Source organism: Dama dama, chromosome X (genome assembly GCF_033118175.1).
Source record: "Dama dama isolate Ldn47 chromosome X, ASM3311817v1, whole genome shotgun sequence".
NCBI lineage: Eukaryota > Metazoa > Chordata > Mammalia > Artiodactyla > Cervidae > Dama > Dama dama.
The window spans coordinates 99,917,324-99,988,575 of NC_083714.1; the positions used below are offsets into that span (position 1 = coordinate 99,917,324).

The 71,252-nt window shown below is 44.3% G+C and overlaps 1 protein-coding gene, 3 long non-coding RNA genes and 1 other non-coding gene across 10 annotated transcripts; 2 read left to right on the plus strand and 3 right to left on the minus strand.

Moving 5' to 3' along the window:
* Window positions 1-9,740: 9,740 nt before the first annotated feature.
* On the minus strand, window positions 9,741-22,853 carry LOC133052547 (X antigen family member 5-like). 5 transcript variants are annotated; one of them, XM_061137512.1, is made up of 6 exons: window positions 22,067-22,848; window positions 14,849-16,198; window positions 13,840-13,919; window positions 13,230-13,368; window positions 12,694-12,819; window positions 9,741-9,853 (listed from the first exon to the last, which is right to left on the minus strand). In XM_061137512.1, the coding sequence occupies exons 3-6, from the start codon at window positions 13,909-13,911 to the stop codon at window positions 9,831-9,833; spliced, it is 360 nt and encodes a 119-aa protein (XP_060993495.1). In that variant the 5' UTR covers window positions 13,912-13,919; window positions 14,849-16,198; window positions 22,067-22,848; the 3' UTR covers window positions 9,741-9,830. The 5 variants fall into 5 exon arrangements, with proteins under 5 accessions (XP_060993495.1, XP_060993494.1, XP_060993491.1 ...); XM_061137511.1 differs by having other exon boundaries at window positions 14,849-17,532; XM_061137508.1 differs by lacking the exon at window positions 14,849-16,198 and having other exon boundaries at window positions 22,625-22,853.
* TRNAG-ACC (transfer RNA glycine (anticodon ACC)) lies at window positions 18,229-18,300 on the plus strand. Its single transcript has one exon. It is a non-coding gene; the product is annotated as a tRNA-Gly (tRNA).
* A 23,535-nt stretch (window positions 22,854-46,388) lies between the features above and the next one.
* LOC133052548 (uncharacterized) lies at window positions 46,389-48,194 on the minus strand. The gene is made up of 2 exons (XR_009692069.1): window positions 48,124-48,194; window positions 46,389-46,592 (listed from the first exon to the last, which is right to left on the minus strand). It is a non-coding gene; the product is annotated as an uncharacterized LOC133052548 (long non-coding RNA).
* A 210-nt stretch (window positions 48,195-48,404) lies between these two features.
* On the minus strand, window positions 48,405-52,448 carry LOC133052550 (uncharacterized). 2 transcript variants are annotated; one of them, XR_009692072.1, is made up of 2 exons: window positions 52,376-52,448; window positions 48,405-50,870 (listed from the first exon to the last, which is right to left on the minus strand). It is a non-coding gene; the product is annotated as an uncharacterized LOC133052550 (long non-coding RNA). The 2 variants fall into 2 exon arrangements; XR_009692071.1 differs by lacking the exon at window positions 52,376-52,448 and adding an exon at window positions 51,005-51,260.
* A 5,155-nt stretch (window positions 52,449-57,603) lies between these two features.
* LOC133052549 (uncharacterized) lies at window positions 57,604-60,461 on the plus strand. The gene is made up of 2 exons (XR_009692070.1): window positions 57,604-57,859; window positions 57,994-60,461. It is a non-coding gene; the product is annotated as an uncharacterized LOC133052549 (long non-coding RNA).
* The last annotated feature ends 10,791 nt before the right edge of the window (window positions 60,462-71,252 follow it).

Genomic DNA, 71,252 nt, shown 5'->3' on the forward strand with positions numbered 1-71,252 from the left:
AGTTTCATCCACCTCCAGTATCATCCACCTCATCCACCACACTGACTCCAATGTGTTCTTTTCAATAGCTGAGTGATATTCCATTGTGTATATGTACCACAACTTTCTTATCCATTCGTCTGCCAATGGATATCTAGGTTGCTTCCACGTCCTAGATATTGCAAACAGTGCTGCGATGAACATTGGGGCACACATGTCTCTTTCAATTCTGCTTTCCTCGGTGTGTGTGCCCAGCAGCCGGATTGGTGTTTCTTCTTATGTGAGCCCCACTTTCATGACCTCATCTAAATCTAATTGTCTCCAAAAGTTTCATCTTCAAATACTATTTCATTGGTGGTTACCACTTCAACATTACAAATTTGGTGGGAGACAGAGTTGAGTCCATAGCAGAGGTAAAGATATCAACAGCTTTATGTCACAAAATCAGTATGTGAAAAGAGTGGTTATCATTGGTTGTGGGAAGTTCAGTTAACCTCTCTCACTCTTACAATGAACCTTATATTCTAGCTTTCCTCCTGCTTCTTGGCCACTCCACTCAGGGTATTTTTCCCCCCCTCAGGCCCCTTCATTGTGTTTCTCCTCTGCATTTCTTTGCTGTTTATGTGTCTGTCTTGTCCACCACTGTGATATTCCCATCATCCACCTCACATCACTGGTCATTTTGAGCATTGCAGATACGTCCTGAAACACGCTAGGGATCAATGTATGTGTACTGAATGAAGGAATATTTTCTAACGACTGACAAGAAAAGCATCTCCTCCATGGAGGAGTCAGTATAATAGGTGTCATTTTTGTAGCACCATACATAAAGCCTTGAGACTTGCTCCAGACACTGTAGGGGTGTGGCTCTGTCTTGGTGCCGTGGTGACCTTGCACGTCCGCACGGAGGCTACATAGGCAAGGCTAAGCTGCGGGCTGACTTGAATCTTGGCAGAAAACCTTCAGGTTGCTCTAGCAGCAAGGGGAGATAAGCAGCCTGGTGAAGACCTGCTATGAGGCCATTTCTCACCTGCCTGCTTATCTAGTTGGAGGCTGACACAAGGTTGTTACTCACCCACCTCTGGTTTCGGTTGAACCTAGGATGGTCTCCCTAGCCCCAGCTGAGAGTACACCTGTGGACTACAGAGCTGCTCAGTCCATAGGGCACAGCTGTGGGCTCCTTCCCGGCAGAGCCCCACCACCTGCAGTGCCTGTCACTGAGGCCTTCCAATTCAGTGTCAAACCGTGGGACTAGGGGCACGGCAACTGACACCAGGGGCATATTGCTGCTGCACTGTCTGTCAGTTAGAATCTGAATCCATTCGGGTTCATTGTCTCCTTACTGGCCAAGCCCTTAGAAGGTGACAAACTAACAACTCATTGGTACACTGTGTGGTCCTGTAGCCCCTGCAGTGTTCTTTAGGGACTGGCTACCTGACTACGTGACAGAGTCTGGTGTTGAGTGCTGTGGTGTTGCATGACTAGAATATTGGCTTATTTTTTTTGTCATCACACACAGCAAGGAGCATAGTTGTCACTACATACTATGACTTAGTGTAGCCTTGTCAGTCCTCTTTTACAAACCAACCTTAGAATGGATGCCATGTCTCATACCAGCTACACTGCTATTGAATCAATGTATTTATTTAGAGAAAATATGTTTCTGAAGTGCGATTCATTGTAAAAGTTAGCCTTGTAGTCTACTTGAAATAAAAAATCTGTGTTATTTGTGAGAAAGTTATAATTGTAAAGGTAAATGAAATTAAACATTTTGAGTTTAAATGAAAAAGTGGAACAGAATAAGCCAAATCCATTTCCAATGTAACACCTCCTTCATATATGTTATCTTGTGTATTGTTCATAACAAATATTTAGTGCAAAATTGTAATTTCCATTTTAGAAATGGGGAAACAGATCCAAAGGATGTAAATACCTTTCTTACCTTCACACAGTGTGTCAGAGCCAGTACTGATACCCTTAGTTATGTCATGTACTGTGCTTAGTCACTCAGTCATGTCCAACTCTTTGTGACCCCATGGACTGTAGCCCGCCGGGCACCTCTGGCCATGGGGATTCTCCAGGCAAGAATACTGGAGTCAGTTGCCATGCCCTCCTCCAGGGGATCTTCCTGACCCAGGGATCGAACCCAGGTCTCCAGCATTGCAGGTGGATTCTTTACCATCTGAGCCACCAGGGAAGTCCAGTTATGTCATGTCATAACCAATAAGGAGACAGAGCAGATAAGACTCAAGTCACTTTGTCTCAGGAAGTTCCCCTCCTTCCTTTCCCTTTTCTTCCAGCTAGGATCTAATCTTTTCAGGCAGCTCCATGACCTAGGAGCTTTGTCACATACTTTTTGGTAAGATGGGATACTCTAACTTAAGTCACGTGGTAGATTTGAGCCTCCCATTTTCAGTCCTTTTGGACCTGGATTTTCATACGTCTGTAAGGGCACAACAGCTGCCTTTTATAATCCCCTGTTATTCCCTAAGCAGAGTGAATTCTGAGTAGGTCCATTGTTTCAGAAATAAATTTTTTTTTGGTGCGTGAGGATTCAGAGGAGGGCTCAGAGATGCAAGCATTTTGTTATTATGTAATAATCAAGATATAAGTGAGGAATCAGACAGCTGGATGACTCCCGAGATCTGGTGACTATCAATTCAATGGAGGATGTTATGGAGGAGAAAAGACATTTGTGACTGCTCTCTCCCTGCACCCAAAACACTTGGAAGGTAAGTCAGAAGTGTGTGAAAGGTATGTTGCGGCATTTGCCATGGAAATTTTTTTTATTACTTATTTTTTAATTGAAGAATAAGTGCTCTAGAGAATTTTGTTTTTTTCTGTCTAACCTCAACATGAATCAGCCATAGGTATACATATATGCCCTCCCCCCTGAACCCCCCTATCTCCCTTCCCATCCCACCCCTCCAGGTTGACACAGAGCTCCTGTTCGAGTTTCCTGAGCCAAACAGCAAATTCCCATTGCCCATCTATTTTACACATGGCAATGTAAGTTTCCAAGTTACTCTTTCCAAACATCTCATCCTCTCCTACCCTCTCCCCATGTCCATAAGTCTGTTCTCTATGTTTCTCCATTGATGCCCTGTGAATAAATTCTTCAGTATGACTTTTCCAGATTCTGTATATATGCAATAGAATACGATATTTATCTTTCGCTATCTGACTTACTTCACTCTGTATAATAAGTTCTAGGTTCATCCACCTCATTAGAACTGACTCAAAGGTGTTCCTTTTCATGGCTAAGTAATATCCCATTGTGTATATGTACCACGGCTTCTTTATCAGTTCATCTGCTCATGGACATCTAGGTTGCTTCCATGTTCTAGCTATTGTAAATACTGCTGGGTTGAACAATGGGATACATGTGTCTTTTTCAGTTTTGGTTTCCTCAGGGTATAGGCCTAGGAGTGGGACTGCAGGGTCATATGGTGGTGTTATTCCTAGTTTTTTAAGGAATCTCCATATCGTCTTCCATAGTGGCTGTATCAATTTACATTCTCACCAACAGGGCACCCTCTCCAGCATTTACTGTTTGTAGACGTTTTGAGGATGGCCCTTCTGACCGGTGTGCGGTGATATCTCATTGTAGTTTTGATTTGCATTTCTCTAATAATGAGCGATGTTGAGCATCTTTTCATGTGTTTGGTAGCCTTCTATGTGTCTTCTTTGGAGAAATGTCTGTTTAGGTCTTTTCCCCACTTTTTGATTGGGTTCTTTGTTTTCCTGGTGTTGAGTTGTATGAGCTGCTTGTATATTTTGGAAATTGATCCTTTGTCAGTTGTTTCATTTGTTATTATTTTCTCCCATTCTGGGGGTTGTCTTTTCACCTCGCTTATACTTTCCTTTGCTGTGCAAAAGCTTTTAAGTTGAATCAGGTCCCACTTGTTTACTTTTGCTTTTATTTCCATTACTCTAGGAGGTGGGGCATAGAGGATCTTGCTTTGATTTATGTCTCTGAGTATTCTGCCTATGTTTTCCTCTAAGAGTTTTATAGTTTCTGGTCTTACATTTACGTCTTACATTAACCCATTTTGAGTTTATCTTTGTATGTGGTGTTAGGAAGAATTCTAATTTCATTCTTTTACATGTAGCTGTCCAATTTTCCCAGCACCATTTATTGAAGAAGCTGTCTTAGCCCCCTTGTATATTCTTGCCTCCTTTGTCAAAAATAAGGTACCCATAGGTGCATGGGTTTATTTCTAGTCTTTCTATCTTGTTCCATTGGTCTATATTTCTGTTTTTGTGCCAGTACGATACTGTCTAATGACTGTAGCTTTGCAGTATAATCTGAAGTCAGGAAGCGTGATTCCTCCAGCTCCATTCTTCTTTCTCAAGACTGCTTTGGCTATTCGTGGTCTTTTGTGTTTCCGTATGAATTGTGAAATTTCTTGTTCTAGTTCTGTGGAAAATGCCATTGGTAATTTGATAGGGATTGCATTAAATCTGTAGAATGTGTTTGGTAGTAGAGTCATTTTCACAATATTGATTCTTCCTACCCATGAACATGGACTATCTCTCCATCTGTTTCTGCCATCTTTGATTTCTTTCTTGAGTGTCTTACCATTTTCTGCATACAGTTCTTTGGTATTCTTAGGTAAGTTTATTCCTAGATATTTAATTCTTTTTGTTGCAATGGTGAATGGGATTGATTCCTTCAATTCTCTTTCTGGATTTTCATTGTTAGTATATAGAACTGCAAGAGATTTCTGTCTATTGATTTTGGATCCTGAAACCTTGCTAAATTCACTGATTAGCTCTAGTAATTTTCTGATAATATCTTTAGGATTTTCTGTGTACAGTAGTATCATGTCATCTGCAAACAATGAGAGCTTTACTTCTTTTATGATCTGGATTCCTTTTACTTCTGTTTCTTCCCTGACTGCTATAGCTAGGACTTCCAGAACTATGTTGAATAATAGTGGTGAAAGTGGACATCCTTGTCTTGTTCCTGATCTTAGGGGGAATGCTTTCAGTTTTTCACCACTGAAAATAATGTTTGCTCTAGGCTTATCATATATGGTCTTTACTATGTTGAGGTAGGTTCCTTCTAGGCCCATTTTCTGAAAAGTTTTAATCATAAATGGGTGCTGAATTTTGTCAAAGCCTTTTTCTGCATCTATTGAGATGATCATATGGTTTTTCCCTTTCAATTTGTTAATATGGTGTATCACATTGATTGATTTGCATATGGTGAAGAATCCTTGTATTCCTGGAATAAACCCAACTTGATCATGGTGTATGAGGCTTTTGATGTGTTGCTGAATTCTGCTAAAATTTTGTTGAGGATTTTTGCATCTATGTTCATCAGTGATATTGGCCTGTAGTTTTCTTCTTTCCTGTTGTCTTTGTCTGGTTTGGTATGAGGGAGGTGGTGGCCTCGTAGAATGAGTTTGGAAGTGTTCCTTCCTCTGCAATTTTTTGAAAGAGTTTTAGAAGGATAGGCATTAGCTCTTCTCTAAATGTTTGATAGAATTCTTCTGTGAAGCCATCCGATCCTGGGCTTTTGTTTTTCTGGAGATTTTGGATCACAGCCTCAATTTCACTGCTTGTAATTGGGTTGTCCATAATTTCCGTTTCTTCCTGGTTCAGTCTTGGAAGATTGGACTTTTCTAAGAATCTGTCCATTCCTTCCAGGTTATCCATTTTATTGCCATATAGTTGTTCATAACGGTCTCTTATAATCCTTTGTATTTCTGCATTGTCTGTTGTAACCTCTCCTTTTTCATTTCTAATTTTGTTGATTTGATTCTTCTCTCTTTTTCTCTTGATGAGCCTGGCTGCACCTTTGTCAGTTTTATCTTCTCAAAGAACCAGCTTTCAGATTTATTAACCTTTACTATTGTTTCGCCCACTTCTTTTTCATTTATGCCTGCTCGGATTGTTATGATTTCTCTCCTTCTGCTATTTTTGGGGATTTTTCCTTCTTCTTTTTCAGTTGTTTTAGGTGTAAAGTTAGGCTGTCTATTCGATGTTTTTCTTGTTTCTTGAGGTAGGATTGTATTGCTGTAAGCTTCCCTTTTAGAACTGCTTTTGCAGCATCGCATAGGTTTTGAGTTGTCGTGTTTTCATTGTCATTTGTTTCTAGAAATTTTTATGATTTTCCTTTTGATTTCTTCAGTAAACTGTTGGTTATTTAGAAACATGTTGCTTAATCTCCATGTGTTTGCGTTTCTTACAGTTTTTTTTTTTTTTTCTTTCTTGTAATTGATATCTCGTCTCATAGCATTGTGGTCTGAGAAGATGCTTGATACAATTTCAATTTTCTTTTTTTTCACTTTTATTTATTCATTTCTTCAATTTTCTTAAATTTACTGAACTTTGTTTTGTGACCCAAGATGTGGTCTATCCTGGAGAATGTTCCATGTGCACTTGGGAAGAAGGCATATTCTTCTGCATTTGGATTGAATGTCCTGAAGCTATCAATGAGATCCATCTCATCTAATGTATCATTTAAGACTTGTGTTTCCTTATTAATTTTCTGTTTTGATGATCTGTCCATTGGTATGAGTGGGGTGTTAAAGTCTCCTACTATTTTTGTGTTACTGTCAATTTCTCCTTTCATGTCTGTTAGTGCTCTCTTATGTATTGGGGTGCTCCTTTGTTGAGTGCATAGATGTTTACAATTGTTATGCCTTCCTCTTGGATTGGTACTTTGATCATTATGTAGTGTCCTTCCTTACCTCTTGTAATCTTCTTTACTTCAAGGTCTATTTTGTCTGATATGAGGATTGCTAATCCAGCTTTCTTTTGCTTCCCATTTACATGGAATGTATTTTTCCAACCTCACACTTTCAGTCTATATGTGTCTTGAGGTCTGAAGTAGGTATCTTGTAGACAGCATATATATATATGGGTCTTGATTTTGCATCCATTCAGCCAGTCTGTGTCTTTTGATTGGAGCATTTAATCCATTTGCATTTAAAGTAATTATGGATATGTATGTTCCTATTGCCATTTTCTTAATTGTTTGGGGTTGATTTTGTAGATCATTTTTCTTCTCTTGTATTTCTTGACTATATAAGTCCCTTTAACATTTGTTGTAAAGCTGGTTTGGTGGTACCGAATTTTCTTAATTTTGCTTTTCTGAAAAGCTTTTAATTTCTCCATCAATTTTGAATGAGCTCTTTGCCAGGTACAGTAATCTTGTCGGTAGATCTTTCCCTTTCAGTACGTTAAATATATCCTGCCATTCCCTTCTGGCCTGCAGAGTTTCTGCTGAAAGATCAGCTGTTAAATGTATGGGGTTTCCCTTTTATGTTACTTGTTGCTCAGATTCTAATCTGGTCCTACTCCTGCGTATTCTTGCCTCCAGTGTCCACAGCTATCAGAACTAGTGTGTTTTCTTTTGTGGTAGCTCCCAATGTCCTTTTATATCTTCCATAGACAGAGAGTCTGCCTAGTTGATCGTGTGGATTTAATCTGCAGCTTGTACAGCTGTTGGGAAGCTTTTGGGTCTTCTTCCTTAGCCACACTGCCCCTGGGTTTCAACTGTGGTTTTATTTCCACCTCTGCATGTCGGTTGTCCACTGGATTTTGCTCCTGAGGCTGCCCTGGAAGACTTGGCTTTGCCCCTATGAGAGCCAGCCAAGTGTGGAGGCGGTGCAGCTGCTTGGGTCGCAGGGGTTCGGGCAACACCAGGTACTCAGGGGAGTTGGTCACTAGGGCAGCAGGAAAATAGTGCTCTAGAAGGGTATGGCAACCAGTATTACCTAATACGCTCCAGTATTCTTGCCTGGAGAACCCCTTGACAGAGAAGCCTGGCAGGCCACAGTCTACGGGGTCGCAAAGAGTTGGACACGACCCAAGCAACTCTGCATGCATAGGTGCAAGACTTCTTTTTGCTTGTGGCAGCTCTGCCCCAGTGAGAGTTGAGCGTTAAGTTGGCGCAGCTGCTTGGCTTGTGCGGATCCTGGCGGCGCCCAGCATTCAGGGACATGGACTGCCTCTGCCGCAGGCGTTAATGCCCTCTCAGAGTCTTTTTTTGAGCCTCTTGTAGCTGGTGATCAGAAGGCCTCTTTGGCCAGTCTTTCTCTATAGCTCTGCCCGTTCAGGCACTTAGAGGGCTCCCTTACCTGGGGTCCTTCTCTGTTGTTCAGTGCATCGGGCACATAGAGGGGCCCCCCTGGCTGGGTTCCTACTCTGTATATTGGCACGTCAGGCACTTGAAGGAGCACCCTGGATGCGGTCCTACTCTGTAGTTCAGTGCGTCACACACTCTCTGGGTGAGCCTCTCTACCGTTCAGCTGCCAGTGCTGGTGTGTGGGGAGAGAGAGGCTCCACCCCACCCCACCCACACACACACGTGACTCAGCAGTATCGCCTTGCTTCCAAGGCTGCCTGGCTTTCCTCCACAGGCATTTCCCACCACAAACTCCTCCTTCACACCGCTTCCATCCGTCTCTCTGCTGTCAAGAGCAGGTCTCACCCTGGGATTTCTCCACAATCCCTAAACTCCAGCGCCCAGCCACTGCACTTTCCAGGGCACCTGCATCCCTGTCCAGGGTATGTATGGCTGTGGCAAGGATGTCTGATTCTCATTCCATTTAGGCTGCCACAGATCAGCTGTTTCACCCTCAGCCTTAATTGTTTCTCTTCTGACTCAGACAATTGCCCCAATGCGGTGATCAGACCCCTGCTTCAGTTCCCCCACCCACCGAGGGCAGGTCCAGTCTTACTAACACCCGTCTTTTTCCCCCTAGTTCCTTCATCCTACCGAGTTTTGCGTGCTTCTATACAATCTTATCCACTGGTCAGGTACTCCTGTCCGCTTTCAGTTGGTGTTCTGCATGCACGTCTGTGTCTGAGGTGTATTCCTGATGTATCCGTGGAGAGAGATGTACTCCACCTCCACCTACTCCTTCGCCATCTTTAAATCTCTGCCATGGAATTTGACAGCAGTTTGTTTTTCTCTGTCTCCCTACAACCTTTAACAATGACTTTGGCATTCTATTTCTCTATAGGACAATACAAGTACATTATGTTTTAAAAAATGTTTCTCTGTTCATGATTTCATCAGGGACACCATATGAGATTTGGGTGGCACATTTCATAAACCCATTTATTCAAGAGACCAAAGGCTTTTATATGATTATTTTATATGTGGGTATATACACATATGTATGAATATGTATTAACATGCAGATTACTCCTAAAGACTACGTCATGAACAATTTTTTTAACCCTAGAAGTGCAAGGGTGGTTTAAATGTATAAGGTTACCAATGTAATTCACAGCATTAATAGAAAAATGGAGGGAAAACAATTCTATGATCATCTCAATGGATGCATTATATGTGTTTGATGAAAATTCAGCTACATTCAAGACAGCAAACTAGGAATAGAATGGAACTTCCTCTGAAAAAGTATACCTACAAAAAAGCGAAGTAAACAGGCTGAAATGGAGAAAATTTTTCATTTCCAACCAGGAAAAATGCCGAGTATCACCTGTTTTAGTCAAGACTATTCTGGCTAGGTTTGTTTAGTGCTGCAAAATGAGAAAAGATATAAGGCTTAAGGCAGTACAAATTGTTAATATAGAAATATAATAGTATATTTTGAAAAGCAAAAAGAATCTAGATATAAAGTTTTGGAATTCATATGCATATAGAGAGGAATTCTTGGACAGAAAATCTATATACAGACATTCTATCTCTACATACATGCTCAACTAGACAATAAAATTCACACACCATGAACTTTCAATAACATTAAATACCCAGCGATAAATTTAACAAAAAAGTATGCAAGTAGAAAAAGAAACTTTATTGACAGAACTGTAACAGTCAAACACACAATATAAGACCAGCATAGATGGTTTCAGTTTAACTTCTTTCAAGCAAATGGTTGCCCTTCACCTATAATATAAACATAACATTAAAGTTACTTAGCAGAATTTTATTTCGATGATAGGAGAGGTATACAAAGTTCACTACAGTTTTATAAAATGGACTAAAACAAGAACACTAAGGGTGACCCTTTGGCTTACCTTCAGTTAATCCTCTCAAGATTTTATAGACTTTTCAAACATATTACCAGTATTTTAAAACCACACTAGTCTTCCCAGCTACCCAGGAAAACAAGGACACTGTGTTCAGAATAAATGACATCATTTAAACCTATTAGAAGGTAGTTTTCAGTGGAAGGCAAAACTGTGCACACTTTTAGTAAAACATTTAACAACAAAAAACACCCTAACAAAACCAAAATACACACAAAAAAACAAAAATTCCCCCAAAATATCATTTAAATGTGTTGGTTTGAAATAATATTCTGAATATAGGCCAGCCAAACAGTTGTCATCTCTGTTACTGCTTAAGTGAAGTAAATAAAAAGGCCAGTATTACATTTGTTTCTTCTCTACTGTGGAAAAGTGTAGAAATTGTCATTTGTTCTAGTTTATCCCTGATATGGTTGTTTTAAGTCGGTTAAACATTTGTCCCCCTTTTTACTTGTGGCCCTCATGTAATTCTAAATGTTTCTTTTCACCCTGGAAAGCACTCCAGTTGGTATAATAAATTATATGGTGACACAAATTTTAAGTCATTCCTATCACTGGCGACACGGTGACATCAAAATGTGAAGCAGAAAGAGGACTGTTTCTCACAGCCACACCAAATAAAAGAAGGAAAGAAAGGAAAGAAGAAAAGAAAACAGACAGCAAGAGGGAGTATGAGTGAGAGAGAAAAGCAAGTAGGAGGACAGAAAGAAAATCTGGAAAAGCGGGTTTTTTCTTTGTTTGTTTCTAAATGATAATGGCTTTCGGAGAGAACTCTGACCAGTTTCAAAAGTTCACCCACAGTATTTGTGATGTTTAGCTATTTAGTTACTGTGGGGTATGTTAAATAATATTTGTTTTTCTACCCTACTAGCCATTTCATCAATATTCTGAAAATATCTGAGCTCCAGATTATACTGATTTAATTCTGTAATATACTGTTAGTGTCTTGTTCATATTTCTAATTATGTATACTTGGGCTTTGTCCATTTTCTTCACAATTATGTAAACTGAGAGGAATGGACTGGCAATTTGGGGTTGGCAGATACAAACTATTACATTCAGAATGGATAAACAACAAGGTCCTACTATACAGCACAGGGAACTATGTCCAATCTCCTGTGATAAATCACAATGGAAAAGAGTATAAAAAAATGTATATATATGTGTTAAAAAATTATGTAAACTAGTACATTGCCTATATCTATTACTTGAATATATTTTCCTCTTCCTAACAATTCACACCCATCTTTTATTAGGTATCATTTTCTTTTTCCCTTAGGTTTATTCAGTTGCTCTTTTTCTTACCTTTTATATTGGATGTAGGAATTTTTATTTGTGTACTTTGTAATTTATGTATTTTTCTTTTTAAATACCACGCATATTTAAGGCTAAGATTTTTCTATGAGAACATTTTAATCATGTTCTGTAGTTACTTGAAAGTAGTCTGAAACCTGTATTTTTGTCTAAATGCTCTAATGGAATGGAACAAAAATGTAAAGTGAAAATACCTAGAAGGCTAATACACAGGAAATTCTTCCCTAACCATGAAGTTCTTCCTTTAAAGTCAGAACCATGCAACTAATTGTCAGCAATTTGGAAAACATGTATGTGAAAGATGCTAAGTTGATTACGCGGGAAGAACTAGAGTTACACACTTTGACCTTCAAAACTCTTTAAACTGATGTATCAAAGAGGAAAACGAACCTATTTGATATGGTTAGAGATGATTATATCACGAGGCTCAGATTATTATTAGTTCTTTAAGAGTGACAGTGGGATGTATGGCAAAAAAACATCACAGTGTTGTAAAGTGATTATCCTCCAAATAAAATAAGCAAACAAACAGACAAACAAACAGACTGAAAGTGGGGGCAGGTGGTGTGCTTAGCATATGTATCTTACTCACACCTGCTTTGTTTATCACTCTCTCAACTTGATCAGCCACAGAAACAGGAAACTAGACTATCTTTCTATCTTTTGCCATTTCATTGTTCAGTCATTTCATGCTTCATTGTGGAAAGGATTTAAACTGCAACTACTTTTTTAAGAGCTAGAGAATTAAGAATTTGACAGAATTTAACAAACATCAAGCAGAATGTTGGCTCATCTTCTTAAGTAGTAATGAAATTGCAATTCGCCTGCTATAACTTGACTCAAGATGATATTTTATGATAAATAAATCATGAAAAACAGTATTCTTATATGCATTCCATGGAAGACAACCAGAGAATACAAAAATTAGCATCGAAAAATTAGCATTTTAGTTTATCTGTTCTGAATTCACAACTGATATGAGTAAAGTTGAGTTTGGGAGTTAGGGATTTCACAGAATCACACACATTATTTTCAAGCTGGTATTAGAACCTACTTGAATGCCTGAACGTATTTCAAATAAACTGATATTTACTTATTACAAATGCATTCCATATTTGTTACAAGCAGAAATTATAAAAGAACCTGAAAATTATTAGCTGCTGCTTAAAGTACTTATACTCAAGAGAAGAAAATGTTTTCATATTTTCAATTCGATATAGCTTTGATCCTATCCGTTTCTTTGCATCTGGGGTCTGAACTATCTTTCAAAGAATATGTGAACCCTCTTATTAAAGTAATAGCAATGCTTCCTCTATATCATTGAAGATATAATATTCTGAAAAACAGAAACCACATAAATTACTTTCTGAATGGATGACATACCTGCTTTTGGCATTTCAACAGGCTCTATATTTGATGCAATCTCCTCCTTGATATCAGGACCATCTCCACCTTCACCCCCAGTCTTTGCCTCAGCCAAATCCTGGAGATCAGTTTCCAGGTCAGAAACTTTAAAAAAAAAATTCATCAATTCAGCTGTAAAGCATACAATATAAACAAGGGAATGATCATATTCATTCCCTCAGTGTTATGAATTAAAATAAAGGCCTTAGGCTAGTTCGGTAAAAATGTGATGAATAAGAACTTCAGGAGAAATATTCCAGGAATGTTTTGCTGGAGAAAAAGGAAAGCAGAATTTTCCAAATGTTATTACCATTTTCCTTTCCTAGGGATGTCCTCAGACAACTTAGTTGCCCCCTCTCTTTGTCTTGAAAACAAGGGAAAATTTGAGCGACAACATTAACCTGCAAACTATACACTCCTCTGATTTTTAGGAACTGTCTGAAGTCCTTTTCTAATGTTTCCTTTCCTGTTCTTACTGGTTATGTCTTAAGGCATGATGCACACATACACTTTACCTCCAGAGGCATCCTTCCCCTTCTCTTCATCATGATTCACTGGATCCTCTCCGTTTACTTCCTCCTTTCCAGGTGTGATATCCTGATTCTCAGCTGGTGGTTCCCCTTCTTGAGGTTGCTCAACACTGGGCTGCGGGTCCTAGGAGAGTGTGCATGCAAATAAAAAATTTTGTTGTTATACCTCTAATAACATAAATATACATAATACACAGCTATATCTGATAAGTAAATCTAACAACATTTTTCCAACACAATTCTATGTACTTACTTTTAATAAAGTTACTCTTTCCACAAGAGAAGAGTTAGCTCCCATAAGAGTTACCCAGAAAGACTTTGCAAGCTATTTAAATCTATGTTGGGATGGAAGTATGCAATCTGTTGTTAATAAGCAGGTGAAGAAAGTCACTGAGCACATTTCCAGGGAATTTCACAGTATACTCATCCAGGCAATGCCAGACTGTAATACATCTGGATCAGTGTTCCTTCCTAAGACAAACTGTTACCCTTTATCAGCATGGAAGACCATTACCACTGCCTCTGTACTAATTAACATCATTTCCTCAAAAATAAATTTGTGCGAATAGAAAACATCAAATGGTAAAATACTCACAACCACAGGTTCATCCAACTGGGAGGAATCTTGACCTGTAGGTCCCAATGTTGATGGCACTTGCCCACTCATATTTCCCCCTGAAAGTAGAATATTGTGATTTAGAAAATGTATTTAAGAGTACAGCTATATTTGAGCACTTTTATGACCAAATGTTGACTTATTATTTTTTTAAATGTGAAACTACTTTCAAAAGAAAACTCTGGTTAAGTATGAGTGTACATGCATTGCAATTACACCAAACACAGTTGGTTACAAAGCCATTTGTGTCTTTACTAAGCTGGCAGAGAAATCACCTTAAGGTACACAGGAAGACAGAATTTTTGTGAGGAAGTGTGATTTCACAACAGAATTCTCCATCATGAAGATATTTAGTGAAATACTGCTAGGAATTTAAAAATTCGGGACTATTGCTTTTGTCACACTCCTATTCACCAGTCCTATCTTCCCCAACTTCCTTGGAATTCCATTGGAACACGAAGAAAGGGTCAGTCTTTACAGCCTGACTATGGGGATTTTCTCAGTGTCTGTGGCTGAGGTGAGTCTGCATACAGAGCAACTGCCCACTTCTCGGCACCTTACCACAAAACTCGCGATACACTCACAACCCCTCCGTGGTCTGGTTTCTAGACCTTTCCTTAATCGCCCACCCCGCCCCCTGCCCAAGGCCCAAGGCCGACTGTCGGCCCCGGATTCTATGCTATGTCGTCAGTTCCAGGGCCCCCATGAACCAGATATCTCAAATAGCACCCGCAAGTCTCCTCCCACCGCCATCTGAACCCCTGCCCTCCTCTGCCCACCGCCCTTCCTCTCCTGCCACCAAGACAAGAACTATGGCATCACGACACCTGTGAGGAGTAAGATGACGACCTCGAGGGCCTTCCTCCTCAGAGGGCCTTCCTCCTCAAAGGCCCCAGATCCCACCGCCCGACCCGGCCGAAACTCGCCGCCTCCCCCTCACACACACACGCACAATTAACCTCCAGACAGGACAGATCTGTGGACCTACCTGGTGCGTCTCAAGTAGTCAGAAAGAACCGGGACTGAATAAACACGTCCGTCTGAGGCCCAACGCTCCTCACAGAATACCCTCAGGAAGGCGTCTGGGCACCAAGCTGCATGTGCGCCAAGGGGAGCGCACGCCCTGCGCATGCTCCCTGTGTTGGGCGAGTGCAGTGCAGGTTGAGGATTTCCGGCTACTGAGGTAGAGTCCTGGAACCACAGAGTCTCCGGAGGATGAGAAAAGGGGCTTGAAGACTGTGTTTTTTTCCTTCCAGTGCAGTCTTTCTTATGCATCCACAAACTGTGGTGATAGGTAGTCCCAGGTTACCCTTAGTGGAGAATGTGTCTCAGAAAGACACTCATGACAGAACTAGACATTGCGGTTTTTAATACCTATTTTTATACATGTTTTGATGAACCATTCCCTTCTCTGCTTCTGGGTTTTCCGTCATGCTGGCAATGGCTTTACTCACTTCCATGGAATAAACACATAAATGCATACCTCTGTTTCCTTTTATTGCTTGGAGCACTGCACATTTAAATCTCTGAACCGGCAACTGATTTCTCTGACTACACCTCTGGCTCTTATGCCATATTGTTCTTTTAGCATCGGACTTTACTTTCACCACCAGACACATCCACAACTGGGCATTGTTTCCACTTTGGCTTAGCCTTTTCATTCCTTCTGTAGCTATTTCTTCACTCTTCTCCAGGAGCATATTCTTCTTTTTATTCTATGATAACTGGAATTTTCATACTTATTAGGAGTTTTTCCTCTCTTGCTCTGTGGAGGCCAACGAGCCCTAGAAGCCAAGTTTTAATTCTCAAGCAGCTTCCCAAGCTTTGCCTCCCACCAACTGCAACCCAACACGCCCTTCTTTCAGGTGGCATCATATTCTTCAGTCCTTTATCCTCCAGGCAGTCTGGGTTTCAGGTGCAGAAATGGCGCACACACAGTAGCTTTATCATTCCCACTTTCTTAGGAGACCCAACTGTGCTCAACACTTGATAGTCCTCACTGGTCTCCGAATGCTTCTTCAAAGGAAAGCAAATTTGGGGAGTGGAGGGATGAGGGGTTCCTTTCCGGGCAAAGAATTTGCCCCACTTTGATCTTTAGTGAGGAAGCTAAGGTGCCTTGACCCCCCAAATTATGGGGGACAAATGTTTACATTTCATGATCTGGCCTTCCCTCACCTGAGGGCCCCTGGTCCAAGTGGACTCAGCAGATTCCTCCTCTGTGCCTCAGTGGGAAAAGTGTTTCCAGCTCTAGGCCATCAAGGGAGGCTCCTTGATAAGAGGACTCCAAGATGCTGCTGCTGGTCTTTAGCTTCACCTTGGCATGCAGCTAAGCACTTATCTGCAAAGTATCACCATTGATATTAACGACCCCATTCTCCTGATCATTTGACTTGGAAGGCAGGGTAGTTAGTTTATTCCTAGAGTTTCTCTAAGTCAGTTCTTGTTTTGCAATAGTCTTAGGAAACTATACACCCTGTGCTGGTATATTCAACAACAAAACTGAACAGATTTAAAAGGGGCGAAGCAAAGAGCTTTGCCTTGGTATAAACACTGAACGGCAAACAGCAGCCAAAGTAGCAGCATATCAAACATCACATCATACAGGAATAGGATGGGGGTGAAGGGTGGAAGAGAAAACAGTCCAAAGGATCAGAGAGGAGCAGCAGGGGAGTGAGCAGGAACAGAGACTAAACAGTGGAGCCTACAAATTGACACAAAGGCCCAAGCAGAGTTAAAATGAAATAACAAAATGAAACAAAAATAACTATAGGTCTGTGACTACATTCTATGCGAGAGAGGGAGACTTGTTAGTTGCTAAAAAGATGCTATCGCTGGAACGTCAGTAAATTATTCAGATATTGTATAAAACTAACTGCTTCTGGATAATAAGATATATTCTAAAATAAGATCAGTAATTCCACATGGGTTATAAAACAATTTCTTTGTTCAGGACTAGTATCGAGCAAGGTACTATGACATTGTACAAAGCATTCAGTAACACCACAGATGTTGGTATATTGAGGAGTACGATGTGATAATGTAAGGAGTCAAAATAATCATCTGACTGACCCACTACATTTAATCTAGATCCTCTCTTAGGCACACTCATATTGATAACAGTCTCCTGATCCGAAGTATCTTTCCTTCCTTGGTCAGTGAGTGGCTCCCCAGAATCCTTTTCCAAGTATATTACCCAGACAATGAGATGCAAACTAGCAAGTACCTCTAGTTCTTTTTTCTATATGTTAACTCTAACTACAAGATATAACATTATAACCACACTTCCCCCGAGTGGGATCCACTATAGTTATAGGTTTAAAGGCAATAGGGAATGTCAAGATACGAAGAGACTAGAGATTTCCTTACAAGATAATACATCAGCAAACTCCGCCAAGGTAGGAACAACCTCATCACACAAGGGAAGAAGACATGTTCAGGCTACCAAGGAAGGTTCATTTGGGTTTGGGCCTGGAGATGCTTCAAGTCTTCTAAAGCCTCCCATAATATAGTTAGTCCTGATACTTTAAATGAGGCATCGACTTGCAAACTTCATCTCAAGAAGAACCTCAACAGTCATAGGTTATTTTGTTTTTTCTTTTTACTGCCAGACAAGTAAATGTGAGAGTCAGTGCTCCTCTTCTGGGTAAAGGAGAAACTCGCAAATATATGCACCTTACAAAAAAGAGAGAGATTTATTTAAATAGTACTAAAGGGGCAAGAAATTATTATGAAGGACAACCAATCAGAATTACAGATCATTCTTGGGTAAAAGATAAATTTCTCAGGTCCTGCCAAACAAATATCTCTGAACTCTGTCTCTCAGGATCCTTTCTTCAAAATAACCAGTACAGGAACAGGTTATGATTCAGAATAATTTCTGTTTTCTGCATCTATTTCCTACTTCTTACCACAGTGAGAGATCTCCTACTAGGAGTTAGGAAGTTTTCAAAGCCAAGCACTGGAATTTAATTAGTTATCAACACCAGAAACAAAAACAGACATGAGAAGCTTTAAATTTATGTGACGGAAAGAAAAATGGCAGCATAAGACTATGAGCAAACATAATGTTTGCAATAAAAACTTCTGCATCTACAACCATATTACCAATTCATTCTTTAACATCCACATAACAAATCTGGTGAGGATATGAATGCAACACACCCTGAAGTTGGAAACCAAATTTGCAACTTGTCCAGCTACATGAATGAGCACTGTGACTATAAGACATAAATTTGGAACATGGTTTTGGAGGTTTCAAGGTGAATCTTGAGCTGATCACCTAAGGGATTGATGATGGTTTCCTTTCATTAAACAGGCCACCCTGCAATCTTTGAAATTTTTAGGCCCTTCCTACCATTCTGTAGGATTTCCCTGGTGGCTCAGATGGTAAAGCGTCTGCCTACCATGCGGGAGACCCAGGTTCGATCCCTGATTTGGGAAGATCCTCTGGAGAAGGAAATGGCAACCCACTCCAGTACTCTTGCCTGGAAAATCCCATGGATGGAGGAGCGTGGTAGGCCCATGGGGTTGCACAGAGTCGGACATGACTGAGCAACATCCCTTCCTTTCCCTTCACCATTCTGTAGCAGCTTTCAAATTGAATTTCATTCCAGATACTATTGATTCGTCCCTCAAAAGTACCTAACTTCTTGTCATTTTTGCTTAGATGTCCTCTTGTAAGACATGGATCTTTTGCTTTAAAAGACCCTACCAACCACATATCCAGGTGCATTGCTCACCTCATCCCTTCTCTCCCCAGAGTTAATGATTGCCATCAGTTTACTGTATTACACGACCATTTAAAAAATGATTTCAACACTGCACTCATAGACTGCCAAATTCCCAACCCTGCTTTCAACATGACTTAGGGCAGATAATCAAGCCAAAATTAGGCCAGATAACCAAGCCCAAATTCCTCACCGCACTCCCACCCCTTTTCTGTAAATGTCAGTTACCTACTTCTCACTCATTGTACCAAATGAGTGGTCTAAAGTCTAAAATAGCTCAAGTCCTTGGTGTCAGTCAAGGTTAACTTCGAAAAAAACAAAAACAAATTTATTGGAAGAAAAGTTGAGTACCTCACAGAACCCACAGAAAACACACACTCACTCAGACAATCTGCCCAACCCACGGCAAAGGGGCCACTATTTGCAGATGGGAGCCCAAGGCTCAGTGCAGATGGAGGGTCTCGGCTCATGAGGACAGGAGGAACTGGATGCAGGCTTGGGCTCCTTGGAGGAGGCAGGGAAGACCCAGCAGAACCCTGGCCAGGTAGTGGGGGAGGGGGGCGTTGGCACAGGGCCACAAGGACCCCGTGACTGTCTCACTATCAGGATATGTTCTGTGTCTCCCCATCACACACCCAGCTGCTTACCTGATGCATCAAATGTAATCTGCACATTCCTTGGGGACGTGGTGGTGGAAAATACAGAGGTGAGCCTCCAAGCAGGTGGGGAGAAACTTCACATTCACCAATTTGCATGAGGCTCCACCATGAATGCAGTGATCCCTGCCTCTCTTTCCCCCACTAAAGCATTCATTGGAACTGAGGTCAGCAGGAGGGCAGTCAGGGCTGGAGGGGTTGTGAGGGACCCTGTGTACAGCATGAGCCTCCCCATGACTGGATCATCTCCATGTCTTGACAGGGCAGAGGACCCTGATGTGTGCCAAGAGAGTATGATCAAGAGCCAGGCCACGGGCAACTGAGTCATTTCCTAGAGACAGTCCCTGGTGGGGAGGGGGGTGCAGGGAGGGGGAGCAGCTTCTTTTCTCCTGTAGAGATAGGTACCTCATCCAGTAGCAGGGCTGGGGGCCCATCACTTCAGTTGAGTTCAGTCACTCAGTCGTGTCTGACCCTTTGCGACACCATGAACCACAGCATGCCAGTCCTCCCTGTCCATCACCAATTTCTGGAGTTTACTCAAACTCATGTCCATCGAGTCGGTGATGCCATCCAGCCATCTCATCCGCTATTGTCCCCTTCTGCTCCTGCCCCCAATCCCTCCTAGCATCAGGATCTTTTCCAATGAGTCAACTCTTCGCATGAGGTGGCCAAAGTATTGGAGTTTCAGCTTCAGCATCAGTCCTTCCAATGAACACCCAGGACTGATCTCCTTTAGGATGGACTGGCTGGATCTCTTTGCAATCCAGGGGACTCTCAAGAGTCTTCTCTAAGACCACAGTTCAAAACCATAAATTTTTCAGCTCTCAGCTTTCTTCACAGTCCAACTCTCACATGCATACGTGACCACTGGAAAAACCATAGTCTTGACTAGATGCATCTTCGTTGGAAAAGTAAAGTCTCTGCTTTTAATATGCTGTCTAGGTTGGTCATAACTTTCCTTCCAAGGAGTAAGCGTCTTTTAATTTCATGGCTGCAGTCACCATCTGCAGTGATTTTGGAGCCCCCCCAAAAAATAAAGTCTGACACTGCTTCCACTGTTTCCCCATCTATTTGCTATGAAGTGATGGAACCAGATGCCATGATCTTAGTTTCCTGAATGTTGAGCTTTAAGCCAGCCTTTTCACTCTCCTCTTTCACTTCATCAAGAGGCTTTTTAGTTCCCCTTCACTTTCTGCCATAAGGGTGGTGTCATCTGCATATCTGAGGTTATTGATATTTCTCCCGGCAATCTTCATTCCAGCTTGTGCTTCATCCAGCCCAGCATTTCTCATGATGTGCTCTGCATATAAGTTAAATAAGCAGAGTGACAATATACAGCCTTGACATACTCCTTTTCCTATTTGGAACCAGTCTGTTGTTCCATGTCCAGTTCTAACTGTTGCTTCCTGACCTGCATACAGGTTTCTCAAGAGGCAGGTCAGGTGGTCTGCTATTCCATCTCTTTCAGAATTTTTCCACAGTTTATTGTGATGCACACAGTCAAAGGCTTTGGCATAGTATCACTACGAACAAAGCTAGTGGAGGTGATGGAATTCCAGTTGAGCTATTTCAAATCCTGAAAGAGGATGCTGTGAAAGTGCTGCAGTCAATATGCCAGCAAATCTGGAAAACTCAGCAGTGCCCACAGGACTGGAAAAAGTCAGTTTTTATTCCAAACCCAAAGAAAGGCAACGCCAAAGAATGCTCAAACTACTGCACAATTGCACTCATCTCACACGATAGTAAAGTAATGCTCAAAATTCTCCAAGCCAGACTTCAGCAATACATAAACCGTGAACTTCCAGATGTTCAAGCTGGTTTTAGAAAAGGCAGAGGAACTAGAGATGAAATTGCCTACATCTGTGGGATCATCGAAAAAGCAATGGGGCCCATAGGTGGGTGCTAATTGGGAATCCTTTGCTGCTAGAAATAGTCTCTCTGTTCCTCTCCAATGTTCTATCTTTGTCTTTCTCTCTGCCATCTCTGTGCCTGTTACATCCTCCTTTTTTGCCTTTACAAGACTGACTGTGACCTCACTCATACCGTGAGGGTCCTTCCTCTGTCTCCACTGGGAGCAGTAGGGGGGATTCCCCTTGAGTGTAGCGGATTCCAGGAAAGGCATGTTCAACTGCAGAGGGTCTGTGGATTTCCTGGGATGAATCTAGAGCTCCTCAACAATCATTGTGTGATCTGAGCCTCTGAAAGAACCCTGGGGGCTTCTCTGGTAAGAACCCTCCTGTGGATCAGGTCAAGGTGCCCCCTATGGCAGAAGGCCCTAGGGGACCCGCCCCTCATCACGGCTCTCCTCGGATCTCCCGGCTCTCCCTCCATCATGCTGTGGCAGTCACATAGCCCTCCTCATTCTTTTCATACACTCTACACTGAGTTCCACTCCCCAGTTTTTCCACTGGCCTTAACTCTGTCTGGGACACTTTTCTACCAGATAGGCATCTCCTCTAGGCTTTTGCTCAAATGTCACGATCTTAGAAGGAAGGTCTCTGGCCACTCTTTCTAGATATCATCCCCTCTATTTCACTATCCCGGTTTAACGTTAACCATAGCCGTTATGAACATCTGATAAATTATCTTTTGGGGCTGTATGACCCCAACACAATGTAAGTTCCATGAAGCCAAGGTTGATTTTCTCTTTCCTAACACACATAGTTGTGCTTGACAGAAACTGTGGAGAGGATGAATGAATGTCGGAATGATTAAGCAAATTTAAACTTGTTGAGAGAGGCATAGTTAGACAGGCTGAGGATTCCGCTAGGAAACATACTCAGGGGTGACAAGATGGTGACAAAGCCATGGTCTTTATCTCACCTATGCAGTATCCTTGGGTCCCCTCGGAGTTGACCCCTTTCCTAACAGAATGGAAAGTCCTGTTGTCCTTCTCACATATTACTCGCAGTCAACGACAGAGGCCTTCCCCACTCCAGACCTTCAGATCCCAGTCCGAAGCTTTCTCTCCCCTGCCCGCTGGGGGACTGTGCCTGGCTTTCTACATTGAGACCTGCTCTGCATTAAACAGGAAAGCACAAACAAGCACAACGCCCAGCACACAGAAAATGCTTTCCATGCTTCCTGTTAAGATAGTGGCCACTACAGAGAAGTAATCTTCAGTTTATGGAGACATTTTTCCGAGTCCAAGATTGCAGCAATCCGCGGGGTTTTCATCCTCACGTTGCCCTTCCACCCTTGGAGGATCATCCATCCTCTAACGGTCCACCGGCATCTACATCGGCTGTTCCCCAGGCTCACCACCAAGGGGCGCGCCACATGAAACCGTTCGGTCCTGGGATGTACCACGCAGGGGTAGCGGTAAGACCACCCACTCTGGAAGGCACCATTCGAGAGGGCCTATGACAACACAGAGAGTACCTTTACCCCGCCTCGGGCATCGACCAGAGTTCCCAGCGGAGGCACCCATGGCACCACTGGCTCCATCCCCATTCGCTCCATTCCGGCTTCCCGCTGCATCTGAGTCCGAGTGGACACCGGTATTAAGCGGCAGCTGTCCTCGTCTCCTTTCCAATTCCACCCCTTCGCTTCTACATGGTTACATCCAAGGGGGGACGGCTACGGAGCGAGCTGGGCTGCTAATTTGGGGTCTGGCGTCAGGAAGCGTTCTGGGCATTGATTGGTCACCGCGAGGTCGCCGGAATGAGCTCTTCCGGGGCGCGCATAGGCGCCGGAAGTCCCGCGAGTCCCGCCCTGCTTCGTCTCCGGCCCAGTTCCAGTTGGCTGGCTGGCTGTTACAGGCACTGGGATGGCAGAGCTGGACCTGAGGACGAGAGGCATGTTGCCGTTCGCGGCTTTTTACAGCATACAGTTTTTGTCCGAGTTTTTGCTTTTCCCGAAGGGGTCGAATAGCTGCCCTGGTTAGTGGCGAGGTTTGGCGCAGTCGCTGGCTGTGCATGCTGACGGCGTTTCGGTCTTGTTTAGCTCTCGCTCAGTCTGGAGCATGTGGCAGCCCTCGGTCATTCGCACAAATGCATGCAATTCATGTCCAGGGAGAGGTCTCTGAGTTAGCTGTCTCTCCCTGGAGACTTAACCTGTGTCAGGGAGCCTGGGATTGTGTGTCGCAACGTGTGACAACACAGGTGCTGTTTGGGTACATTTGATCTCCTTGAGCCTTTGGGCGGAGTTGTGAGTGATGGGATATTTGATCTGAGTGGATTTTGTGAGCCATAGTACAAAGTCCCTAGGATGTGTGTGCCTGTATTCCGGGGTGTGCATTTTTGGAGCTTTCTGGCCTTTCAGTCCCTGGATGTGAGATCACTTTGTAAGCGTTTGCACCCGAGATTGTGAGACCTCTGAGTTTTTTATTCTGGCCCCAAGTTGTGATGTCTCTGAGCTGCTTTAAGGATGGGTTTGTCTAAAGGTGTGAAGTCTCAGCTGCTTGGGGATCTGTGCACGGGGTGCAGGTTTTCCATTTGTCTGGGGACTTTATCTGAAGGGTACATGATGTTCTTGAGTTATTAAAAGTTCTCTTTCCGTTTAAGGTTTTTGTATTAGGTTGGTAAGTGTCCGAGTGGTTTGGGAGTCAGTCTCCATGGTGTGAAGTATCTGTGCAGTTCTCATTTGTTTCTGTCTTGAAAGACTTGGGTCTGTTTGGAGGGTCTTTGTCACAGCGTCTATGGTTATGGTCTCAGCTGTGTTTGAGGGTCTGAGACGAGTTGTGTGCTCTCTGTGCAGAGATTCAGTGAGCTCTTTTTGGTGTCTCTGGGTATCTATCTGGGCTGTCTGGAGTCTCTGTGTCAGAAATAAAACCTCTTATGTTCTTGACTGTGATGTCTCTGTCCAGGAACTGAGGGTTTGGAAACTGGCAGACATGATTCCAAGACATGGAACCTGACGTGCTGACTCTGTGTTGTTGAGCATATCAGTTGTCTCCTGGAATCTCAGTATGTATCATAATTAATACAGTGGGGCCAGTGCACGTCTTGCAGGGTACCTGTGCATGTTAGCGATGTGTGCAAAGGGCCTCGCTTCAGACTATCCTTCAGCAAATGTTTTCTGAGCACCTTTCATATACATGAGCACTGTTGGAGGAGTTTGTGACAGGACAGAACTGACCAAGTCTCTCCTTTCATAGACTTGGTGGTCAGTAAATAAATCAAGGGTGGCAGGCACTATGAAGAAAGATAATGCTGGATCAGGGGAAAGGGTATATGTAGGTATGACGTTCTTATTTTGTTCAAGGTAAGGAGGGAAAGTCTCCCTGAAAGATGGCAAGTAAGCAGAGATCTGGAGGAAGCGAGGGAGCAGGCCATGGAGTTATCTAAGGGAAGAGCATTCCAGGCAGAAGGAACAACAAATGCAACTGTCCTGGCATGGAAATCTACTTGGCGTGCTCCTGAATGTCAAGGAGTCCTGCGATGCACTGGGTTTGGTATGTAGCACTCATTGAAAGGGGTCTGGTTGCTGCTGTCTCTGTTTCTCCCACAATTTGTGATCATCCGCATTTCACAGATGAAAGACTGAGGGCTCCAACGTGTGCCCTGCACCGTCTCTCCTACCTATCCCTGAAATTAGGAGTGAGACCTGGTCCATCATGAGAGAGAGAGAGAGAGAGAGAGAGAGAGTTTCAGTGTCCCAGCTGCAGGGATGTCACACTGAATGTCAGCCAAGCAGCAGAGATCACTTATAATGTGGGAATCATGCCTCGTAACATTGGTACTCTTGATAGAGGGCAGGACTTAAGAAGAAAAAGGAACTGGGGCAAAGGACGGAGGCAGGAAGGGAAGTTGGAGGACAACGAGGGGGAAAATAAAAAGAATGGCTTCATCCCATTACTTGGGTTTGGCCCAGTTCACATTGATTGGCTGACTATATTAGGACATAGTCACCTTTTCCTGTCCCTACCCTTTCTTTCCCTTCCCTTCTTTGTGCCTGAGCAAGTCAGTCCTAAAGCCATTCGGTGTTGCCAGGCAAGGCATGTGTATGTGTAAAGGGGCATCCCTGCCTTGGGAGTCAGAGCCCAAGGTGGAAAGAAGGATATCCCTGGGGATTGGGTGGGACGGAGGCTAACTGCTTCATGGATTCAAGCTTGAGTGAGGTGTGGAAGTCAAGGGCAAGGGATGGTTCCGCATAGATTGTGAGGAGGACCTTTTTGTGGAGGAGGGATCACTTATATGCATTGGGTTCCTCAACTTAGCAAATACATAAGAATGCTGAGAGCCACGTCTGTCATTTTTGGAAAAGCCACCTCCCTCCGTACCCTATCCCTCTGGGTTGTCCCAGAGTACCGGCTTTGGGTGCCCTGCTTCATGCATGGAACTTGACACTGGTCGTCTATTTTACATATGGTAATGTGCATGTTTCAATGCTATTCTCTCAAATCATCCCACCCACTCCTCCCACTGAGTCCCAGGGTCTGTTCTTTACGTCTGTGTCTCCTTTGCTGCCCTGCATGTAGGGTCATTGGTACCGTCTTTCTAAATTGCATATATATGCGTTAATATATAGTATTTCTCTTTCTCTTTCTGACTTACTTCACTCTGTATAATAAGCTCCAGGTTCATCCACCTCATTAGAACTGACTCAAGTGTGTTCCTTTTTATACTTGAGTAATATTTTATTGTTATGTACCATAACGTCCTTCTCCGTTCGTGTGCCAGTGGGCATCTAGGTTGCTTCCAGGTCCTAGCTATTGTAAACAGTGCTGTGGTGAACGTTGGGGTACATGTGTCTGTTTCACTTCTGGTTTCCTTGGGGGGTATGCCCAGCAGTGGGATTGGTGGATCACATGGCAGGTCTATTCCCAGTTTATAAAGGAATCCCACACTGTTCTCCTTAGTGGCTCTACCAGTTTGCATTCCCATCCACTGTATAAGAGGGTTCCCCTTCCTCCACACCCTATCCAGCATTTGTTGTTTGTAGACTTTTTGATGGTGGCCATTCTGACCCGTGTCACCACGTTTTCTGTATCCATTCATCCCTTCATAGACACTTAGTCGCTTACAACTTTTGGTTGAAGATGCAAAGTAAATTTCAGGTTAGTATTACTCCTCCAAAGTTGTTTTTCAGAATCATTTGGCTATTCTAGTTCATTTGCCTTACCACAGAAATTTTATCATCAGTTAGTCTATATGTACAAAAATTTCCTGCTGGAATTTCTGACTGGAATTGTATGAAATTGATGGATCTGTATGGGGACTACTGACATCCTAATTATATTGAATTTCTCAACCCGTGAACACACCATGTGCCCCCATTTTGTTAGGTCTTATTTAAGGAACCACATTGCATTACCTTTTCTGTCATTGTTTTGTCAAGTCTAATTCTCATATATTAAATTCTGAAGATCTGAATCTGATGAAGGTATGAAAATATTAGTAGTTAGACTTTCATCAATAATGCTTTGTTTCTTATGTAGTTTTTACATTGCCCATTTATTGTGTTTCTTATTTTTTCTGCTAATGTTCATGATTGTTTAATCCAAGGGTGATGGTATGGGTATTTTCTGGGGTAAGTCGTGAGATGTTCAGCTGTGTTTTGGGATGGAGAGTCTGAGGACAGGGGCACAGGGGAGAGAGAGCAGAGTAGGGGTGGGGGAGGTAGGGGTGGGGGAGGTGAACGCGTGGGGGCAGGGACAGGGGGCTACTAGTACAAGGGGAAACAGAAGTGAAGAGACACAAGAAGAAGAGCTCTCCTTCTGCACCGTGCATAGCTCTCCGTACATATACGCATAATGAAGTCTTTGAGTACTCTTAGCAACACTGTGAGGTAAGCATCTGTAATGCTATCATCCCTTTCGTCAGCTGAGGAGCAGAGACACGAAGATGTTAATGGGTGAATGAATCTGCACAAAGTCACCTAGCTGGCAAGAGCTGAGTCAGGTTGGTGGCCAGGCCAGAGAGAAACAGCCAGGTGTGGGATCTGACCCCCAATCTGGAATGCAGTGCAGTGTCTGGTGTACTCTGGGTCAAAAGGCAGGTCAACATGTCCATCCTCCTGAAACATTACTATGGATCTGAGTATGGATTGGACACAGTGTCTCCTAAGTGCGTGAAAGACCATGGGGTGTCATGTCAACCTGCACACATCACAGAGAACAGTTCCTGGTCCATACTGAGGTCTCAACAGTGTTTCCTCTGACCAACATTAGTGGAGCACCCTCATAATTATGGAAAGTAGCATAAGCATAGTATAATATAATGATACACAGACAGAACAACAGATACAATATCATGAAGACATTACCTCCCCCATCTGGTGATTTTCTTAAATGCAGAGATCAAAACCTGGAAGGCAATAGACCACATACTAAGTTTTTTTCTCTGAAGTGTGACATTCTAGATAATTTCCAAATAACATTTTATTAGTGTTGTAATTTGTTGTATCTTCATTGTTACATAGGCAGTTTTTCTGTTATAATTGAAAACTGGACTTTCTGAAGACTCGTTCTCCTCAGGTATCTTGAGGTTTCAGCATAAGAAATTTGTGCTGGTATCCCTGCCTGGTGAAAACCCAATCGGCGCACTGAAGTCAGAAGTGATATCTCTGGTACCGTAGGTGGGGGGCTGTGGGGAGTAGAGAGGTCCTGATGGAAGGCTAGCTAAGCCTGCAAGCGTTGTGAAAAAGGTCAGTGATGCCATAGGCCCAAACAAAACAACAGCTCACAGGTCCCAAGGAGGTCACTGGCGTTCTGTCCACGGAAATGTCTGTGTTAGGACTTTCAGACCTTTGCTCCTTTGGCTCCCATGATGCAGTGGAGCAGCTTGTGGCGCTTATAACACAGTCCTGCTTTGACCCAGGCTGTGGATGAGAGTCAGCCTCCCTGCAGCACCGCCCCCTTTGTGGGCGATCTGGAGCCCTTTTTGTGATGTCTGGGAGTCTACAGATTCCGAAGAGAAAGGAGAAAGAAGATACATGGCGCAGGGCATACATGCACCCACCCCGTGCATGTGGTGCTAGAGATGGGCTAGAGATGCAGGTGCAGCTTCTTAGAGGGACCAGGTGGGGATGAGCAGAGTTGGATTCGGTGACTCAGGAAGAAATGTGGAAGTGAATGTAAAGGGAAAAACACGTTGAGAGGGGTAAACACCTACAACTCCCATTTCTGTAGCAGGGTAGGTACTCCATGACTGTTGTGAGAAGGCTCCCTGGTCTGAGCTCTGGGAGGGAGTGATGAGCGTTAAGGACCCGCCATCAACCCTAAGCAGGGGGCGCTGAGTGTGTGAAGACAGAAGTCTCAGCCTTCACCACTGACAGACACAGAAAGCTTCTTAGCCCCGCTGAGAGTGGGGTGGTGGCACCTTAGGGAAGCTCAAAGGGAAGGTGGAGGTGGTGGTTGTTCATTCGCTCAGTCGTGTCCGACTATTTACGACCCCATGGCATGCAGCACGTCAGGCTCCTCTGTCCTACACTATCTCCCTGAGTTTGATCAAATTAATGTCCATTGTGTTGGTGATGCTGTCTAACCACCTCACCCTCTGTCTCCCCCTTTCTCCTCCTGCCTTCGATCTTTTCCAGCACTAGGGTGTTTTCCAATGAGTCAGCTATTCGCATCAGGTGGCCAAAGTATTGCAGCTTCAGCATCAGTCCTTCCAGTGAGTATTCAGAGTATTCAGTATTCATTTCCTTTAGGATTGGCAGAGTAGTTCTCCTTAGTGTCCGAGGGATTCTAAAGAGTCATCTTTCTAGCACCACAATTCGAAAGCATGTCTCAGCCTTCTTAATGATCCAACCCACACATCTGTACACGACTACTGGAAAAACCATAGTTTTGACTCTGCAGACCTTTGTCAGCAATGTGACGTCTCTGCTTTTTAATATGCTGTCTAGGTTTGTCGTGGGCTTCCTTGGGGGCTCAGCAGTAGAGAATCTGTCTGCAATGCAGGGGAGTTAGGACACCTGGGTTCAATCCCTGGGTTGGAAAGTTTCTCTGGAGGAGGGCATGGCAACCCACTCCAGTATTCTCGCCTGGAGAATCCCCTGGACAGAGGAGCCTGGCGGGCCTTGGTCCATGGGGTCGTAAAGAGTACACTGAGAGACATCACCTTCCAAACAGAATCTCTGGCCAATGGGCTGTCTCTCTAGCTTTACTCATCTCAGGTCAAATCTGTTCCCTGGGCTCAGAAGCCTCGTGAGATAATGAAGGAAACTTGAGGCAGTGGTCATTTAAGCAGCGATTTGGTGCGAGATCTTTATTCGTTTGGGCCAAGTGACTGCAGGGAATGAAATGGGGCAGGGTGATGAAGGAAATGAGATGATGAATTTATTGCCCCGGCCACCTCCCTGCTCCCCAGGTAGCCGACTTCAGCAGGGCTGGCTGGTGTCAGTGCCTTGTGTATAGGCTCACTTGTAACAACATCCTGTGTGTGGTATGAGTAACGTGGTGGGCAAATCAGACAGCATGGCCAAATACTCATTTCTCAGAGTGGATGGAGGGAGAAGAGAGGAAAGAAGGATGAACCATGGGTTAGTTGTGGGTCAGTTTCTAAAATCTCAGTATTTCTTCACAAGGTGTGTGTGTGTGTGTGAATTCTTTTCTTTATCTGAGAATTGGCTTTCTAGGTGAGGAAATATCATCGTGAGAGACTCCTTGTGACATGTGACAAGAGGTTGGGAGTGAATTGGGTTAAGGTCATTTTCCAGGTGTTTCACACCAAGTGTTTGTTTAAGGGGACAGCAGTGGCCTTAAAGAACTGAACTAAGTGGTTGAAATACAGGTTTCAGTTCCTGAAATGTGAAGAGACTCTGGGATGTGTGTTCATCCTAGCCAGTGGTCACAGGCAACTCATAAACTCATAGGATTTGAACCGTGTCTTCCTAATGTCTTTTGCTTTCTGCCCTTGAATGTGGTGGAGGCCTCAGTTCCGGTGACTAAAGTTCCTAAGTAACAGTTCTCTGAGAAAAGCCTCCAGAAAAGAGCAGTGCCTGGGAAGCTGATCTAAAATTTAAATATAGCCTGTGACGTAATTTTTGTTAGCTTCACCCAAGATAATGATCATTCAAAGAATATAGAGAGACGCACCTACTTTGGTACCTACCATTGGATTTTTCAAATGAACACACAATAAGATCGGCCCGGTTTTCTTTCTTATTATTTATCTATTTATTGTTGGCTGCACTGAGTCTTTGTTCCTGCACGAGGCTTTCTCTAGTTGTGGAGAAGGAGGACTACCCTTTAGTGGCGGTGCATGCGCTTCTCATTTCAGAGACTTCTCTTGTTGCGGAGAATGGACTCTAGCCTCGAGGGCTTCAGTAGTCGAAGCAGGTGGGTTCAGTAGTTGTGACACATAGTCTTAGTTGCCCTGCGGCACGTGGAATCTTCCTGGACTAGGGACTGAACGCCTGCCCCGTTGCATTGGCAGGTGGGTTCTGTTTTATGTTTTTAATGATTAATTTATTTTAATCAGAGGATAATTACTATACCATATTGTGATGGTTTTTGCCATATATCAACATGAATCTGCCGCAGGTATACATGTGTCCTCCCCTCATGAACCCCCATCCCACCTCCCTCCCCACCCTATCCCTCTGGGTTGTCCCAGAGCACCGTCTTTGGGTGCCCTGCTTCATGCCTTGAACTTGGACTGGTCATCTGTTTTACATATGGGAATGTGTATGTTTCACTGCTATTCTCTCAAATCATCCCACCCTCGCCTTCTTTTACCGGGTTGAAAAGTGTGTTCTGTACGTCTCTGTCCCCTTTGCTTCCCTGCATGTGGAATCATTGCTACCGCCTTTCTAAATTCCATATATGTGCATTAATATAAGTGTTTGTCTTTCTCTTTCTGACCTACTACTCTCTGTGTAACAGGCTCCAGGTTCATCCACCTCATTAGCACTGATTCAAATGTCTTCCTTTTTATAGCCGAGTAACATTCCATTGTTTATATGCACCACAACTTCCTTATCCATTCATCTGCCGATGGATATCTAGGTTCCCTCCGTGTCCTAGCTGTTGTAAATAGTGCTGCTGTGAACATTGGGGTACATGCGTCTGTTTCACTTCTGGTTTCCTCAGGGTGGTTTCCCTCAGCAGTGGGATTGCTGGGTCTTGTGGCAGTTCTGTTCCCAGTGTTTTAAGGAATCTCCACTCTGTTCTCCATAGTGGCTGTACCAGTTTGCATTCCCACCAACCGTGGAAGAAGGTTCCCTTTTCTCTGCACCATCTCCAGCATTTATTGTTTGTAGACTTTTTGATGATGGCCATTCTGACCCGTGTGAGATGATACCTCATTGTGGTTTTGATTTGCAGTTTTCTAATAATGCGTGATGTTGAGCATCTCTTCCATGTGCTTGGTAGCCATCTCTATGTCTTTGGAAAAATGTCTGTTTAGGTCTCTTGCCCACTTTTTATGGGGTTGTCCGTTTTCCTGGTATTGAGCTGCATGATCTGCTTGTATATTTTGGAGATTCATTCTTTGTCAGTTGTTTCATTTGCTATTATTTTCTCCTGCTCTGAGGGCTGTCTTTTCACCTTGCTTATAGTTTCCTTTGTTGTGCAAAAGCATTTAAGGTAAATTTGGTCCCTTTTGTTTATTTTTGTTTTCATTTCCATTACTCTTGGAGGTGGGTCATAGAGGATCTTGCTGTGATTTATGTCAGAGTGTGTTCTGCCTATGGTTTCCTCTTAAGAGTTTTACAGTTTTGGGTCTTACATTTAGGTCTTTAATCCATTTTGAGTTTATTTCTGTGTATGGTGTTAGAAAGTGCTCCAGTTTCATTCTTTTACATGTAGTTGAGCATTTTCCCCAGCATCACTTGTTGAAGAGACTTTGTTTACACCATTGTATATTTGTTTGTCCTTTGTCAAAGATAACCTGTGCATAGGTGTGTGGATTTATCTCTGGGTTCTCTCTTTTGTTCCATTGATCTATATTTCTGTCTTTGTGCCAGTACCATACTCTCTTGATGACTATAGCTTTGTAGTAGAGCCTGGAGTCAGGCAGGTTGATTCCTCCAGTTCCATTCTTCTTTCTCAAGATTGCTTTGGCTATTCGAGTCTTTAGTGTTTCCATACAGACTGTGAAATTATTTGTTCTAGTTCTGTGAAAAGTACCTTTGGTAGTTTGATCGGGATTGTGATGAATCTATAGATTGCTTTGGGTAGTATATACTGATTCTTCCAATCCAAAAACATGGTACATTTCTCCATCTGTTTGTGTCATCTTTGATTTCTTTCATCAGTTTTTTTCATAGTTTTCTGTTTACAGGTCTTTTGTTTCTTTACGTAAATTTATTCCTAAGTATTTTATTCTTTTCATTGCAATGGTGAATGGGATTGTTTCCTTAATTACTCTTTCTGATTTTTCCTTATTAGTTTATAGGAATGCAAGGGGTTTCTGTGTGTTAATTTTATATTGCAGGCACATTCTTAACCACTGGTCCATCAGGGAATTCCTGGCCTGCTTGTCTTTGGGTGTGCAGCTCTCTGAACTCTGACACACCGAGAGATTCCAGTAATCACCACCACGGCCAGGACACAGGCCACGTCCATCACCCTAAAAATGCCCTTTCTGGTTTCCCCTCCCACACCCCAATTCCTGGCACAAGCATCTGTCCTCCTTCACTGCATTTTGTCCTTTGCAATTTTAAAATTCCTTACGTATTCTGAATATAAGACATTTTTCAGATCTGTGATTCACAAACATCTTTCCCCTAATAACAAATAGCTTCCCTTTTCATTACAGGAGACATGAGTGATGAAATGTACTTTTCCTCCCCACACTCGGAGCCCAATGTTGTGTAGTCAGCAGGTGCCTGTGAGATTCTTCAGAAGTGAAAATGAATTCTGCTGTCTGTCAGTCTGTGCTCTCACCTAGCCCCCAGAGCTATATTTCTGCAGAAATCCATGAGTCTTCTGCAGACAGAGGCGCTTGAGAACAGGTATATTTATTGGAGTCTGAACTTGTGATCTCATCAGAGAGTTTCAGAGCTCAACCCATCTTGCAGGACTTGTCTCCCAGCTCCAAGCGAGCTTTTCTTCTTGAAACTCAGAGGCATGAATTTAGTCAGTGTGGGCACGTTTAGCAGGGCTAACATGGCATTCAAGGTTGTTCATCTTTTACCAGGTATCAGACCATATTCAATGTATTTCTTTCTGTCACCTTATAGAATCCTCCTTCAAAGACCCATCATTTTGGACGAGTTCAATCCTAATTGATGAGGTGAGAAAGCAGAGGACAGATAAGTTAGGGGGATTGCTCAGAGTCACATAGGCCGCCAGAGAAAAAGTGACCCACAAACCTCGGCATCCTCCATTCAGAGCCCCCACTCTTTATTTCTTCAGTAAAGTTGCCATGCGTGCGTGCATGCCAAGTCACATTAGCCATGTCCAACTCTTTGCGACGACATGACTGTAGCCCACCAGGCTCCTCTGTCCATGGGATTCTCCAGGCAAGAATACTGGAGTGGGTTGCCACGCCCTCCTCCAGGGGATCTTTCCCACCCAGGAATCCAACCCACGCCTCCTGCAGCTCCAGCATTGCAGGAGGATTCTTTACCACTGAGCCACCGGGGAGGCCCAAGGTTGATATATGATATTACATTTGTTTCAAGTGCACAACAAAGTGATTCCATATTTTTAAACATTATGAAATGAATTGCCATGATAAGTTTGGTTCCCATGTGTCACCACAGAGATTTATTACAAGGTTATTGACTATATTCCCTGTGTGTACATTCCATTCCCATGACTTATTTTATAACTGGAAGTTTGTATCTCCTAATCCGTTCCCTGTTTTACACATCTCCCTACTCCTTCCTCCTCTGGTAACCACCAGTTTGTTCTCTGTGTCTCTGACTCTATTTCTATCTTGTTTCCTGTGTTCTCTTATTTTATTTCTGAGGTTCCACATATAAATAAAACTGTGCGGTATTAGTCTTTCTCTGTGTGCCTAGTTTCACTTGGCATCTTATCCTCTAGGTCCAGCCATGTTGTCGACAATGACAAGATTTCATTCTTTTTTTTTTTTTGCTGAGTAATATTCCACTGTGCGTGTGTGTATACCATTTCTTCCTTTTTGATTCATCTATCGATGGGCACTTAGGTTCCTTCCATATCTTGGCTCCCCTTGGCTGTAAATAATGCTGCAGTGGACAGAGGAGCATATATATCTTTTGTGACTAGTGTTTCTTCTATTCTTGAGAAAAATACCGAGAAGTGGAACTGCTGGATCATATGGTGGTTCTGGTTTTCAGTTTTTGAGGAAACCCTCATTGTCTCCATAGCGGCTGCACCAATATACATTTCCACCAACACCGCACGAGGGTTTCCTTTTCTCTACATCCTCGCCAACATTTCTTACTTGTCTTTTTGATAATAGCTACTTGACAGGTATGAGGAAGTACTTCACTGTGCTCTTGATTTTCTAATCCCTGATGAGGAGATGTTGAGCATCTTTTCATATGTCTGTTAGCCATGTGTATGTCTTCTTTGCAGAAATGTCTATTCAGTGCTTTGCCCCATTTTAAAATCGGGTTTTGGGTGTTTCCCCAATACTTCCTGTGAGTCCTTTAGCTGTTTTGGATATCTACCTCTTTTCGGATGTATATCATTGCTCATATCTTCTCCCACTCAGCAGGTTGCCTTTTTCTTTTGTTGACGGTTTCCCTTGATGTGTAAAAGCTTTTTAGTTTGATGAACTCCCATTTGTATACTTTTGCTTTTGTTGCTCTTGCCTGAGGAGACATGTCAAAAAAAAACTATTGCTAAGACCTGTGTCAAAGAGCATACTGGCTACATCTTCTTCTAGGAGCTTTATGGTTTAAGGTCTAACAATTTCGTCTTTAATCTTGTGTAGTTGTTGTTGAGTTTTGAATGTTGTGTAAGAAAAGGGTCCAGTTTTCCCATAACCATTTATTGAAGAGACAGCATTTTCCATGATGGATGTTCTTGGCTCCTTTGTCATAGACTAATAGGCCATATGAGTGCAGGTTTATTTCTGACAGAGCATCCCCAACTGTACCCTGCGTAAAGGCTGGGGTGAAGTGAGAAGACCCCGTGACTTCGGTGCCCGTCCACAGCTGGTGGCACACCAAGTCTGGATGAGGTACGTCATTGATGCTAGCCACAATGCACTGGGGCAGGGATGGTCATCCCCACCTGGCACATTCCCCAGGGTGGGATGCGATGGGCTCACTCCAGCAGCCAACCCAGGTCCAGGTCGATCCCGCCATCCACAGTCCCTCATTTAGCCAATCATGAAGGTTTTCACTGTATATGTTACATCTCCTCCATGCCGTGCCAGGCCGGCTGTTGAGACGGGGATGTGAGGAGGAGTTGCATGGCCAGTCCCTGCCCCCGAGAGTTGAATCATTAAGCAGAGAGGAGATCTGACACCCTTAGATGTGGTGGCGCGTGCATCACTGATCCCCTGTGAGGCTGCGTTGCTAGGAGACGAGAAGAATGACAAGGATCAGGGTAGATGAAGTGGACATGGTGGGGGAGGGGACAGGGTATTCTGGGTCCTTGCTGTGCCAGTCCAAACTGCAGAATTACCCACAGCCTGCATGAGGGCGCCCGGAGGATGGATGGGCGGCTGTAAATGAGGATATCAGCAGTGCCACCCCATCCCCACCTCAAAGTCTGTGTCCCCAACCTGCCTATTGGGAGTTGGTGATCTGGGGGTCACTTCTGAGACAGCATACTCTCCCCAGTTACAGAGTAGGAGCCAGAATCCCGTGATGTGCAGAGATGTCCAGCACGTCAAATTCTAGGCCAGAGACCGAGCCATAGGAACCAACAGGCCAGAGAATACTGGATGGGAGTTGGCTTAAATGCAGTGGCCAAATAACAAATCTGAATGTACCTGTAGCAAGCAACGATATTAAACCATTCTTTTAAAGACTTCCCACAAAAGGAAGTCCTGGGCCGCCTGGTTTCATCAGTGAAATCTATCAAATGTTTAAAGAAGACCTAGCACCCATCCTTCACAGATTCTTCCTGAATAGATAGGAAGGAGGAGGGAACATTTCCTAATTCATCCTATAAGCACAGTATTAGCCCGGTACCAAAGCCAGACTTGACATCACCAGAAAGCTACTGACCAATATCTATCATGAATAGCGATGCATACACCCTCAACACAGTATCAGCAAACCAAATCGAGAAACATTTTGCAAAGGGCTGTGCGAGATTGTTCCCAGGATTGCAGTATTGGACCAACACTCAACTTCAGTTATGGGAAACAGCGTATTGATAGAAGGCAGGACGGAAACCACCTGTCATCTTGACAGACAAAGAAAAAGCATTTGACACAGTGCAAGACCCGTTCATGAAAAATAAGTAAATAACTAAATCAGTAACCACGGTCAGCCATCTCGGGATAGAAGGGATCGTCGTCGTGGTGCTGAAGGACATCCCCGAGAACCATCCAGCTCTTGTCACATCACATCTAGGAGTGTCTGAGTGAATGCTTGCCTCTTGAGATCCAGACCAAGGACAGGAGGTCTGCTTCAACTGCCTCTATTCCACACTGCCGGAAGGTTCTAGCCTGTGCACCGTGCAAAAGGAGAAATGACATCATGGAGAAATGAGAAATGAAACCTATGTCCACACAAATACTTCTCCTTATGGGTCTTTCACAGCAGCACTGTCTGTAATCTCCAAATAGTGGAGCAGCCTAAAAAGTCTTGTCAGCTGGAGGGTGGTAAACAAAGTATTCTGTAGTCATACAGTGGAATAGCATACATGGATGAAAAGTGATGAACTTCTGCTTTCTGCTGCCACGTGGGTGAGCCTCCAAAGCATTACGCTAAGTGAAAGAACCCAGACACAAAAGGCCACTTCCTGCAGGAGTCTGTTGATGTGAAATGCCCAGAAAGGGCAAATCTACAGAGGCAGAAATTAGATGAGAAGATGCCTGGGCCTTCAGGTCCTGTTGGGGATCGACTGTATTTGGAAAAAAAAAAAAAAGATAGAAAAGAACAAAGCTAAAAGACAACTAAAAAAAAATTACTTGCTTGTGAAAATGCAAATCAAGTATGTCAAAAGGCTATAGCTCCAATTCATGAGACAGGGACTATTTTTGATTATTTGAAGGCTTGTCACCATATAAGATCAGAAACTCAAAAGATGTAAATGCTAGCTGAAACAATGGTTGCTGCCTTAAGGAAAGAAAATGAAGGATGCTTTACATGTGGAGATAAAAACCATTTAAAAAGGGACTGTCCTAAGAAAGCTAATAAAAAACCTGCAAAAAATCTGCCCCTCGCTGCCGTAGAAAAATGCATTGGGCCAAAGAGTGTAAATCTAAATTTGATATTGAAGGGAAACCTATTCCGGAAAACTCCAAGCAGGAGACCCCCCCCCAGGTCCCCTTCGACAAAAACCAGGGGCAAATTCCACCTTTTCCCTCAAACCCTCAACATCTGGCAGTGCTATGGCCAATATACCAGCCCTAAATGACTTTCTCCTTTACCCTCAAGCAGTCCCCTCTAGAATACCTACCGGACTTTTTGGGGCCCTGCCCCCACAAACCTTTGGTCTTTTACTTGACCGACCTAGTTTGACGTAACAGGCAGGAAGGCCAGGGGTCTCCAAATGGAGAAAATAGGCTGCAAGTGTCAGACATTTTTATCTCTCTTAAGTGGCAGAAGGAAGCAAACTAGAGATGTTTCTTTTTTCTTTTTTTCTTTCTCCATACAAATTTAAAAGGAGGTTTCTCTTAAAATACTGTGTTGCCATAACGACACCTGGTTTCACTTGAAGTTAACTATTCTCAAACCCTGAGTTAACCAATGCATTTTTCTTATGGAAATGCTTGTCTTAAGCTATGTTAATGTGCTATACATTTACCCCAGACTCTGTCTTCAAGTAGGGTTCCGCCTAATGGCTCAGAACCTACTTGACAAACCGGTATGTTTTACTCATGCAAATGTTCTCTTAAGCTATGTTAATGAAACTGTATTTGCTTGGAAACCTGCCTTTCTTCAAGATTCATGTCAATCATTTTGATAAGGGGACAACTCACCTGCTGCCAAGGTTACCTCAAAATGCATGTTGTGGGTGAGGGGCCTGGTGCTATTCTCTTCAGTTTTGAGACATTTCCTTTCTCTGATTAGGCAGACTGCTGGTAGTTATATGACATATGGCTAAAGACTAGCAGAGGGCCGCTCTTTCTGCCCCCTTCTGATGACTATGTCAGAAACTTTATCTCCTTTATACTTTAATAAAACTTTATTACAAATAAATCTCAATTTGAGAACACATTACAAACTTCTACCGATTTCCAATTAGCTTTTCTAAAATATTTTGGAAAAGTTTTATTTCATTATCCTTCTGGTAAGCTGTGGAATTTCTTCAAAAACACAGAGTTTATTATTTCTCACATTTCTTTTATATAGATGGGACTAAAAACGTCAAAGCTTCATTCTGGTCTCTTAAACAATATAAAGTCTTTCATACTAAATTTCATTCTGCTCAACAAAATAAATTATATGCTCTTATTCAAGTTATTTGCCTACATCCTTACCCCATTAATATAGCCTCTGATTCTACATATTCAGTTTTTGTATTAAAAAATATAGAAACCTCCACCATAAACTCCTAGTTCTATTAAAACCGACAATGGCCCTGCCTACATTTCTAGACACTTTAAACAATTTTTACAATCTTTTTCTATTAAACATATTACAGGTATTCCTTTTGATCCACAGACACGACATAGTCGAATGAACACATCACACAGTAAAGTTACAAATAAAAACATTAAAGAAGGGGGAATACACAGGTACACACTATTGTCTTCCTTATCTAAAGCAGGCTTTACTAGATTCCAACATAAGATATTTACTAAACCCATAACTGTTACTAATACAGCTTTATTTGTTTTAAATTTTTTAAACCTACCACAGGGAAATATGTTAACAAGAGCAGAAAGACATTTCGAGGAATTGAAGGACACTTCTCTGCCTCTGCCCATTTGGTATCAAGACGGGTTCAATAAACAACAGAAGTCTGGGAAATTAATCTTACGGGGAAAGGGATATGCTTGTATTTCCCCAGATGGATCCAACAAACTTTTTCCTCGAAACATTCGACCCAAGGGGGCCCCCGACTTTCAAAATGGAGACGAAACAACAAGAACCCCGGGAGGAAGAAATTCCAACATGGGCCATGGCGGCTCTAAAGATCTCCAGAAAGCGCCGCCCTCGGCGGCATCAACCCTATGACCTCCCCTCTTGGGGACAAATAAAAACCCTCACTAATCAAGTTAAAAATCTGATTTCTCAACAGGAAATGCCTCAGAGTCCTGAAAACCTTCCTATTGCTATGCTGACCTGCGCGACCCCCCCCCCCCAGATTAACAAATCAGACTTAACTGGGCTTACTTACCCAACCCCCCTTTATTACAGGTCATAAAATGGACTGAGAAAAGACCAGTCCTATCAACCAGTGACTCCACCCATATGCCCCCTCCCTGGAAGCCTCACACCCTGGGGAGGAGGGAAAACTAATGAACATTTCTTTAGGCTATGAAGTCCTTCCTTTGACTGGGCCCAGGAAAATTATGCATATACCTCGGCCGACAAACTTGGGCTTTCATTCTGCCTCCAAAAGAAGACTTTCAGACATTGCTGCCCTTTCTTTTTCTGTGAACCATGTTTACTGCTGAAACTTTAGGGAAAGAGTTAGGGAAAGAACAAAAAACCATTATATATTATGCTGCTAAAGTGGCTTTAAAGGTTACTAACACTATGTTGAAACATTACCATGACAAAGGACTTCTTGGCTGGCTTGAAGGTGGGTGGAATAGCACCTCCTCCTCCTGGAATCATCCTTGATAAACAATTTGGGCCAGAACAATGGGACATTTGGAAACTTGCTGCCAGCACCGAAGAACTTGGGACTTAGACCGGACATTTCACAGGGAACAGTCGTGGTCATAGTAACTATTTCTTTTGCTATAATCAGTCATATTTTATACAGGCCTGTGTCCCACTGACAATTTAATCTGTAACTTGTATTAATTGCCAATTTTGTGTTACTCCTGTTCAATTCAATCATAGTACTTACAACTGGGAACAAATCAAATTCATTTACATTATAATGCCTCTCTGAATGTACAATTACTGCAAAAGGAAATCTTTGAAACTTTTTCTCAACGTCTGCCCTCTTCCACTAATTTGAAAACCTTTAGCTGGACAGCTGGCTGATCAATTGTCTGGGCTAGACCAACGAGGATGGTTTCAAAGTATTACCCACAGCATCGGGTCTGGAACTGTAACTTTGGTGATTGTCTTGATAATTATATTTGTTGTTTATCATCGCCTTCCTATAAGGTTGGTTGCTGCTGCTGCTAAGTCACTTCAGTCGTGTCCGACTCTGTGCGACCCCATAGATGGCAGTCCACCAGGCTCCACCGTCCCTGGGATTCTCCAGGCAAGAACACTGGAGTGGGATGCCATTTCCTTCTCCAAATAAGGTTGGTTAATACTAACCAAACTCATTTGGTCAGGATTTTTTTTTTTTTTTTTTTTTACAAATATAATAAAATAGGGGGAATTGTCAGGAAGCATTTGACAGGAGGCTTCCTGTGTGCTGTTTTGGATCTGTCAGGAATCCTTTGGTCTTTATTACTTGGCAGGCCTTTCCAGGGCCTGAGGAATCCAGGCATTTCCTTTGTTAGTTTCTCATTATGGTGATAAGTACCCTCTTCTCTCTTTAATAGGGATCCTTTTGTGTTTTGTAAATCTGGAATTTTAATCTTTATCTTTGCTGAGAATAACTACCTTGTAAGACAGTATATGCAGAAGGCAATGGCACCCCACTCCAGTACTCTTGCCTGAAAATCCCATGGATGGAGGAGCCTGGTAGGCTGCAGTCCATGGGGTCGCTAAGAGTCAAACACGACTAAGCAACTTCACTTTCACTTTTCACTTTCATGCATTGGAGAAGGAAATGGCAACCCACTCCAGTGTTCTTGCCTGGAGAATCCCAGGGACGGGGGAGCCTGGTGGGCTGCCGTCTATGGGGTTGCACAGAGTTGAACACAACTGAAGCGACTTAGCAGCAGCAGCAGCAGCAAGACAGTATATATGCCCACACCATGCTAATTAAAACACCTTTGCTCCATCAGAGCTTGGGTCCTCGTCTCTCTCTCTCTCTCTCTCTCTCTCTCTCTCTCTCTGTCTCTCTATCTGTCGTTGGCTGATTCCCTGGAGCGCGAAAGACGGCTGCATAAGCCAGGGAATATTAGCCTCTTTCCTTCTTTCACTCTCTCATCGTCGACTCTGGACCACCAGGTTCCGGTCCAATAAAGGACCAACACGTCTTTAGTAGCAAACATGGCTCTTCAGTTCAGGATTCTATTTAAAACCAGGACGGATGAAGCATCATGGAACTGTGCTTCTCAACCTCAACTGTGCATCAAATATCCCCTGGAGGGGCTTTAGAAGATGCTGGCAGGACATCCCCAGAGAGTCTGAAGTAGTAGGTCTGGAATGTGGCCCTGGCATGAGCATTATCTGAAAAAGTTCTCTTATGAAAGCCGAGCTTGCAGCTGTGGAAACAGAACCCATTCTTACAGGAGGAAATCAAAGATCGAAAATTTGCGACTCCTCTCTACAGCGAAAGCAGGTTTTCATCATGGCCCACTGTGCTTGACAGATATCTCAGGCTGAGGAAAGGGACAACTTGTCCAAATTAATACTAGTTTGAAAACTGACCTTGTGCTTGCTCTGCTGCGTGTTCCTGAATCCAAAGTTTTACAGTTAAATCCCTGCTGTTGTTAGTGAAACTCAGTATGTTTTAGTTCTTGTCAGGATCCCTTGGGCCTAGTTACTCGAATACATTTCTAAAACAGTGTGGAGATAACTTCATTCGACAGATCAGAATAGTGCTTCAAACATTAAAGATGGCTGAGGATTGTAGCTGTTGATGTTGATGTGGAAGGATCGGCTGTCAGCGTATCTGCTGCCTGTGCTCAGTTGCCGTTTTAAACTGCCTCCTGTGTTATCAAATTAACTCCCACGCTCGGATGAAGACCAAATCAGAACAGGATGCTTATTGGGAAAAATACAGATAAGCAATCCCTTGTTTGGTGCACACCCATGAAGACCCACCTCCCTAAACGTTCTTTAGGGATCTCTTCCGGATATTCTTTGGCACATTCCCCGGTGATGGGCTTGCACTGCTGTGTCCTGACTCACCGTCCTGTTAAAGACAGGGCTTTCAACCTCTCAGGTGCATTACAGCGCCCGGGTTCTCTCTGAGATCCAAAAGAGGGTGATGGCCCGTGCTCAGGACACCTTCAGAGCGTGTCTGCAGGAACAGGGCCTCTGAGAGGAACAGATCCCCACCTGTGGCAACAGGAAGATCTCGGGTCAGCCTTTTCCAGAGCAGCTCCAGGGCAGTCATGGCACAGTGAAGATCACACCCAGCAGCATGCCCGCGATTGTGGTTTAAGGAACTGGGTGGGTGGCCGTGCCCATCCATGAGACAGAATGTTGGTCTGGGGCTACTAACAGGCCTGCAGGGCTTATGGGACATCTGAGTGCAGATGGCCTATACATCTCGGCCTGTGGGGAATCTGGGGCCCAGCTGAGAAGTCCTAGGTAGATTTAGTGATAGCAAAAGCCATCAGCATTCAGGGGGATATGGATGAAAACAAGTCAGATGGGTGAAAGCTCTGGGGGCTGACGTGGTCACCCAAGGATCATGTATGGAGTGGAAGAGCACAGGGCAGAGGCTGGAAACCAGAGGAAAACAGAGCCCAAGATATAGGAGGGGATCAAAGTAAATGGACAGACAAGGAGACTTAGGAGTAATGGACTGAGAGGTAAGGGGAAGCCAGGGTGGGCTGCCGTCACAGACTCTGACCAAGGAAAGTGGTTTTGAAAACGGAATGTGTCTGTGGCCAGTACAGCACTGGGTACTACGGTTTGGCCCGCGGAGCTCTTGGGAGACGTGAACAAGGGGATGTTCTGTGGGTGGGCGCGTGGAGGAGGAATGGAGAGGCAACCAGATAAGGATGGTCCTGCTGTCTATACTCTCAAGAAGCATGGCTTGAAAGGAATCAAAGACGCAGCGTATTGGAAGTAGTGGGCTGTGTGCTCGCAGCGTCTGCTCTCCTCTCCTGGCTCCACCTGGTGATGCTGACCTGCACCGCCCGTGGGTGGGGGTGGTGAAACTTGCATTTTTGTCTCCCTCCTCTTGCTGTGGGCCCGGTCCTCCCTGGCTGGCTGAGCCTCAGCCACCCTGCTGGCATCTGCAGACCCCTCTGAATCTGGGTCTGATCGTCCAGCCCGTCCCCAGGCAGGGACGTCCACTCCTCAGCCTCAGCCGCAAGGCCCCCTAGCCCATTGCCTGCTCAGGCTTCGTCTGGATTCAGTCCCTTTCCACATTTCTCCCTCGGGTGATGCAGAGCCCTCCCTTGGATCTCACCTGCACCGCAGCAGGAACCAAGATCAGCTCCTGAAACGAAATTCCTAAACTACAGCCACCCATCTGCCCAAAGACAACATTGGGTCATTGCGCAGTGTGCCCCCTGTGAGTCCCAAGTGTGAATGGGGTGGAATCCTCCCTTCCCTGGTGTTCCTCTTCATTTCTTGTCACACCTCCCTTGTCTGAGCCCTCTCACCTCTGCCTGCCTCTGCCTCTGTGGGCCATTCCACCGCTGTGACTGGGACGCTCTTTTCTTTGGCTTGTCTTTCATTTGACCCAAGACTTCCCATACACTATCCAGGACAAAGGGGGCATAGTGTAGAATGTGTACCTTGTCGAGTACATCTAGGAGACGCTGTTGTCACATAAGCCCCACACCCCTGGAATATAAAAAAAACAGAGGGCTAAAGAACACAAGGGTCAAACATGCCTAAGGTGCCTGAGATGTTGGCTAAGATGGGCACTGAAGAGTGTCTGCGGGATCAGGACGAATGGATATTAATGATGGCCATGACGAGACCACTTACAGTGGAGTGACTGGGACAAAAAGCTCCATGGAAGGGGGCTGAGGAGAGACTATCTCAGCAGAATTTGAAGCAGTTTTGCTTTGAAGGGCAACCAGTAATGTGCCAGTAGCTGCAGAATAGGGTGGTGGAAGACGGTGGGTTTCCCCCTTTGCTGTGGAACGCTCCGATGTAGAGGGAGCAGGTGCTGGTTCAGGAGAGAGGAATGATAACTGCAGGTGCAAAGTCCCTGAGAAGGTGCAAGGCATGGGATCCCAGGCAGAGGTGAGGGGTGGGTGCAGTCAGGAGCAGGCGTGGAGAGGGGCAGCAGAGTGCCAGGGCAGAAACATGCAGACTGGGACTGGGAAACTTGAGAAATCCCACGGGGGGGTCATTAGCTTGGAGGAAGGTTACCAGTGTGTAGTGTAGGAGTGTAGCTAGGTGACCGTGAAACTGAACAGCGGTCTACTCCGGCCACGGATTTAAGATAAAACACTTCTGTAAAGTTGTAAAGTTTTCTCCTCGATGCTCAGGTGCTCAGACACAGGCAGGGAGTGGGTAGGCAGGAGGGTGCAAGGAGCACAAGAGGTGTGTTTGTGGGGGAGAGGTGTGTTTGCGGGGGACAGCTTCCAGCCCTGGCTCAGCCGACCGAGGAGGGGCCTGGCGCATGTCGGTGAGCTGGAGGTCTCCAGGCGGTTGTGGTGTCTGTGCACTGGCACTAGTGCGAAGGAGCTGCAGGACAGGACGTCATGTTGAGGGTGATGACAGGGAGGAATGCTAGAAGCAGGACACCACGAGGGGCGCGGTCTTTCCTGATGCCCAGGGCGGGACCGTGGGCAGAGGGATGCTCGGGTGGGGAGGAAGGGAGCATCGCTAAGGACGGAGCGTCTCCGGGGTGACCGGGTGAGCCTCGTGGGCACTGAGGACGGATCAGAAGAGTGAGGGCTGAGAGAACAGTCAGTGTACCACGGGAGGAACGCGTTCACAGGCCGGGGGTGGGAGGGGGGAGAATGGACAGGGGACTTGCAACGTTCCCGCACGTGGGGGGCTTCGGCAGTGGGCGACAGGACCCGGACGTCACCGGTCAGGTTCTTCAGTGGAGACTTCCAAACAGGGGCCCGGAGAAAACTCCCGGCCGACCAGGGCCGGGAGACTGGCACGGGCCTCACTGGGTTGCTGCGCGCAGGCCCAGAGCCAGCCAATCGGAGCGCAGCCCCGCCCGCCAAGCTCCGGATCTTCCCGGACACCCTGACTTCCTGCCCCTGTTGCTACGGTTCCGCGGACGGCTCGCAGTCCAGGGGTGGTTTGGCCGGACCCCTTCGAGAGATTCCCTTCCTTTCTCCGGTCCTTACGGGCATCTCCCTTAACTTTCGCATCCGCGCCGTCTAGGCCTCCGCGCGAAAACCCAGCAGGAACGATGAATTTTCTTCCGGGCTTGCGGCGTTTTGGTTTCTGTGGCCTGCAGGTGGCAGTGTTGCTCCACAGTGTCGCCGGGCCGGTTTTTCCTCAGCCCTTCGCGCTTTCATAAAGTGACAGGAAGCCTTTTGCCATAAGAAGCGGCTGGTATTTGTTGTTGTTTTTCCTCCGCTGGTGCCGGTTGGCTGATTCAAACTGCATCTGAGCCCTTCAGAGAGCCCGTTGTGAGAACTTTCACCGGACACATTGACACGTAAAATTACAATAAAAGAATATAAGCTGATACATTGAATAATAGAGGACGGAGTGGTCACTCTTCTCTTGCTTCCGATCGTTGAGGAATTCCTGTGTGTTTAAAGAGAACTTTATTATGACAGTGAGTTTTGACTTGAAAATCATTCCGTAAAGTGGAAGTGAAAGTGGCTCAGACATGTCTGATTCTTTTCCCTTGGACTGTAGCCTTCCAGGCTCCTCTGCCCATGGGATTCTCCAGGCAAGAATAATGGAGTGGGTTGCCATTTCCTTCTGCAGAGGATCTTCCCAACCCAGCGACTGAACCTGGCTATCCTGCACTGCAGGCTGACTCCTTACCATCTGAGCTACCTACAGTAATAACATGACAGGGACAAGTGGCAAGCTAAGATCCTGCTGGGTAATTGATGCTGGACACCACCCAAGAAGCAGATGCCATTACTGCCCTCATTGTATGCCTCTCTGACCTGTGGCACACAGAGGGAGAGTCAGCTCTCCAGGTTCTTAGGGTTCCTCAGAGAGTGTCCCTATATTCAGGTCTCAAGTCTGTCAGACTGTAGTTTGCACACTGGCTTGCAGGATACATTCCCCTCCCCAGTGGAAGAGCGAAATAAAATGCTCACTGGGATTGAGGGTAAAACAGCCTGCAATGCTGCGAAAGATTGACGGCAGGAGGAGAAGGGGATGACAGAGGACAAGATGGTTGGATGGCATCACTGACTCAATGGACATGAGTTTGAGCAAGCTCCGGCAGATGGTGAAGGACAGGGAAGCCTCCTGACGTGCTGCATGCAGTCCATGGGGTCACAAAGAGTCGGGCACGACCGACGGCCTGAAAAACAACAATAACATATTTATTACAATGAGATACTAAATGAAAGGGGGTGGGAAGGGAAACTACATAGAAAACGACTCATCCACTCTATCACGATTATGACATGATAACACATTTAGAATGCAAAGCACCTGGAAATAATCAGCTGTTACATAGTACAAGTTCCTCAGCTCACTGCAAGGAAGGTGAGCCAGGAAGGGACTTCAATCCAGAGTCGACTGACAGAGAAGAGGGCAGGGTAGTGACTCAAAATAATCATCTTGTTGGGGCCAGGTTGGACAGGACCCGGACATCACGGATCAGGTCCCTCAGTGGAGAGTTCCAAACGGTTTCGGGGAGAACTCTCCCAGCGGACGCAGGCTGGGAGACGGGCACTGACATCACTGCTCCCCGGGGCAGGCCCAGAACCAGCCCTCAGCAACTCCAGAGCTTCCTGGACGCCCTGACTTCTCGCCCGCCTCGCTGTGGTTCTGTGGGCGGGTCGAGCGGAACTCGCGCGGTCCAGGGGTGGTTCGCCCGGGCCCCTTCGAGAGGTTCCCTTTCTTTCTCTGGTCCTCAGGGGCATCCCCCATAAGTTTCCCATCTTTGTTGTCCAGTCCTCTGCCCGCAAACAGAGCAGGAAGATCGAGTTTCTTCCCGGCTTGCTGGCATTTTGGTTTCTGTGGTCTGCAGGGGGCAGTGTAGCTCCGCGGAGCCGCTTGCCCGTTCCTCCCCCGCCCGTCGGGGTTGAAAAAATGCTTTAAAGCCTTTTGTGGTAATAAGGGAGGAGTTTTTCCTGCGCTTGCGCCGGTTGGCTGCTTTGATGTGCTGGGGAAAATGCTGAGATACATATTAAGCAAACTGAAAAGTTAACAACAAAGAGAAAATATTAAGCAGGTCAAGGGAAAAGTAGCAAATAACATAAGAAGGCATCCCCATAAGAGTATCAGCTGATTTCTCAGCAGAGACTCTGCAGGCCAGAAGGGAGTGGCATGATATATTTAAAGTGGAGAAAGGGAAAAGCCTACCGCCAAAAATACTCTACCAAGCAAGGCTCTGCTTTCAGATTCAACCTAGGAATCAAAAGACAAGCAAAAGCTCAGAGAATGCAACAGGACCACACCAGCTTTACAACAAAGACTAACAGCTCTAGGCAGAAACAGAAAGAAAAACCAATGGAACACAATAGGAAGCCCAGAGGTAGACCCATGCACCTATGGGGCACCTCATCTATACCCAAGGAGGTAAGAATATACAATGCAGAAAAGACAGCATCTTCAATAAGTGGTGCTGTGAAAATTAGACAGTAACATGTAAAAGAATGAAATTAGAACACTTACTATCACCACGGGGGGGGGGGGAGGGGGGAAGGGGGGAGGGTGGGAGGGTGGGACTCAAAATGAATTAACGACCAAATGTAAGGCCAGATACTATAAAACTCTTAGAGGAAAACATCAACAGAACACTCTAAAAAAATTTTTAGCAATATCCTCTTTCCATTAATGGAAGTTAAATAAAAAATAAAGAAATGGGACCTCATTATACTTACAGTATTTCACACAGCAAGTTTAGTTCAGTTCAGCTGCTTAGTGGAGTCTGACTTTTACACAGCAAAGGAAACTATAAACAAGGTGAAAAGACAACCCTCAGAATGGCAGAAAACAATTGCAAATGACGCAACTGAAAAAGAATTAATCTCAAAAATATACAAGCATTTCATGCAGCTCAATATCAGAAATATAAAGAACCCAATCAAGAAATGGGCAGAAGACCTAAAACAGACATTTTTCCAAAGAAGACATACAGATGGCCAACAAATACAAGAAAAGATGTGAAACATTGCTCTTTATTATTGAAATGCAATTCAAAAGTACAACGAGTACAGTCTTGTCAGAATGGCCACCATCAACAAATCTACAAAACGTAAATCCAAAGAGGATGTGGAGAAAAGGGAATCCTCTTGCACTATTGGTGGGAATGTAAATTGGGACATACACTATGGAACATATTGTTTATCCTCCCCGTGTTTGTATTTTTTTTTTTTTGCAGTTTTTTCTTATAGTTTATTTCTAATCCCACAGCATTGTGATCAGAAAAGACTATTGATATGATTTCAATTTTCTTAAATTTATGTGGCTTGATTTGTGACTCAAGATATGATCTATAAAGAATGTTCTATGTGCACACGAGAAGAAAGTGTATTCTGCTGTTTTTGGATGGAATGACCTAGAAATAAAAATTAAGTACATCTGGTGTAATGTGTCATTTAGGGGCTGTGCTTCCTTCTTGATTTTCTGTCTGGATGAGCTCTTCGTGGATGAAAGTGGAGTGCTAAAGTCCCCCACTATTATTGTGTTGTTGATGTTTTCTCCTTTTATGGCGGTTTGTATATTGAGGTGCTCCTATGTTGGGTGCATATTTATTTACAATTGTTGTGTCTTCTTCTTGGAATAATCCATTGATCATGATGTGGTGTCCTTGAATCTTGCAACAGTCTTTAAAGTCTATTTTGTCTGATGTGAGTATGGCTACTCCAGGTTTCTTTAGATTTCCATTTGCATTGAATATCTTCTCCCATCCCTTCACTTTCAGTCTGTATGTGTACCTAGATTTGAAAATGGGTCTCTTGTAGAGAGTATTATGTGTGCTGGGCTGTGCTTTGTCACTCAGTCGTGTCTGCCTCTTTGCGACCCCATTGACTGCACCCCACCAGGCTCCTCTGTCTATGGGGATTCTCCAGGTAAGAATACTGAAGTGGCTTGCCATGCCCTCTTCCAGGTGACCTTCCCAACCCAGGGATCGAATCCAGGTCTCCTGCATTGCAGGCAGATTCTTCACAGACTGAGCCACCAGGGAAGCCCAAGAATACTGTAATGGGTAGCCTATCCCTTCTCCAGGGGATGTTCCCAGTGCAGAAATGAAACAGGGGTCTCCTGCATTATAGGCAGATCCTTTACGAGCTGAGCTACCAGGGAAGCCCAGACAGTATTATACATGGGTTTTCCTTTTTTTTTTTTTAATCGTTATCTCCTTTTTTTTAGGATGCAGCATTTCATCCACTTACATTTAAGTTAATTACTGACATGTGTGTCCTTATTGCCATTTTAAAAATTGTTTTGGGTTTGTTTTAAAGGTGTTTGTTCTAAACTTCCTTTTGTGACTTGATGACTATCTTTAGTGTTGTGTTTGGATCCCTTTTTTGTGTGTCTATATCTATTGTAGATGTTTGGTTATCATGAGTTTTTTTTGTTCTAGCTGTCTATACACACACAACATACACACGTATAAAGATATATATGTGTGTCTCCAAGGTGATTCAGTGCTAAAGAATCCCCATGCCAATGCAGGAGATGCAGAAGATTTTGGTTTGATTCCTGGGTTGGGAAGATCCCTTGGAGGAAGAAATGGAAACCACTCCAGTATCATTGTTTGGAAAAATTCCATGGACAGAGGAGCCCGGAGAGCTATAGTCCATGGAGTTGCAGAGTCAGACATGCCTGAGTAAAAGAGTATATATATACATGTATATATACTTGTTTAACTTTACTAGTCTCTGAATTTCAAATGCATTTTCAATATCCTGCATTTGTACTCCCATCCTCTCATAACTGCTGGTTTTGATATCATATTTGTGTGTGGATGAGTTCCCATATTTACTGTGCCTTTGTCTTTACTGGTGAGCTTTCCCATTCATAATTTTCTTGAATGTAGTCATGGCCTTTTTGTTTCTGCCTAGAGCTGTTACATTAGTCGTTGTTGTAAAGCTGGTGTGGTCCTGTTGAATTCTCTGAGCCTTTGCTTGTCTTTTGATTCCATGTTGAATCCGAAAGAAGAGCCTTGCTTGGTAGAGTATTTTTGCTGTAGGTAATTGATGCTGGACACCACCCAAGAAGCATATGCCATTACTGCCCTCATTTCATGCTTCTCTGACCTGTGGCACACAGAGGGAGAGTTAGCTCCACAGGTTCTCAGGGTTCCTCAGAGAGTGTCCCTATGTTCAGGTCTCAAATCTGTCAGACTGTAGTTTGCACACTGGCTTGCAGGATACATTCCCCTCCCCAGTGGAAGAGTGAAATAAAATGCTCACTGGGATTGAGGGTAAAACAGCCTGCAATGCTGCGAAAGATTGACGGCAGGAGGAGAAGGGGATGACAGAGGACAAGATGGTTGGATGGCATCACTGACTCAATGGACATGAGTTTGAGCAAGCTCCGGCAGATGGTGAAGGACAGGGAAGCCTCCTGACGTGCTGCATGCAGTCCATGGGGTCACAAAGAGTCGGGCACGACCGACGGCCTGAAAAACAACAATAACATATTTATTACAATGAGATACTAAATGAAAGGGGGTGGGAAGGGAAACTACATAGAAAACGACTCATCCACTCTATCACGATTATGACATGATAACACATTTAGAATGCAAAGCACCTGGAAATAATCAGCTGTTACATAGTACAAGTTCCTCAGCTCACTGCAAGGAAGGTGAGTCAGGAAGGGACTTCAATCCAGAGTCGACTGACAGAGAAGAGGGCAGGGTAGTGACTCAAAATAACCATCTTGTTGGGGCCAGGTTGGACAGGACCCGGACATCACGGATCAGGTCCCTCAGTGGAGAGTTCCAAACGGTTTCGGGGAGAACTCTCCCAGCGGACGCAGGCTGGGAGACTGGCACTGACATCTCTGCTCCCCGGGGCAGGCCCAGAACCAGCCCTCAGCAACTCCAGAGCTTCCTGGACGCCCTGACTTCTCGCCCGCCTCGCTGTGGTTCTGTGGGCGGGTCGAGCGGAACTCGCGCGGTCCAGGGGTGGTTTGCCCGGACCCCTTCGAGAGGTTCCCTTTCTTTCTCTGGTCCTCAGGGGCATCCCCCATAAGTTTCCCATCTTTGTTGTCCAGTCCTCTGCCCGCAAACCGAGAAGGAAGGATCGATTTTCTTCCCGGCTTGCTGGTATTTTGGTTTCTGTGGTCTGCAGGGGGCAGTGTAGCTCCGCGGAGCCGCTTGCCCGTTCCTCCCCCGCCCGTCGGGGTTGAAAAAACGCTTTAAAGCCTTTTGCGGTAATAAGCGACGGGTTTTTTTCCTGCGCTTGCGCCGGTTGGCCGCTTTGACATGCTGGGGAAAATGCTGAGATACATATTAAGAAAACTGAAAACTTAACAACAAAGAGAAAATATTAAGCAGGTCAAGGGAAAAGTAGCACATAACATAAGAGGGCATCCCCAGGAGATTATCAGCTGATTTCTCAGCAGAGACTCTGCAGGCCAGAAGGGAGTGGCATGATATATTTAAAGTGGAGAAAGGGAAAAGCCTACCGCCAAAAATACTCTACCAAGCAAGGCTCTTCTTTCAGATTCAACCGAGGAATCAAAAGACAAGCAAAGGCTCAGAGAATGCAACAGGAGCACACCAGCTTTACAACAAAGACTAATGTAACAGCTCTAGGCAGAAAGAAAAAGAAAGATCAATGGAACACAATAGGAAGCCCAGAGGTAAACCCATGCACCTATGTGGCACCTCATCTATTCCCAAGGAGGTAAGAATATACAATGCAGAAAAGACAGCATCTTCAATAAGTGGTGCTGTGAAAATTAGACAGTAACATGTAAAAGAATGAAATTAGAACACTATCACCACGGGGCGGGGGGGAACTCAAAATGAATTAAAGACCAAATGTAAGGCCAGATACTATAAAACTCTTAGAGGAAAACATCAACAGAACACTCTAAAAAAATTTTTAGCAACATCCTCTTTCCATTAATGGAAGTTAAATAAAAAATAAAGAAATGGGACCTCATTATACTTACAGTATTTCACACAGCAAGTTCAGTTCAGTTTAGCTGCTTAGTGGAGTCTGACTTTTACACAGCAAAGGAAACTATAAACAAGGTGAAAAGACAACCCTCAGAATGGCAGAAAACAATTGCAAATGACGCAACTGAAAAAGAATTAATCTCAAAAATATACAAGCATTTCATGCAGCTCAATATCAGAAATATAAAGAACCCAATCAAGAAATGGGCAGAAGACCTAAAACAGACATTTTTCCAAAGAAGACATACAGATGGCCAACAAATACATGAAAAGATGTGCAACATTGCTCTTTATTAGTGAAATGCAATTCAAAAATACAACGAGGTATCATTTGTCAGAATGGCCACCATCAACAAATCTGCAAAACATAAATGCAAAGAGGATGTGGAGAAAAGGGAATCCTCTTGCACTATTGGTGGGAATGTAAATTGGGACATACACTATGGAGAATGGTATGGAGATTCCTAAAGAAACTAGGAGTAAAACTACCACATGAAACAGCAATCCCTTGACTGAGCTTATACTCTAATAAAATCTCAATTCAAAAAGATACATGTATCTTTGTACCGTTCATTGCAGCACCATTTATAATACCTAAGGCAAGGAAGGAACCTAGATGTCCACCCACAGATGAATGGATGAAGAAGCTTGGTACATATGTGCAACGGAATACTACTCAGCCAAAGAAAGGAAAACTTTTGAGTCAGATCTAATGAGGTGGATGTACCCAGAGCCTATTATACAGAGTGAAGTAAGTAAGAAAGAGAATAACAAATATTGTATATTAATGCATATATATGGGATCTAAAACAACCATATTGGTAAACCTGTTTGCAAGGCAACAATAGAGACAAAGACTTAAAGAACAGACCTGGGGACTCAGTGGAGGAAGAAGTGGGTGCAGGAAGAACTAACATAAAACTGTAAAGCAACTATCCTAAAACTTTATGTCAGATTTGCATCTTTTTTTCCCATTGGGATTCCTTTTATATCTATTTCTTCCCTCTTCAATGGCTAGGACTTTCAAAATTACATTTAATAAAAGTGGCAAATGTGGTTACGTTGTCTTGTTCCTCTTTTTAGAGGAAGTGCCTTCATTTTTTCACCATTGAGAATGTTTGCTGTGAACTTGCCATATATGTCCATTAGTAGGTTGAGGTATGTTCCCTCCATGCCCACTTTCTGGACAGTTTTAATCATAAATGGGTGTTGAGTTTTGTCAAAATCTTTTTCTGCCTCTATTGAGATGATTATATGGTTTTTATTCTTCAATGTCTTAATGTAGTGTGCCCATTGATTGATTTGTGTATATTAAAGAGCCCTCGCTTTCCTGGGATAAATCTGTTTATCAGGGTGTATGATCCTATCAATATATCACAGTATTTGTTTAGCTAGTATTTTATTGAAATTTTTTTAGCTCCACGTTCATCAGTGAAATTAGCCTGTAGTTTGTTTTTGTCGTTTTTGTTGTATTTTTGTCCTGTTTATGTATCAGGGTGATGGTGGCTTCATAAAAGGAGTGTGGGACTGTTTTTTCCTTCTGCAGTTTTTTTGGAATAATTTCAGAAGTAAAAGTGATCTCTAAACAATAGAATTCTCCTGTGATGGTACCTATTCATGGACTTTTGTTTGTGGGAGTTTTTTTTTTCTTCACAAATAAATAACACATATTTATTAGAGAATTATCTAGTTTACTTTCAATATACTAACATTAAAAGAAAAGAGAAATAGAAAGAGTAGACCCACCAAATTGGGTTTTGACCAATATCCAGATTTAAAGTCATGTGTCACAGCACATCTGGGGAACCAATTTGGAAAGTGTCCCAGGCAGCATTTCCTCTCCATGGGTGAGACTTCGAAGATTGCAGTTCTGGGATCCCACTTACAATCCCAGGAAGAGTGCAAACTGATACCTTCATCAATCTGTGATCAAATTGCAAGACTGGTTTTATGTTAATCTTGTTTGTTTTGCCTTGTAAAAAACTCAGAATGTTGCTAAGCCTGGGACTTGGTTGGCCAGACCCCCTCCAGGGTCTCAACAATATCAAGATTTCTCTGTTGGGAGACTTTATTTTTTTTGTTGTTGTTGTTGGGAGACTTTAAATCACAGTTTTAATCTCAGTACTTGTGATTAGTCTGTTCTTTTTTTACTTATTTACTCCTAATTCAATCTCAGGAGATTGTAGCTCTCTATGAATGTGTCCATTTCTTCCAGGTTGTCCATTTTATTAGCATATAGTTCCTTGTAGTAGTCTTTTATAATCCTTTGTATTTCTATGGTGTCCATTGTAGCTTCTTTTTCATTTCTGATTTTATTGATTTGAGTCCTCTGCTTTTGTCTCTTGATGACTCTAGCTAATGTTTTATCAATTTTGTTTATCTTTACAAAGAACCAGCTTTTAGTTTCACTGATATTTTTCCTATCTTTTTTTGTCTCTATTTTATTTCTGCTCTGAGTTTTACGATCTCTTTTCTTCAAGTAAACAGGGGTGTTGTTTGTTCTTCTTCCTCTAGCTACTTTAGGTGTAAGGTTGTTTATTTGAGATTTTCTTGTTTCCTGAGGTAAGATTTTATTTCTATAATCTTCCCTCTTAGAACTGCTTTTGCTGCATCCCATAAGTTTTGGATTGTCATGTTTTCATTTTCATTTGTTTCTAGGTATTTTTTCATTTCCCCTTTGACTTCTTCAATGATCCATTGGTTGCTTAGTAGCATATTGTTTATCCTCCTCATATTTGTAATTTTTTTTGCAGTTTTTTCTTATAGCTTACTTCTAAGCCCACAGCATTGTGATCAGAAAAGACTATTGATATGATTTCAATTTTCTTAAATTTATGTGGCTTGATTTGTGACTCAAGATATGATCTATAAAGAATGTTCTATGTGCACACGAGAAGAAAGTGTATTCTGCTACTTTTGGATGGAATGGCCTAGAAATAGCAATTGAGTACATCTGGTGTAATGTGTCATTTAGGGGCTGTGCTTCCTTCTTGATTTTCTGTCTGGATGAGCTCTTCGTGGATGAAAGTGGAGTGCTAAAGTCCCCCACTATTATTGTGTTGTTGATGTTTTCTCCTTTTATGGCGGTTTGTATATTGAGGTGCTCCTATGTTGGGTGCATATTTATTTACAATTGTTGTGTCTTCTTCTTGGAATAATCCATTGATCATGATGTGGTGTCCTTGAATCTTGCAACAGCCTTTAAAGTCTATTTTGTCTGATGTGAGTATGGCTACTCCAGGTTTCTTTAGATTTCCATTTGCATTGAATATCTTCTCCCATCCCTTCACTTTCAGTCTGTATGTGTACCTAGATTTGAAAATGGGTCTCTTGTAGAGAGTATTATGTGTGCTGGGCTGTGCTTTGTCACTCAGTCGTGTCTGCCTCTTTGCGACCCCATTGACTGCACCCCACCAGGCTCCTCTGTCTATGGGGATTCTCCAGGTAAGAACACTGAAGTGGCTTGCCATGCCCTCTTCCAGGTCATCTTCCCAACCCAGGGATCGAATCCAGGTCTCCTGCATTGCAGGCAGATTCTTCACAGACTGAGCCACCAGGGAAGCCCAAGAATACTGTAGTGGGTAGCCTATCCCTGCTCCAGGGGATGTTCCCAGTGCAGAAATGAAACAGGGGTCTCATGCATTATAGGCAGATCCTTTACGAGCTGAGCTACCAGGGAAGCCCAGACAGTATTATACATGGGTCTTCATTTTTTAAAAATCTGTTATCTTTTTCTTTTCTTTTCTTATTTTTAAGGATGCAGCATTTCATCCATTTACATTTAAGTTAATTACTGACAGGGATGTTCTTATTGCCATTTTAAAAATTGTTTTGGCTTTGTTTTAAAGGTATATTTTCTAAACTTCCTTTTGTGACTTGATGACTATCTTTAGTGTTGTGTTTGGATCCCGTCTTGTGTCTATATCTATTGTAGAAGTTTGGTTATCATGAGTTGTTTGGTTCTGTCTATACACAAACCACATACACAGGTATACACACACACACACACACACACACACACACACACACATATGTATGTCTCCAACGTGGTAGAGTGCTAAAGAATGCCTCTGCCAACGCAGGAGATGCAGAACATTTTGGTTGGACTCCTGGGTTGGGAAGATCCCCTGGAGGAGGAAATGGAAACCACTCCAGTATTATATTTGGAAAAATTCCATGGACAGAGGAGCCCGGAGAGTTATAGTCCATGGAGTTGCAAAGAGTCAGACATGCCTGAGTATAAGAGTACATATATACATGTATATATACTTGTTTAACTTTACTGGTCTCTGAATTTCAGATGCATTTTCAATATCCTGCATTTGTACACCCATCCTCTCATAACTGCTGGTTTTGATATCATGTTTGTGTGTGGATGAGTTCCCATGTTTACTGTGCCTTTGTCTTTCCTGCTGAGCTTTCACATTCATAATTTTCTTGAATGTAGTCATGGCCTTTTTGTTTCTGCCTAGAGCTGTTACATTAGTCGTTGTTGTAAAGTTGGTGTGGTCCTGTTGAATTCTCTGAGCCTTTGCTTGTCTTTTAATTCCTCGGTTGAATCTGAAAGAAGAGCCTTGCTTGGTAGAGTATTTTTGGCGGTAGGCTTTTCCCTTTCTCCACTTTAAATATATCATGCCACTCCCTTCTGGCCTGCAGAGTCTCTGCTGAGAAATCAGCTGATAATCTCCTGGGGATGCCCTCTTATGTTATGTGCTACTTTTCCCTTGACCTGCTTAATATTTTCTCTTTGTTGTTAAGTTTTCAGTTTTCTTAATATGTATCTCAGCATTTTCCCCAGCATGTCAAAGCGGCCAACCGGCGCAAGCGCAGGAAAAAAACCCGTCGCTTATTACCGCAAAAGGCTTTAAAGCGTTTTTTCAACCCCGACGGGCGGGGGAGGAACGGGCAAGCGGCTCCGCGGAGCTACACTGCCCCCTGCAGACCACAGAAACCAAAATACCAGCAAGCCGGGAAGAAAATCGATCCTTCCTTCTCGGTTTGCGGGCAGAGGACTGGACAACAAAGATGGGAAACTTATGGGGGATGCCCCTGAGGACCAGAGAAAGAAAGGGAACCTCTCGAAGGGGTCCGGGCAAACCACCCCTGGACCGCGCGAGTTCCGCTCGACCCGCCCACAGAACCACAGCGAGGCGGGCGAGAAGTCAGGGCGTCCAGGAAGCTCTGGAGTTGCTGAGGGCTGGTTCTGGGCCTGCCCCGGGGAGCAGAGATGTCAGTGCCAGTCTCCCAGCCTGCGTCCGCTGGGAGAGTTCTCCCCGAAACCGTTTGGAACTCTCCACTGAGGGACCTGATCCGTGATGTCCGGGTCCTGTCCAACCTGGCCCCAACAAGATGGTTATTTTGAGTCACTACCCTGCCCTCTTCTCTGTCAGTCGACTCTGGATTGAAGTCCCTTCCTGACTCACCTTCCTTGCAGTGAGCTGAGGAACTTGTACTATGTAACAGCTGATTATTTCCAGGTGCTTTGCATTCTAAATGTGTTATCATGTCATAATCGTGATAGAGTGGATGAGTCGTTTTCTATGTAGTTTCCCTTCCCACCCCCTTTCATTTAGTATCTCATTGTAATAAATATGTTATTGTTGTTTTTCAGGCCGTCGGTCGTGCCCGACTCTTTGTGACCCCATGGACTGCATGCAGCACGTCAGGAGGCTTCCCTGTCCTTCACCATCTGCCGGAGCTTGCTCAAACTCATGTCCATTGAGTCAGTGATGCCATCCAACCATCTTGTCCTCTGTCATCCCCTTCTCCTCCTGCCGTCAATCTTTCGCAGCATTGCAGGCTGTTTTACCCTCAATCCCAGTGAGCATTTTATTTCACTCTTCCACTGGGGAGGGGAATGTATCCTGCAAGCCAGTGTGCAAACTACAGTCTGACAGATTTGAGACCTGAACATAGGGACACTCTCTGAGGAACCCTGAGAACCTGTGGAGCTAACTCTCCCTCTGTGTGCCACAGGTCAGAGAAGCATGAAATGAGGGCAGTAATGGCATATGCTTCTTGGGTGGTGTCCAGCATCAATTACCTACAGCAAAAATACTCTACCAAGCAAGGCTCTTCTTTCGGATTCAACATGGAATCAAAAGACAAGCAAAGGCTCAGAGAATTCAACAGGACCACACCAGCTTTACAACAACGACTAATGTAACAGCTCTAGGCAGAAACAAAAAGGCCATGACTACATTCAAGAAAATTATGAATGGGAAAGCTCACCAGTAAAGACAAAGGCACAGTAAATATGGGAACTCATCCACACACAAATATGATATCAAAACCAGCAGTTATGAGAGGATGGGAGTACAAATGCAGGATATTGAAAATGCATTTGAAATTCAGAGACTAGTAAAGTTAAACAAGTATATATACATGTGTATATATATACTCTTTTACTCAGGCATGTCTGACTCTGCAACTCCATGGACTATAGCTCTCCGGGCTCCTCTGTCCATGGAATTTTTCCAAACAATGATACTGGAGTGGTTTCCATTTCTTCCTCCAAGGGATCTTCCCAACCCAGGAATCAAACCAAAATCTTCTGCATCTCCTGCATTGGCATGGGGATTCTTTAGCACTGAATCACCTTGGAGACACACATATATATCTTTATACGTGTGTATGTTGTGTGTGTATAGACAGCTAGAACAAAAAAAACTCATGATAACCAAACATCTACAATAGATATAGACACACAAAAAAGGGATCTAAACACAACACTAAAGATAGTCATCAAGTCACAAAAGGAAGTTTAGAACAAACACCTTTAAAACAAACCCAAAACAATTTTTAAAATGGCAATAAGGACACACATGTCAGTAATTAACTTAAATGTAAGTGGATGAAATGCTGCATCCTAAAAAAAAGGAGATAACGATTAAAAAAAAAAAAAGGAAAACCCATGTATAATACTGTCTGGGCTTCCCTGGTAGCTCAGCTCGTAAAGGATCTGCCTATAATGCAGGAGACCCCTGTTTCATTTCTGCACTGGGAACATCCCCTGGAGAAGGGATAGGCTACCCATTACAGTATTCTTGGGCTTCCCTGGTGGCTCAGTCTGTGAAGAATCTGCCTGCAATGCAGGAGACCTGGATTCGATCCCTGGGTTGGGAAGGTCACCTGGAAGAGGGCATGGCAAGCCACTTCAGTGTTCTTACCTGGAGAATCCCCATAGACAGAGGAGCCTGGTGGGGTGCAGTCAATGGGGTCGCAAAGAGGCAGACACGACTGAGTGACAAAGCACAGCCCAGCACACATAATACTCTCTACAAGAGACCCATTTTCAAATCTAGGTACACATACAGACTGAAAGTGAAGGGATGGGAGAAGATATTCAATGCAAATGGAAATCTAAAGAAACCTGGAGTAGCCATACTCACATCAGACAAAATAGACTTTAAAGACTGTTGCAAGATTCAAGGACACCACATCATGATCAATGGATTATTCCAAGAAGAAGACACAACAATTGTAAATAAATATGCACCCAACATAGGAGCACCTCAATATACAAACCGCCATAAAAGGAGAAAACATCAACAACACAATAATAGTGGGGGACTTTAGCACTCCACTTTCATCCACGAAGAGCTCATCCAGACAGAAAATCAAGAAGGAAGCACAGCCCCTAAATGACACATTACACCAGATGTACTTAATTTTTATTTCTAGGTCATTCCATCCAAAAACAGCAGAATACACTTTCTTCTCGTGTGCACATAGAACATTCTTTATAGATCATATCTTGAGTCACAAATCAAGCCACATAAATTTAAGAAAATTGAAATCATATCAATAGTCTTTTCTGATCACAATGCTGTGGGATTAGAAATAAACTATAAGAAAAAACTGCAAAAAAAAAAAAATACAAACACGGGGAGGATAAACAATATGTTCCATAGTGTATGTCCCAATTTACATTCCCACCAATAGTGCAAGAGGATTCCCTTTTCTCCACATCCTCTTTGGATTTACGTTTTGTAGATTTGTTGATGGTGGCCATTCTGACAAGACTGTACTCGTTGTACTTTTGAATTGCATTTCAATAATAAAGAGCAATGTTTCACATCTTTTCTTGTATTTGTTGGCCATCTGTATGTCTTCTTTGGAAAAATGTCTGTTTTAGGTCTTCTGCCCATTTCTTGATTGGGTTCTTTATATTTCTGATATTGAGCTGCATGAAATGCTTGTATATTTTTGAGATTAATTCTTTTTCAGTTGCGTCATTTGCAATTGTTTTCTGCCATTCTGAGGGTTGTCTTTTCACCTTGTTTATAGTTTCCTTTGCTGTGTAAAAGTCAGACTCCACTAAGCAGCTGAACTGAACTAAACTTGCTGTGTGAAATACTGTAAGTATAATGAGGTCCCATTTCTTTATTTTTTATTTAACTTCCATTAATGGAAAGAGGATATTGCTAAAAATTTTTTTAGAGTGTTCTGTTGATGTTTTCCTCTAAGAGTTTTATAGTATCTGGCCTTACATTTGGTCGTTAATTCATTTTGAGTCCCACCCTCCCACCCTCCCCCCTTCCCCCCTCCCCCCCCCCCCCCCCGTGGTGATAGTAAGTGTTCTAATTTCATTCTTTTACATGTTACTGTCTAATTTTCACAGCACCACTTATTGAAGATGCTGTCTTTTCTGCATTGTATATTCTTACCTCCTTGGGTATAGATGAGGTGCCCCATAGGTGCATGGGTCTACCTCTGGGCTTCCTATTGTGTTCCATTGGTTTTTCTTTCTGTTTCTGCCTAGAGCTGTTAGTCTTTGTTGTAAAGCTGGTGTGGTCCTGTTGCATTCTCTGAGCTTTTGCTTGTCTTTTGATTCCTAGGTTGAATCTGAAAGCAGAGCCTTGCTTGGTAGAGTATTTTTGGCGGTAGGCTTTTCCCTTTCTCCACTTTAAATATATCATGCCACTCCCTTCTGGCCTGCAGAGTCTCTGCTGAGAAATCAGCTGATACTCTTATGGGGATGCCTTCTTATGTTATTTGCTACTTTTCCCTTGACCTGCTTAATATTTTCTCTTTGTTGTTAACTTTTCAGTTTGCTTAATATGTATCTCAGCATTTTCCCCAGCACATCAAAGCAGCCAACCGGCGCAAGCGCAGGAAAAACTCCTCCCTTATTACCACAAAAGGCTTTAAAGCATTTTTTCAACCCCGACGGGCGGGGGAGGAACGGGCAAGCGGCTCCGCGGAGCTACACTGCCCCCTGCAGACCACAGAAACCAAAATGCCAGCAAGCCGGGAAGAAACTCGATCTTCCTGCTCTGTTTGCAGGCAGAGGACTGGACAACAAAGATGGGAAACTTATGGGGGATGCCCCTGAGGACCAGAGAAAGAAAGGGAACCTCTCGAAGGGGCCCGGGCGAACCACCCCTGGACCGCGCGAGTTCCGCTCGACCCGCCCACAGAACCACAGCGAGGCGGGCGAGAAGTCAGGGCGTCCAGGAAGCTCTGGAGTTGCTGAGGGCTGGTTCTGGGCCTGCCCCGGGGAGCAGTGATGTCAGTGCCCGTCTCCCAGCCTGCGTCCGCTGGGAGAGTTCTCCCCGAAACCGTTTGGAACTCTCCACTGAGGGACCTGATCCGTGATGTCCGGGTCCTGTCCAACCTGGCCCCAACAAGATGATTATTTTGAGTCACTACCCTGCCCTCTTCTCTGTCAGTCGACTCTGGATTGAAGTCCCTTCCTGGCTCACCTTCCTTGCAGTGAGCTGAGGAACTTGTACTATGTAACAGCTGATTATTTCCAGGTGCTTTGCATTCTAAATGTGTTATCATGTCATAATCGTGATAGAGTGGATGAGTCGTTTTCTATGTAGTTTCCCTTCCCACCCCCTTTCATTTAGTATCTCATTGTAATAAATATGTTATTGTTGTTTTTCAGGCCGTCGGTCGTGCCCGACTCTTTGTGACCCCATGGACTGCATGCAGCACGTCAGGAGGCTTCCCTGTCCTTCACCATCTGCCGGAGCTTGCTCAAACTCATGTCCATTGAGTCAGTGATGCCATCCAACCATCTTGTCCTCTGTCATCCCCTTCTCCTCCTGCCGTCAGTCTTTCGCAGCATTGCAGGCTGTTTTACCCTCAATCCCAGTGAGCATTTTATTTCGCTCTTCCACTGGGGAGGGGAATGTATCCTGCAAGCCAGTGTGCAAACTACAGTCTGACAGACTTGAGACCTGAATATAGGGACACTCTCTGAGGAACCCTAAGAACCTGGAGAGCTGACTCTCCCTCTGTGTGCCACAGGTCAGAGAGGCATACAATGAGGGCAGTAATGGCATCTGCTTCTTGGGTGGTGTCCAGCATCAATTACCCAGCAGGATCTTAGCTTGCCACTTGTCCCTGTCATGTTATTACTGTAGGTAGCTCAGATGGTAAGGAGTCAGCCTGCAGTGCAGGATAGCCAGGTTCAGTCGCTGGGTTGGGAAGATCCTCTGCAGAAGGAAATGGCAACCCACTCCATTATTCTTGCCTGGAGAATCCCATGGGCAGAGGAGCCTGGAAGGCTACAGTCCAAGGGAAAAGAATCAGACATGTCTGAGCCACTTTCACTTCCACTTTACGGAATGATTTTCAAGTCAAAACTCACTGTCATAATAAAGTTCTCTTTAAACACACAGGAATTCCTCAACGATCGGAAGCAAGAGAAGAGTGACCACTCCGTCCTCTATTATTCAATGTATCAGCTTATATTCTTTTATTGTAATTTTACGTGTCAATGTGTCCGGTGAAAGTTCTCACAACGGGCTCTCTGAAGGGCTCAGATGCAGTTTGAATCAGCCAACCGGCACCAGCGGAGGAAAAACAACAACAAATACCAGCCGCTTCTTATGGCAAAAGGCTTCCTGTCACTTTATGAAAGCGCGAAGGGCTGAGGAAAAACCGGCCCGGCGACACTGTGGAGCAACACTGCCACCTGCAGGCCACAGAAACCAAAACGCCGCAAGCCCGGAAGAAAATTCATCGTTCCTGCTGGGTTTTCGCGCGGAGGCCTAGACGGCGCGGATGCGAAAGTTAAGGGAGATGCCCGTAAGGACCGGAGAAAGGAAGGGAATCTCTCGAAGGGGTCCGGCCAAACCACCCCTGGACTGCGAGCCGTCCGCGGAACCGTAGCAACAGGGGCAGGAAGTCAGGGTGTCCGGGAAGATCCGGAGCTTGGCGGGCGGGGCTGCGCTCCGATTGGCTGGCTCTGGGCCTGCGCGCAGCAACCCAGTGAGGCCCGTGCCAGTCTCCCGGCCCTGGTCGGCCGGGAGTTTTCTCCGGGCCCCTGTTTGGAAGTCTCCACTGAAGAACCTGACCGGTGACGTCCGGGTCCTGTCGCCCACTGCCGAAGCCCCCCACGTGCGGGAACGTTGCAAGTCCCCTGTCCATTCTCCCCCCTCCCACCCCCGGCCTGTGAACGCGTTCCTCCCGTGGTACACTGACTGTTCTCTCAGCCCTCACTCTTCTGATCCGTCCTCAGTGCCCACGAGGCTCACCCGGTCACCCCGGAGACGCTCCGTCCTTAGCGATGCTCCCTTCCTCCCCACCCGAGCATCCCTCTGCCCACGGTCCCGCCCTGGGCATCAGGAAAGACCGCGCCCCTCGTGGTGTCCTGCTTCTAGCATTCCTCCCTGTCATCACCCTCAACATGACGTCCTGTCCTGCAGCTCCTTCGCACTAGTGCCAGTGCACAGACACCACAACCGCCTGGAGACCTCCAGCTCACCGACATGCGCCAGGCCCCTCCTCGGTCGGCTGAGCCAGGGCTGGAAGCTGTCCCCCGCAAACACACCTCTCCCCCACAAACACACCTCTTGTGCTCCTTGCACCCTCCTGCCTACCCACTCCCTGCCTGTGTCTGAGCACCTGAGCATCGAGGAGAAAACTTTACAACTTTACAGAAGTGTTTTATCTTAAATCCGTGGCCGGAGTAGACCGCTGTTCAGTTTCACGGTCACCTAGCTACACTCCTACACTACACACTGGTAACCTTCCTCCAAGCTAATGACCCCCCCGTGGGATTTCTCAAGTTTCCCAGTCCCAGTCTGCATGTTTCTGCCCTGGCACTCTGCTGCCCCTCTCCACGCCTGCTCCTGACTGCACCCACCCCTCACCTCTGCCTGGGATCCCATGCCTTGCACCTTCTCAGGGACTTTGCACCTGCAGTTATCATTCCTCTCTCCTGAACCAGCACCTGCTCCCTCTACATCGGAGCGTTCCACAGCAAAGGGGGAAACCCACCGTCTTCCACCACCCTATTCTGCAGCTACTGGCACATTACTGGTTGCCCTTCAAAGCAAAACTGCTTCAAATTCTGCTGAGATAGTCTCTCCTCAGCCCCCTTCCATGGAGCTTTTTGTCCCAGTCACTCCACTGTAAGTGGTCTCGTCATGGCCATCATTAATATCCATTCGTCCTGATCCCGCAGACACTCTTCAGTGCCCATCTTAGCCAACATCTCAGGCACCTTAGGCATGTTTGACCCTTGTGTTCTTTAGCCCTCTGTTTTTTTTATATTCCAGGGGTGTGGGGCTTATGTGACAACAGCGTCTCCTAGATGTACTCGACAAGGTACACATTCTACACTATGCCCCCTTTGTCCTGGATAGTGTATGGGAAGTCTTGGGTCAAATGAAAGACAAGCCAAAGAAAAGAGCGTCCCAGTCACAGCGGTGGAATGGCCCACAGAGGTAGAGGCAGGCAGAGGTGAGAGGGCTCAGACAAGGGAGGTGTGACAAGAAATGAAGAGGAACACCAGGGAAGGGAGGATTCCACCCCATTCACACTTGGGACTCACAGGGGGCACACTGCGCAATGACCCAATGTTGTCTTTGGGCAGATGGGTGGCTGTAGTTTAGGAATTTCGTTTCAGGAGCTGATCTTGGTTCCTGCTGCGGTGCAGGTGAGATCCAAGGGAGGGCTCTGCATCACCCGAGGGAGAAATGTGGAAAGGGACTGAATCCAGACGAAGCCTGAGCAGGCAATGGGCTAGGGGGCCTTGCGGCTGAGGCTGAGGAGTGGACGTCCCTGCCTGGGGACGGGCTGGACGATCAGACCCAGATTCAGAGGGGTCTGCAGATGCCAGCAGGGTGGCTGAGGCTCAGCCAGCCAGGGAGGACCGGGCCCACAGCAAGAGGAGGGAGACAAAAATGCAAGTTTCACCACCCCCACCCACGGGCGGTGCAGGTCAGCATCACCAGGTGGAGCCAGGAGAGGAGAGCAGACGCTGCGAGCACACAGCCCACTACTTCCAATACGCTGCGTCTTTGATTCCTTTCAAGCCATGCTTCTTGAGAGTATAGACAGCAGGACCATCCTTATCTGGTTGCCTCTCCATTCCTCCTCCACGCGCCCACCCACAGAACATCCCCTTGTTCACGTCTCCCAAGAGCTCCGCGGGCCAAACCGTAGTACCCAGTGCTGTACTGGCCACAGACACATTCCGTTTTCAAAACCACTTTCCTTGGTCAGAGTCTGTGACGGCAGCCCACCCTGGCTTCCCCTTACCTCTCAGTCCATTACTCCTAAGTCTCCTTGTCTGTCCATTTACTTTGATCCCCTCCTATATCTTGGGCTCTGTTTTCCTCTGGTTTCCAGCCTCTGCCCTGTGCTCTTCCACTCCATACATGATCCTTGGGTGACCACGTCAGCCCCCAGAGCTTTCACCCATCTGACTTGTTTTCATCCATATCCCCCTGAATGCTGATGGCTTTTGCTATCACTAAATCTACCTAGGACTTCTCAGCTGGGCCCCAGATTCCCCACAGGCCGAGATGTATAGGCCATCTGCACTCAGATGTCCCATAAGCCCTGCAGGCCTGTTAGTAGCCCCAGACCAACATTCTGTCTCATGGATGGGCACGGCCACCCACCCAGTTCCTTAAACCACAATCGCGGGCATGCTGCTGGGTGTGATCTTCACTGTGCCATGACTGCCCTGGAGCTGCTCTGGAAAAGGCTGACCCGAGATCTTCCTGTTGCCACAGGTGGGGATCTGTTCCTCTCAGAGGCCCTGTTCCTGCAGACACGCTCTGAAGGTGTCCTGAGCACGGGCCATCACCCTCTTTTGGATCTCAGAGAGAACCCGGGCGCTGTAATGCACCTGAGAGGTTGAAAGCCCTGTCTTTAACAGGACGGTGAGTCAGGACACAGCAGTGCAAGCCCATCACCGGGGAATGTGCCAAAGAATATCCGGAAGAGATCCCTAAAGAACGTTTAGGGAGGTGGGTCTTCATGGGTGTGCACCAAACAAGGGATTGCTTATCTGTATTTTTCCCAATAAGCATCCTGTTCTGATTTGGTCTTCATCCGAGCGTGGGAGTTAATTTGATAACACAGGAGGCAGTTTAAAACGGCAACTGAGCACAGGCAGCAGATACGCTGACAGCCGATCCTTCCACATCAACATCAACAGCTACAATCCTCAGCCATCTTTAATGTTTGAAGCACTATTCTGATCTGTCGAATGAAGTTATCTCCACACTGTTTTAGAAATGTATTCGAGTAACTAGGCCCAAGGGATCCTGACAAGAACTAAAACATACTGAGTTTCACTAACAACAGCAGGGATTTAACTGTAAAACTTTGGATTCAGGAACACGCAGCAGAGCAAGCACAAGGTCAGTTTTCAAACTAGTATTAATTTGGACAAGTTGTCCCTTTCCTCAGCCTGAGATATCTGTCAAGCACAGTGGGCCATGATGAAAACCTGCTTTCGCTGTAGAGAGGAGTCGCAAATTTTCGATCTTTGATTTCCTCCTGTAAGAATGGGTTCTGTTTCCACAGCTGCAAGCTCGGCTTTCATAAGAGAACTTTTTCAGATAATGCTCATGCCAGGGCCACATTCCAGACCTACTACTTCAGACTCTCTGGGGATGTCCTGCCAGCATCTTCTAAAGCCCCTCCAGGGGATATTTGATGCACAGTTGAGGTTGAGAAGCACAGTTCCATGATGCTTCATCCGTCCTGGTTTTAAATAGAATCCTGAACTGAAGAGCCATGTTTGCTACTAAAGACGTGTTGGTCCTTTATTGGACCGGAACCTGGTGGTCCAGAGTCGACGATGAGAGAGTGAAAGAAGGAAAGAGGCTAATATTCCCTGGCTTATGCAGCCGTCTTTCGCGCTCCAGGGAATCAGCCAACGACAGATAGAGAGACAGAGAGAGAGAGAGAGAGAGAGAGAGAGAGAGAGAGACGAGGACCCAAGCTCTGATGGAGCAAAGGTGTTTTAATTAGCATGGTGTGGGCATATATACTGTCTTGCTGCTGCTGCTGCTGCTAAGTCGCTTCAGTTGTGTTCAACTCTGTGCAACCCCATAGACGGCAGCCCACCAGGCTCCCCCGTCCCTGGGATTCTCCAGGCAAGAACACTGGAGTGGGTTGCCATTTCCTTCTCCAATGCATGAAAGTGAAAAGTGAAAGTGAAGTTGCTTAGTCGTGTTTGACTCTTAGCGACCCCATGGACTGCAGCCTACCAGGCTCCTCCATCCATGGGATTTTCAGGCAAGAGTACTGGAGTGGGGTGCCATTGCCTTCTGCATATACTGTCTTACAAGGTAGTTATTCTCAGCAAAGATAAAGATTAAAATTCCAGATTTACAAAACACAAAAGGATCCCTATTAAAGAGAGAAGAGGGTACTTATCACCATAATGAGAAACTAACAAAGGAAATGCCTGGATTCCTCAGGCCCTGGAAAGGCCTGCCAAGTAATAAAGACCAAAGGATTCCTGACAGATCCAAAACAGCACACAGGAAGCCTCCTGTCAAATGCTTCCTGACAATTCCCCCTATTTTATTATATTTGTAAAAAAAAAAAAAAAAAAAAATCCTGACCAAATGAGTTTGGTTAGTATTAACCAACCTTATTTGGAGAAGGAAATGGCATCCCACTCCAGTGTTCTTGCCTGGAGAATCCCAGGGACGGTGGAGCCTGGTGGACTGCCATCTATGGGGTCGCACAGAGTCGGACACGACTGAAGTGACTTAGCAGCAGCAGCAACCAACCTTATAGGAAGGCGATGATAAACAACAAATATAATTATCAAGACAATCACCAAAGTTACAGTTCCAGACCCGATGCTGTGGGTAATACTTTGAAACCATCCTCGTTGGTCTAGCCCAGACAATTGATCAGCCAGCTGTCCAGCTAAAGGTTTTCAAATTAGTGGAAGAGGGCAGACGTTGAGAAAAAGTTTCAAAGATTTCCTTTTGCAGTAATTGTACATTCAGAGAGGCATTATAATGTAAATGAATTTGATTTGTTCCCAGTTGTAAGTACTATGATTGAATTGAACAGGAGTAACACAAAATTGGCAATTAATACAAGTTACAGATTAAATTGTCAGTGGGACACAGGCCTGTATAAAATATGACTGATTATAGCAAAAGAAATAGTTACTATGACCACGACTGTTCCCTGTGAAATGTCCGGTCTAAGTCCCAAGTTCTTAGGTGCTGGCAGCAAGTTTCCAAATGTCCCATTGTTCTGGCCCAAATTGTTTATCAAGGATGATTCCAGGAGGAGGAGGTGCTATTCCACCCACCTTCAAGCCAGCCAAGAAGTCCTTTGTCATGGTAATGTTTCAACATAGTGTTAGTAACCTTTAAAGCCACTTTAGCAGCATAATATATAATGGTTTTTTGTTCTTTCCCTAACTCTTTCCCTAAAGTTTCAGCAGTAAACATGGTTCACAGAAAAAGAAAGGGCAGCAATGTCTGAAAGTCTTCTTTTGGAGGCAGAATGAAAGCCCAAGTTTGTCGGCCGAGGTATATGCATAATTTTCCTGGGCCCAGTCAAAGGAAGGACTTCATAGCCTAAAGAAATGTTCATTAGTTTTCCCTCCTCCCCAGGGTGTGAGGCTTCCAGGGAGGGGGCATATGGGTGGAGTCACTGGTTGATAGGACTGGTCTTTTCTCAGTCCATTTTATGACCTGTAATAAAGGGGGGTTGGGTAAGTAAGCCCAGTTAAGTCTGATTTGTTAATCTGGCTTGACCGGGGGGTCGCGCAGGTCAGCATAGCAATAGGAAGGTTTTCAGGACTCTGAGGCATTTCCTGTTGAGAAATCAGATTTTTAACTTGATTAGTGAGGGTTTTTATTTGTCCCCAAGAGGGGAGGTCATAGGGTTGATGCCGCCGAGGGCGGCGCTTTCTGGAGATCTTTAGAGCCGCCATGGCCCATGTTGGAATTTCTTCCTCCCGGGGTTCTTGTTGTTTCGTCTCCATTTTGAAAGTCGGGGGCCCCCTTGGGTCGAATGTTTCGAGGAAAAAGTTTGTTGGATCCATCTGGGGAAATACAAGCATATCCCTTTCCCCGTAAGATTAATTTCCCAGACTTCTGTTGTTTATTGAACCCGTCTTGATACCAAATGGGCAGAGGCAGAGAAGTGTCCTTCAATTCCTCGAAATGTCTTTCTGCTCTTGTTAACATATTTCCCTGTGGTAGGTTTAAAAAATTTAAAACAAATAAAGCTGTATTAGTAACAGTTATGGGTTTAGTAAATATCTTATGTTGGAATCTAGTAAAGCCTGCTTAAGATAAGGAAGACAATAGTGTGTACCTGTGTATTCCCCCTTCTTTAACGTTTTTATTTGTAACTTTACTGTGTGATGTGTTCATTCGACTATGTCGTGTCTGTGGATCAAAAGGAATACCTGTAATATGTTTAATAGAAAAAGATTGTAAAAATTGTTTAAAGTGTCTAGAAATGTAGGCAGGGCCATTGTCGGTTTTAATAGAACTAGGAGTTTATGGTGGAGGTTTCTATATTTTTTAATACAAAAACTGAATATATAGAATCAGAGGCTATATTAATGGGGTAAGGATGTAGGCAAATAACTTGAATAAGAGCATATAATTTATTTTGTTGAGCAGAATGAAATTTAGTATGAAAGACTTTATATTGTTTAAGAGACCAGAATGAAGCTTTGACGTTTTTAGTCCCATCTATATAAAAGAAATGTGAGAAATAATAAACTCAGTGTTTTTGAAGAAATTCCACAGCTTACCAGAAGGATAATGAAATAAAACTTTTCCAAAATATTTTAGAAAAGCTAATTGGAAATCGGTAGAAGTTTGTAATGTGTTCTCAAATTGAGATTTATTTGTGATAAAGTTTTATTAAAGTATAAAGGAGATAAAGTTTCTGACATAGTCATCAGAAGGGGGCAGAAAGAGCGGCCCTCTGCTAGTCTTTAGCCATATGTCATATAACTACCAGCAGTCTGCCTAATCAGAGAAAGGAAATGTCTCAAAACTGAAGAGAATAGCACCAGGCCCCTCACCCACAACATGCATTTTGAGGTAACCTTGGCAGCAGGTGAGTTGTCCCCTTATCAAAATGATTGACATGAATCTTGAAGAAAGGCAGGTTTCCAAGCAAATACAGTTTCATTAACATAGCTTAAGAGAACATTTGCATGAGTAAAACATACCGGTTTGTCAAGTAGGTTCTGAGCCATTAGGCGGAACCCTACTTGAAGACAGAGTCTGGGGTAAATGTATAGCACATTAACATAGCTTAAGACAAGCATTTCCATAAGAAAAATGCATTGGTTAACTCAGGGTTTGAGAATAGTTAACTTCAAGTGAAACCAGGTGTCGTTATGGCAACACAGTATTTTAAGAGAAACCTCCTTTTAAATTTGTATAGAGAAAGAAAAAAAGAAAAAAGAAACATCTCTAGTTTGCTTCCTTCTGCCACTTAAGAGAGATAAAAATGTCTGACACTTGCAGCCTATTTTCTCCATTTGGAGACCCCTGGCCTTCCTGCCTGTTACGTCAAACTAGGTCGGTCAAGTAAAAGACCAAAGGTTTGTGGGGGCAGGGCCCCAAAAAGTCCGGTAGGTATTCTAGAGGGGACTGCTTGAGGGTA

Coding starts and splice junctions, on each gene's coding strand:
- LOC133052547 (XM_061137508.1), bottom strand. CDS start 22,673: ATGGGTGCCTCCGCTGGGAACTCTGGTCGATGCCCGAGGCGGGGTAAA. Junction 12,820..13,229: donor GGGGAAGGATGCCTCTGGAG/GTAAAGTGTATG, acceptor TTTTTTTTAAAG/TTTCTGACCTGGAAACTGAT. Junction 9,854..12,693: donor TGTTGAAATGCCAAAAGCAG/GTATGTCATCCA, acceptor TTTATATTATAG/GTGAAGGGCAACCATTTGCT.